The sequence below is a fragment of the Leptodactylus fuscus genome, chromosome 4 (genome assembly GCF_031893055.1).
Source record: "Leptodactylus fuscus isolate aLepFus1 chromosome 4, aLepFus1.hap2, whole genome shotgun sequence".
Taxonomy (NCBI): Eukaryota; Metazoa; Chordata; class Amphibia; order Anura; family Leptodactylidae; genus Leptodactylus; species Leptodactylus fuscus.
In genome coordinates this window covers 212,419,160-212,490,003 of record NC_134268.1, presented here as the reverse complement: position 1 = coordinate 212,490,003, position 70,844 = coordinate 212,419,160, and the positions used below count along the sequence as shown (strand labels likewise).

The 70,844-nt window shown below is 45.8% G+C and overlaps 5 protein-coding genes across 6 annotated transcripts; 3 read left to right on the top strand and 2 right to left on the bottom strand.

Moving 5' to 3' along the window:
• The first annotated feature begins 14,348 nt into the window (after positions 1–14,348).
• Positions 14,349–16,656, top strand: UHRF1 (ubiquitin like with PHD and ring finger domains 1). The gene has a single exon (XM_075269886.1). The coding sequence runs from the start codon at positions 14,357–14,359 to the stop codon at positions 16,652–16,654; it is 2,298 nt and encodes a 765-aa protein (XP_075125987.1). The 5' UTR covers positions 14,349–14,356; the 3' UTR covers positions 16,655–16,656.
• Positions 16,657–22,048: 5,392 nt separating this feature from the next.
• On the top strand, positions 22,049–27,598 carry RBM48 (RNA binding motif protein 48). Its single transcript, XM_075269883.1, has 5 exons — positions 22,049–22,162; positions 24,027–24,217; positions 24,529–24,674; positions 25,911–26,398; positions 27,444–27,598. The coding sequence occupies exons 1-5, from the start codon at positions 22,055–22,057 to the stop codon at positions 27,531–27,533; spliced, it is 1,023 nt and encodes a 340-aa protein (XP_075125984.1). The 5' UTR covers positions 22,049–22,054; the 3' UTR covers positions 27,534–27,598.
• Positions 27,599–27,609: 11 nt separating this feature from the next.
• On the bottom strand, positions 27,610–36,267 carry CLXN (calaxin). Its single transcript, XM_075269885.1, has 6 exons — positions 36,133–36,267; positions 32,092–32,247; positions 31,911–32,015; positions 30,304–30,455; positions 28,374–28,478; positions 27,610–28,125 (listed from the first exon to the last, which is right to left on the bottom strand). The coding sequence occupies exons 1-6, from the start codon at positions 36,209–36,211 to the stop codon at positions 28,075–28,077; spliced, it is 648 nt and encodes a 215-aa protein (XP_075125986.1). The 5' UTR covers positions 36,212–36,267; the 3' UTR covers positions 27,610–28,074.
• Positions 36,268–38,845: 2,578 nt separating this feature from the next.
• Positions 38,846–51,755, bottom strand: FAM133B (family with sequence similarity 133 member B). The gene is made up of 11 exons (XM_075269882.1): positions 51,673–51,755; positions 49,397–49,494; positions 48,332–48,410; positions 46,776–46,850; positions 45,454–45,486; positions 45,085–45,156; positions 44,009–44,092; positions 43,327–43,374; positions 42,966–43,064; positions 42,079–42,117; positions 38,846–41,922 (listed from the first exon to the last, which is right to left on the bottom strand). Exons 1-11 carry the CDS (start codon positions 51,694–51,696, stop codon positions 41,836–41,838), a joined length of 738 nt encoding a protein of 245 aa, XP_075125983.1. The 5' UTR covers positions 51,697–51,755; the 3' UTR covers positions 38,846–41,835.
• Positions 51,756–59,356: 7,601 nt separating this feature from the next.
• Positions 59,357–63,673, top strand: LOC142199946 (oocyte zinc finger protein XlCOF8.4-like). Of its 2 annotated transcripts, none has more exons than XM_075269881.1 (5): positions 59,357–59,540; positions 60,703–60,823; positions 60,930–61,115; positions 62,369–62,489; positions 62,771–63,673. In XM_075269881.1, exons 2-5 carry the CDS (start codon positions 60,737–60,739, stop codon positions 63,532–63,534), a joined length of 1,158 nt encoding a protein of 385 aa, XP_075125982.1. In that variant the 5' UTR covers positions 59,357–59,540; positions 60,703–60,736; the 3' UTR covers positions 63,535–63,673. The 2 variants fall into 2 exon arrangements, with proteins under 2 accessions (XP_075125982.1, XP_075125981.1); XM_075269880.1 differs by having other exon boundaries at positions 60,703–60,844.
• The last annotated feature ends 7,171 nt before the right edge of the window (positions 63,674–70,844 follow it).

Sequence of the window (70,844 nt, the reverse complement as noted above, 5' to 3'; positions counted from 1 at the left end):
AGAGCTGTACTGTATGAGGAGCGCTGTGTACTGTATGAGGAGCTGTACTGTATGAGGAGCGCTGTACTGTATGAGGAGCGCTGTACTGTATGAGGAGCTCTGTACTGTATGAGGAGAGCTGTACTGTATGAGGAGCTCTGTACTGTATGAGGAGAGCTGTACTGTATGAGGAGCGCTGTACTGTATGAGGAGAGTTGTACTGTATGAGGAGAGCTGTACTGTATGAGGAGAGCTGTACTGTATGAGGAGCTGTGTACTGTATGAGGATAGCTGTACTGTATGAGGAGCGCTGTACTGTATGAGGAGAGCTGTACTGTATGAGGAGAGCTGTACTGTATGAGGAGCTCTGTACTGTATGAGGAGCTCTGTACTGTATGAGGAGAGCTGTACTGTATGAGGAGCTCTGTACTGTATGAGGAGCTCTGTACTGTATGAGGAGCGCTGTACTGTATGAGGAGCTCTGTACTGTATAAGGAGCGCTGTACTGTATGAGGAGCGCTGTACTGTATGAGGAGCGCTGTACTGTATGAGGAGCGCTGTACTGTATGAGGAGAGCTGTACTGTATGAGGAGCTCTGTACTGTATGAGGAGCGCTGTACTGTATGAGGAGCTCTGTACTGTATGAGGAGCGCTGTACTGTATGAGGAGCGCTGTACTGTATGAGGAGCGCTGTACTGTATGAGGAGCTGTGTACTGTATGAGGAGCGCTGTACTGTATGAGGAGCTCTGTACTGTATGAGGAGAGCTGTACTGTATGAGGAGAGCTGTACTGTATGAGGAGCTCTGTACTGTATGAGGAGAGCTGTACTGTATGAGGAGCTCTGTACTGTATGAGGAGAGCTGTACTGTATGAGGAGCTCTGTACTGTATGAGGAGAGCTGTACTGTATGAGGAGAGCTGTACTGTATGAGGAGCTCTGTACTGTATGAGGAGAGCTGTACTGTATGAGGAGCTCTGTACTGTATGAGGAGCTCTGTACTGTATGAGGAGCGCTGTACTGTATGAGGAGCTGTGTACTGTATGAGGAGCTGTGTACTGTATGAGGAGAGCTGTACTGTATGAGGAGCTGTGTACTGTATGAGGAGCGCTGTACTGTATGAGGAGCTCTGTACTGTATGAGGAGAGCTGTACTGTATGAGGAGAGCTGTACTGTATGAGGAGCTCTGTACTGTATGAGGAGAGCTGTGTACTGTATGAGGAGAGCTGTACTGTATGAGGAGCTGTGTACTGTATGAGGAGAGCTGTACTGTATGAGGAGCGCTGTACTGTATGAGGAGCGCTGTACTGTATGAGGAGAGCTGTACTGTATGAGGAGCTCTGTACTGTATGAGGAGAGCTGTACTGTATGAGGAGAGCTGTACTGTATGAGGAGAGCTGTACTGTATGAGGAGCTCTGTACTGTATGAGGAGCTCTGTACTGTATGAGGAGCGCTGTACTGTATGAGGAGCTCTGTACTGTATGAGGAGAGCTGTACTGTATGAGGAGCGCTGTACTGTATGAGGAGCTGTACTGTATGAGGAGAGCTGTACTGTATGAGGAGCGCTGTACTGTATGAGGAGCGCTGTACTGTATGAGGAGCGCTGTACTGTATGAGGAGAGCTGTACTGTATGAGGAGAGCTGTACTGTATGAGGAGTGCTGTACTGTATGAGGAGAGCTGTACTGTATGAGGAGCGCTGTACTGTATGAGGAGAGCTGTACTGTATGAGGAGAGCTGTACTGTATGAGGAGAGCTGTACTGTATGAGGAGCACTGTACTGTATGAGGAGAGCTGTACTGTATGAGGAGCGCTGTACTGTATGAGGAGCTCTGTACTGTATGAGGAGCGCTGTACTGTATGAGGAGCGCTGTACTGTATGAGGAGCGCTGTACTGTATGAGGAGCTCTGTACTGTATGAGGAGAGCTGTACTGTATGAGGAGCGCTGTACTGTATGAGGAGAGCTGTACTGTATGAGGAGCTCTGTACTGTATGAGGAGCGCTGTACTGTATGAGGAGCTCTGTACTGTATGAGGAGAGCTGTACTGTATGAGGAGCTTTATACTGTATGAGGAGCTGTACTGTATGAGGAGAGCTGTACTGTATGAGGAGCTCTGTACTGTATGAGGAGAGCTGTACTGTATGAGGAGCTCTGTACTGTATGAGGAGCTGTACTGTATGAGGAGCGCTGTACTGTATGAGGAGAGCTGTACTGTATGAGGAGAGCTGTACTGTATGAGGAGAGCTGTACTGTATGAGGAGCGCTGTACTGTATGAGGAGCGCTGTACTGTATGAGGAGCTGTGTACTGTATGAGGAGAGCTGTACTGTATGAGGAGCGCTGTACTGTATGAGGAGCTGTGTACTGTATGAGGAGAGCTGTACTGTATGAGGAGAGCTGTACTGTATGAGGAGTGCTGTACTGTATGAGGAGAGCTGTACTGTATGAGGAGAGCTGTACTGTATGAGGAGCGCTGTACTGTATGAGGAGAGCTGTACTGTATGAGGAGAGCTGTACTGTATGAGGAGAGCTGTACTGTATGAGGAGCGCTGTACTGTATGAGGAGCGCTGTACTGTATGAGGAGAGCTGTACTGTATGAGGAGCGCTGTGTACTGTATGAGGAGCTGTACTGTATGAGGAGAGCTGTACTGTATGAGGAGCGCTGTACTGTATGAGGAGAGCTGTACTGTATGAGGAGCTCTGTACTGTATGAGGAGCGCTGTACTGTATGAGGAGAGCTGTACTGTATGAGGAGCGCTGTGTACTGTATGAGGAGCTGTACTGTATGAGGAGCGCTGTACTGTATGAGGAGCGCTGTACTGTATGAGGAGCTCTGTACTGTATGAGGAGAGCTGTACTGTATGAGGAGCTCTGTACTGTATGAGGAGAGCTGTACTGTATGAGGAGCGCTGTACTGTATGAGGAGAGTTGTACTGTATGAGGAGAGCTGTACTGTATGAGGAGAGCTGTACTGTATGAGGAGCTGTGTACTGTATGAGGAGAGCTGTACTGTATGAGGAGCGCTGTACTGTATGAGGAGAGCTGTACTGTATGAGGAGAGCTGTACTGTATGAGGAGCTCTGTACTGTATGAGGAGCTCTGTACTGTATGAGGAGAGCTGTACTGTATGAGGAGCTCTGTACTGTATGAGGAGCTCTGTACTGTATGAGGAGCTCTGTACTGTATGAGGAGCGCTGTACTGTATGAGGAGCTCTGTACTGTATAAGGAGCGCTGTACTGTATGAGGAGCGCTGTACTGTATGAGGAGCGCTGTACTGTATGAGGAGCGCTGTACTGTATGAGGAGAGCTGTACTGTATGAGGAGCTCTGTACTGTATGAGGAGCGCTGTACTGTATGAGGAGCTCTGTACTGTATGAGGAGCGCTGTACTGTATGAGGAGCGCTGTACTGTATGAGGAGCGCTGTACTGTATGAGGAGCTGTGTACTGTATGAGGAGCGCTGTACTGTATGAGGAGCTCTGTACTGTATGAGGAGAGCTGTACTGTATGAGGAGAGCTGTACTGTATGAGGAGCTCTGTACTGTATGAGGAGAGCTGTACTGTATGAGGAGCTCTGTACTGTATGAGGAGAGCTGTACTGTATGAGGAGCTCTGTACTGTATGAGGAGAGCTGTACTGTATGAGGAGAGCTGTACTGTATGAGGAGCTCTGTACTGTATGAGGAGAGCTGTACTGTATGAGGAGCTCTGTACTGTATGAGGAGCTCTGTACTGTATGAGGAGCGCTGTACTGTATGAGGAGCTGTGTACTGTATGAGGAGCTGTGTACTGTATGAGGAGAGCTGTACTGTATGAGGAGCTGTGTACTGTATGAGGAGCGCTGTACTGTATGAGGAGCTCTGTACTGTATGAGGAGAGCTGTACTGTATGAGGAGAGCTGTACTGTATGAGGAGCTCTGTACTGTATGAGGAGAGCTGTGTACTGTATGAGGAGAGCTGTACTGTATGAGGAGCTGTGTACTGTATGAGGAGAGCTGTACTGTATGAGGAGCGCTGTACTGTATGAGGAGCGCTGTACTGTATGAGGAGAGCTGTACTGTATGAGGAGCTCTGTACTGTATGAGGAGAGCTGTACTGTATGAGGAGAGCTGTACTGTATGAGGAGCTCTGTACTGTATGAGGAGCTCTGTACTGTATGAGGAGCGCTGTACTGTATGAGGAGAGCTGTACTGTATGAGGAGAGCTGTACTGTATGAGGAGCGCTGTACTGTATGAGGAGCTGTGTACTGTATGAGGAGCGCTGTACTGTATGAGGAGAGCTGTACTGTATGAGGAGCTGTGTACTGTATGAGGAGCTCTGTACTGTATGAGGAGAGCTGTACTGTATGAGGAGCGCTGTGTACTGTATGAGGAGCTGTACTGTATGAGGAGAGCTGTACTGTATGAGGAGCGCTGTACTGTATGAGGAGAGCTGTACTGTATGAGGAGCTCTGTACTGTATGAGGAGCGCTGTACTGTATGAGGAGAGCTGTACTGTATGAGGAGCGCTGTGTACTGTATGAGGAGCTGTACTGTATGAGGAGCGCTGTACTGTATGAGGAGCGCTGTACTGTATGAGGAGCTCTGTACTGTATGAGGAGAGCTGTACTGTATGAGGAGCTCTGTACTGTATGAGGAGAGCTGTACTGTATGAGGAGCGCTGTACTGTATGAGGAGAGTTGTACTGTATGAGGAGAGCTGTACTGTATGAGGAGAGCTGTACTGTATGAGGAGCTGTGTACTGTATGAGGAGAGCTGTACTGTATGAGGAGCGCTGTACTGTATGAGGAGAGCTGTACTGTATGAGGAGAGCTGTACTGTATGAGGAGCTCTGTACTGTATGAGGAGCTCTGTACTGTATGAGGAGAGCTGTACTGTATGAGGAGCTCTGTACTGTATGAGGAGCTCTGTACTGTATGAGGAGCTCTGTACTGTATGAGGAGCGCTGTACTGTATGAGGAGCTCTGTACTGTATAAGGAGCGCTGTACTGTATGAGGAGCGCTGTACTGTATGAGGAGCGCTGTACTGTATGAGGAGCGCTGTACTGTATGAGGAGAGCTGTACTGTATGAGGAGCTCTGTACTGTATGAGGAGCGCTGTACTGTATGAGGAGCTCTGTACTGTATGAGGAGCGCTGTACTGTATGAGGAGCGCTGTACTGTATGAGGAGCTGTGTACTGTATGAGGAGCGCTGTACTGTATGAGGAGCTCTGTACTGTATGAGGAGAGCTGTACTGTATGAGGAGAGCTGTACTGTATGAGGAGCTCTGTACTGTATGAGGAGAGCTGTACTGTATGAGGAGCTCTGTACTGTATGAGGAGAGCTGTACTGTATGAGGAGCTCTGTACTGTATGAGGAGAGCTGTACTGTATGAGGAGAGCTGTACTGTATGAGGAGCTCTGTACTGTATGAGGAGAGCTGTACTGTATGAGGAGCTCTGTACTGTATGAGGAGCTCTGTACTGTATGAGGAGCGCTGTACTGTATGAGGAGCTGTGTACTGTATGAGGAGCTGTGTACTGTATGAGGAGAGCTGTACTGTATGAGGAGCTGTGTACTGTATGAGGAGCGCTGTACTGTATGAGGAGCTCTGTACTGTATGAGGAGAGCTGTACTGTATGAGGAGAGCTGTACTGTATGAGGAGCTCTGTACTGTATGAGGAGAGCTGTGTACTGTATGAGGAGAGCTGTACTGTATGAGGAGCTGTGTACTGTATGAGGAGAGCTGTACTGTATGAGGAGCGCTGTACTGTATGAGGAGCGCTGTACTGTATGAGGAGAGCTGTACTGTATGAGGAGCTCTGTACTGTATGAGGAGAGCTGTACTGTATGAGGAGAGCTGTACTGTATGAGGAGAGCTGTACTGTATGAGGAGCTCTGTACTGTATGAGGAGCTCTGTACTGTATGAGGAGAGCTGTACTGTATGAGGAGAGCTGTACTGTATGAGGAGCGCTGTACTGTATGAGGAGCTGTGTACTGTATGAGGAGCGCTGTACTGTATGAGGAGCGCTGTACTGTATGAGGAGAGCTGTACTGTATGAGGAGAGCTGTACTGTATGAGGAGCTGTGTACTGTATGAGGAGCTCTGTACTGTATGAGGAGAGCTGTACTGTATGAGGAGCGCTGTGTACTGTATGAGGAGCTGTACTGTATGAGGAGAGCTGTACTGTATGAGGAGCGCTGTACTGTATGAGGAGAGCTGTACTGTATGAGGAGCTCTGTACTGTATGAGGAGCGCTGTACTGTATTGAGGAGAGCTGTACTGTATGAGGAGCGCTGTGTACTGTATGAGGAGCTGTACTGTATGAGGAGCGCTGTACTGTATGAGGAGCGCTGTACTGTATGAGGAGCTCTGTACTGTATGAGGAGAGCTGTACTGTATGAGGAGCTCTGTACTGTATGAGGAGAGCTGTACTGTATGAGGAGCGCTGTACTGTATGAGGAGAGTTGTACTGTATGAGGAGAGCTGTACTGTATGAGGAGAGCTGTACTGTATGAGGAGCTGTGTACTGTATGAGGAGAGCTGTACTGTATGAGGAGCGCTGTACTGTATGAGGAGAGCTGTACTGTATGAGGAGAGCTGTACTGTATGAGGAGCTCTGTACTGTATGAGGAGCTCTGTACTGTATGAGGAGAGCTGTACTGTATGAGGAGCTCTGTACTGTATGAGGAGCTCTGTACTGTATGAGGAGCTCTGTACTGTATGAGGAGCGCTGTACTGTATGAGGAGCTCTGTACTGTATAAGGAGCGCTGTACTGTATGAGGAGCGCTGTACTGTATGAGGAGCGCTGTACTGTATGAGGAGAGCTGTACTGTATGAGGAGCTCTGTACTGTATGAGGAGCGCTGTACTGTATGAGGAGCTCTGTACTGTATGAGGAGCGCTGTACTGTATGAGGAGCGCTGTACTGTATGAGGAGCTGTGTACTGTATGAGGAGCGCTGTACTGTATGAGGAGCTCTGTACTGTATGAGGAGAGCTGTACTGTATGAGGAGAGCTGTACTGTATGAGGAGCTCTGTACTGTATGAGGAGAGCTGTACTGTATGAGGAGCTCTGTACTGTATGAGGAGAGCTGTACTGTATGAGGAGCTCTGTACTGTATGAGGAGAGCTGTACTGTATGAGGAGAGCTGTACTGTATGAGGAGCTCTGTACTGTATGAGGAGAGCTGTACTGTATGAGGAGCTCTGTACTGTATGAGGAGCTCTGTACTGTATGAGGAGCGCTGTACTGTATGAGGAGCGCTGTACTGTATGAGGAGCTGTGTACTGTATGAGGAGCGCTGTACTGTATGAGGAGCTCTGTACTGTATGAGGAGAGCTGTACTGTATGAGGAGAGCTGTACTGTATGAGGAGCTCTGTACTGTATGAGGAGAGCTGTGTACTGTATGAGGAGAGCTGTACTGTATGAGGAGCTGTGTACTGTATGAGGAGAGCTGTACTGTATGAGGAGCGCTGTACTGTATGAGGAGCGCTGTACTGTATGAGGAGAGCTGTACTGTATGAGGAGCTCTGTACTGTATGAGGAGAGCTGTACTGTATGAGGAGAGCTGTACTGTATGAGGAGAGCTGTACTGTATGAGGAGCTCTGTACTGTATGAGGAGCTCTGTACTGTATGAGGAGCGCTGTACTGTATGAGGAGCGCTGTACTGTATGAGGAGCTGTGTACTGTATGAGGAGCGCTGTACTGTATGAGGAGAGCTGTACTGTATGAGGAGCTCTGTACTGTATGAGGAGCTCTGTACTGTATGAGGAGCGCTGTACTGTATGAGGAGCTGTGTACTGTATGAGGAGAGCTGTACTGTATGAGGAGCTGTGTACTGTATGAGGAGCGCTGTACTGTATGAGGAGCTCTGTACTGTATGAGGAGAGCTGTACTGTATGAGGAGAGCTGTACTGTATGAGGAGCTCTGTACTGTATGAGGAGAGCTGTGTACTGTATGAGGAGAGCTGTACTGTATGAGGAGCTGTGTACTGTATGAGGAGAGCTGTACTGTATGAGGAGCGCTGTACTGTATGAGGAGCGCTGTACTGTATGAGGAGAGCTGTACTGTATGAGGAGAGCTGTACTGTATGAGGAGCTCTGTACTGTATGAGGAGAGCTGTACTGTATGAGGAGAGCTGTACTGTATGAGGAGCTCTGTACTGTATGAGGAGCTCTGTACTGTATGAGGAGCTCTGTACTGTATGAGGAGAGCTGTACTGTATGAGGAGAGCTGTACTGTATGAGGAGCGCTGTACTGTATGAGGAGAGCTGTACTGTATGAGGAGCGCTGTGTACTGTATGAGGAGCTGTACTGTATGAGGAGAGCTGTACTGTATGAGGAGCGCTGTACTGTATGAGGAGAGCTGTACTGTATGAGGAGCTCTGTACTGTATGAGGAGCGCTGTACTGTATGAGGAGAGCTGTACTGTATGAGGAGCGCTGTGTACTGTATGAGGAGCTGTACTGTATGAGGAGCGCTGTACTGTATGAGGAGCGCTGTACTGTATGAGGAGCTCTGTACTGTATGAGGAGAGCTGTACTGTATGAGGAGCTCTGTACTGTATGAGGAGAGCTGTACTGTATGAGGAGCGCTGTACTGTATGAGGAGAGTTGTACTGTATGAGGAGAGCTGTACTGTATGAGGAGAGCTGTACTGTATGAGGAGCTGTGTACTGTATGAGGAGAGCTGTACTGTATGAGGAGCGCTGTACTGTATGAGGAGAGCTGTACTGTATGAGGAGAGCTGTACTGTATGAGGAGCTCTGTACTGTATGAGGAGCTCTGTACTGTATGAGGAGAGCTGTACTGTATGAGGAGCTCTGTACTGTATGAGGAGCTCTGTACTGTATGAGGAGCTCTGTACTGTATGAGGAGCGCTGTACTGTATGAGGAGCTCTGTACTGTATAAGGAGCGCTGTACTGTATGAGGAGCGCTGTACTGTATGAGGAGCGCTGTACTGTATGAGGAGCGCTGTACTGTATGAGGAGAGCTGTACTGTATGAGGAGCTCTGTACTGTATGAGGAGCGCTGTACTGTATGAGGAGCTCTGTACTGTATGAGGAGCGCTGTACTGTATGAGGAGCGCTGTACTGTATGAGGAGCGCTGTACTGTATGAGGAGCTGTGTACTGTATGAGGAGCGCTGTACTGTATGAGGAGCTCTGTACTGTATGAGGAGAGCTGTACTGTATGAGGAGAGCTGTACTGTATGAGGAGCTCTGTACTGTATGAGGAGAGCTGTACTGTATGAGGAGCTCTGTACTGTATGAGGAGAGCTGTACTGTATGAGGAGCTCTGTACTGTATGAGGAGAGCTGTACTGTATGAGGAGAGCTGTACTGTATGAGGAGCTCTGTACTGTATGAGGAGAGCTGTACTGTATGAGGAGCTCTGTACTGTATGAGGAGCTCTGTACTGTATGAGGAGCGCTGTACTGTATGAGGAGCTGTGTACTGTATGAGGAGCTGTGTACTGTATGAGGAGAGCTGTACTGTATGAGGAGCTGTGTACTGTATGAGGAGCGCTGTACTGTATGAGGAGCTCTGTACTGTATGAGGAGAGCTGTACTGTATGAGGAGAGCTGTACTGTATGAGGAGCTCTGTACTGTATGAGGAGAGCTGTGTACTGTATGAGGAGAGCTGTACTGTATGAGGAGCTGTGTACTGTATGAGGAGAGCTGTACTGTATGAGGAGCGCTGTACTGTATGAGGAGCGCTGTACTGTATGAGGAGAGCTGTACTGTATGAGGAGCTCTGTACTGTATGAGGAGAGCTGTACTGTATGAGGAGAGCTGTACTGTATGAGGAGCTCTGTACTGTATGAGGAGCTCTGTACTGTATGAGGAGCGCTGTACTGTATGAGGAGAGCTGTACTGTATGAGGAGAGCTGTACTGTATGAGGAGCGCTGTACTGTATGAGGAGCTGTGTACTGTATGAGGAGCGCTGTACTGTATGAGGAGAGCTGTACTGTATGAGGAGCTGTGTACTGTATGAGGAGCTCTGTACTGTATGAGGAGAGCTGTACTGTATGAGGAGCGCTGTGTACTGTATGAGGAGCTGTACTGTATGAGGAGAGCTGTACTGTATGAGGAGCGCTGTACTGTATGAGGAGAGCTGTACTGTATGAGGAGCTCTGTACTGTATGAGGAGCGCTGTACTGTATGAGGAGAGCTGTACTGTATGAGGAGCGCTGTGTACTGTATGAGGAGCTGTACTGTATGAGGAGCGCTGTACTGTATGAGGAGCGCTGTACTGTATGAGGAGCTCTGTACTGTATGAGGAGAGCTGTACTGTATGAGGAGCTCTGTACTGTATGAGGAGAGCTGTACTGTATGAGGAGCGCTGTACTGTATGAGGAGAGTTGTACTGTATGAGGAGAGCTGTACTGTATGAGGAGAGCTGTACTGTATGAGGAGCTGTGTACTGTATGAGGAGAGCTGTACTGTATGAGGAGCGCTGTACTGTATGAGGAGAGCTGTACTGTATGAGGAGAGCTGTACTGTATGAGGAGCTCTGTACTGTATGAGGAGCTCTGTACTGTATGAGGAGAGCTGTACTGTATGAGGAGCTCTGTACTGTATGAGGAGCTCTGTACTGTATGAGGAGCTCTGTACTGTATGAGGAGCGCTGTACTGTATGAGGAGCTCTGTACTGTATAAGGAGCGCTGTACTGTATGAGGAGCGCTGTACTGTATGAGGAGCGCTGTACTGTATGAGGAGCGCTGTACTGTATGAGGAGAGCTGTACTGTATGAGGAGCTCTGTACTGTATGAGGAGCGCTGTACTGTATGAGGAGCTCTGTACTGTATGAGGAGCGCTGTACTGTATGAGGAGCGCTGTACTGTATGAGGAGCTGTGTACTGTATGAGGAGCGCTGTACTGTATGAGGAGCTCTGTACTGTATGAGGAGAGCTGTACTGTATGAGGAGAGCTGTACTGTATGAGGAGCTCTGTACTGTATGAGGAGAGCTGTACTGTATGAGGAGCTCTGTACTGTATGAGGAGAGCTGTACTGTATGAGGAGCTCTGTACTGTATGAGGAGAGCTGTACTGTATGAGGAGAGCTGTACTGTATGAGGAGCTCTGTACTGTATGAGGAGAGCTGTACTGTATGAGGAGCTCTGTACTGTATGAGGAGCTCTGTACTGTATGAGGAGCGCTGTACTGTATGAGGAGCTGTGTACTGTATGAGGAGCTGTGTACTGTATGAGGAGAGCTGTACTGTATGAGGAGCTGTGTACTGTATGAGGAGCGCTGTACTGTATGAGGAGCTCTGTACTGTATGAGGAGAGCTGTACTGTATGAGGAGAGCTGTACTGTATGAGGAGCTCTGTACTGTATGAGGAGAGCTGTGTACTGTATGAGGAGAGCTGTACTGTATGAGGAGCTGTGTACTGTATGAGGAGAGCTGTACTGTATGAGGAGCGCTGTACTGTATGAGGAGCGCTGTACTGTATGAGGAGAGCTGTACTGTATGAGGAGCTCTGTACTGTATGAGGAGAGCTGTACTGTATGAGGAGAGCTGTACTGTATGAGGAGAGCTGTACTGTATGAGGAGCTCTGTACTGTATGAGGAGCTCTGTACTGTATGAGGAGCGCTGTACTGTATGAGGAGAGCTGTACTGTATGAGGAGAGCTGTACTGTATGAGGAGCGCTGTACTGTATGAGGAGCTGTGTACTGTATGAGGAGCGCTGTACTGTATGAGGAGAGCTGTACTGTATGAGGAGAGCTGTACTGTATGAGGAGCTGTGTACTGTATGAGGAGCTCTGTACTGTATGAGGAGAGCTGTACTGTATGAGGAGCGCTGTGTACTGTATGAGGAGCTGTACTGTATGAGGAGAGCTGTACTGTATGAGGAGCGCTGTACTGTATGAGGAGAGCTGTACTGTATGAGGAGCTCTGTACTGTATGAGGAGCGCTGTACTGTATGAGGAGAGCTGTACTGTATGAGGAGCGCTGTGTACTGTATGAGGAGCTGTACTGTATGAGGAGCGCTGTACTGTATGAGGAGCGCTGTACTGTATGAGGAGCTCTGTACTGTATGAGGAGAGCTGTACTGTATGAGGAGCTCTGTACTGTATGAGGAGAGCTGTACTGTATGAGGAGCGCTGTACTGTATGAGGAGAGTTGTACTGTATGAGGAGAGCTGTACTGTATGAGGAGAGCTGTACTGTATGAGGAGCTGTGTACTGTATGAGGAGAGCTGTACTGTATGAGGAGCGCTGTACTGTATGAGGAGAGCTGTACTGTATGAGGAGAGCTGTACTGTATGAGGAGCTCTGTACTGTATGAGGAGCTCTGTACTGTATGAGGAGAGCTGTACTGTATGAGGAGCTCTGTACTGTATGAGGAGCTCTGTACTGTATGAGGAGCTCTGTACTGTATGAGGAGCGCTGTACTGTATGAGGAGCTCTGTACTGTATAAGGAGCGCTGTACTGTATGAGGAGCGCTGTACTGTATGAGGAGCGCTGTACTGTATGAGGAGCGCTGTACTGTATGAGGAGAGCTGTACTGTATGAGGAGCTCTGTACTGTATGAGGAGCGCTGTACTGTATGAGGAGCTCTGTACTGTATGAGGAGCGCTGTACTGTATGAGGAGCGCTGTACTGTATGAGGAGCTGTGTACTGTATGAGGAGCGCTGTACTGTATGAGGAGCTCTGTACTGTATGAGGAGAGCTGTACTGTATGAGGAGAGCTGTACTGTATGAGGAGCTCTGTACTGTATGAGGAGAGCTGTACTGTATGAGGAGCTCTGTACTGTATGAGGAGAGCTGTACTGTATGAGGAGCTCTGTACTGTATGAGGAGAGCTGTACTGTATGAGGAGAGCTGTACTGTATGAGGAGCTCTGTACTGTATGAGGAGAGCTGTACTGTATGAGGAGCTCTGTACTGTATGAGGAGCTCTGTACTGTATGAGGAGCGCTGTACTGTATGAGGAGCGCTGTACTGTATGAGGAGCTGTGTACTGTATGAGGAGCGCTGTACTGTATGAGGAGCTCTGTACTGTATGAGGAGAGCTGTACTGTATGAGGAGAGCTGTACTGTATGAGGAGCTCTGTACTGTATGAGGAGAGCTGTGTACTGTATGAGGAGAGCTGTACTGTATGAGGAGCTGTGTACTGTATGAGGAGAGCTGTACTGTATGAGGAGCGCTGTACTGTATGAGGAGAGCTGTACTGTATGAGGAGCTCTGTACTGTATGAGGAGAGCTGTACTGTATGAGGAGAGCTGTACTGTATGAGGAGAGCTGTACTGTATGAGGAGCTCTGTACTGTATGAGGAGCTCTGTACTGTATGAGGAGCGCTGTACTGTATGAGGAGCGCTGTACTGTATGAGGAGCTGTGTACTGTATGAGGAGCGCTGTACTGTATGAGGAGAGCTGTACTGTATGAGGAGCTCTGTACTGTATGAGGAGCTCTGTACTGTATGAGGAGCGCTGTACTGTATGAGGAGCTGTGTACTGTATGAGGAGAGCTGTACTGTATGAGGAGCTGTGTACTGTATGAGGAGCGCTGTACTGTATGAGGAGCTCTGTACTGTATGAGGAGAGCTGTACTGTATGAGGAGAGCTGTACTGTATGAGGAGCTCTGTACTGTATGAGGAGAGCTGTGTACTGTATGAGGAGAGCTGTACTGTATGAGGAGCTGTGTACTGTATGAGGAGAGCTGTACTGTATGAGGAGCGCTGTACTGTATGAGGAGCGCTGTACTGTATGAGGAGAGCTGTACTGTATGAGGAGAGCTGTACTGTATGAGGAGCTCTGTACTGTATGAGGAGAGCTGTACTGTATGAGGAGAGCTGTACTGTATGAGGAGCTCTGTACTGTATGAGGAGCTCTGTACTGTATGAGGAGCTCTGTACTGTATGAGGAGAGCTGTACTGTATGAGGAGAGCTGTACTGTATGAGGAGCGCTGTACTGTATGAGGAGCTGTGTACTGTATGAGGAGCGCTGTACTGTATGAGGAGAGCTGTACTGTATGAGGAGAGCTGTACTGTATGAGGAGCTGTGTACTGTATGAGGAGCTCTGTACTGTATGAGGAGAGCTGTACTGTATGAGGAGAGCTGTACTGTATGAGGAGAGCTGTACTGTATGAGGAGCTGTGTACTGTATGAGGAGCTCTGTACTGTATGAGGAGAGCTATCATGGCGCTGACATATACCGAGCGTCGCAGATATAACAACACCGCGAGCGGGCGGGAAAGTGTCGTCATTGTGAGGGGCGTGACTTCCTCCTGCTAGCCCCTCCCCATCCTCTGCTGCTGACCAATCAGCACTAGGCGGTTCAGTATCCCGCCAAAGTATAAACCGCGCAGTGTGAGGAGAGCGGGAGTTGCGTACACGCTTCTATCGCACCGGGAGACCGAGCAGCCGCCGCCATCATGTGGATCCAGGTGCGCACCATGGACGGCCGGGAGACTCACCGCATTGACTCCCTCTCTAAACTGACCAAGGTGGAGGAGCTGCGGGAGCGCATCCATGAGGTGTTCGGGGTGGAGCAGGACCGGCAGCGGCTCTTCTACCGGGGGAAGCAGATGGAGGACGGCCACACACTCTTCGACTATAGCGTGGGGCTGAATGACATCGTCCAGCTGCTGGTCCGCCAGCTCCCCCCTCCCCCGGCGGTGGCTCCGGTAACTGCAGAAGAGCCCGACGACGCCCCCATGGCGGAGATAGAACCAGAGGAGCCGCGGTCGTCATCGGAGCCGCCCGCCGAGCCCAGCACCCAGGGACTGTACAAGGTGAAGGAGCTGGTGGACGCCCGGGACCTGCATATGGGCGCCTGGTTCGAGGCTGAGGTGGTGAATGTGACCCGGGGAACCCCTGGGGACTCCCCTGATGACGTCATCTACCACATCCAGTATGAGGACTATCCTGAAGAGGGCGTAGTAACAGTGTCCCCTAAAGATGTCCGACCCCGGGCCAGGACCAAGCTATCCTGGGAGGAGCTGCAGACCGGACTAGTGGTCATGCTCAACTACAACCCCGATGAGCCCAAAGAACGGGGCTACTGGTACGATGCCGAGATCCTGCGCAAGAAAGATGGCAAGGCCAGCAAAGAACTCTATGCCAAACTGATAAGGGCGGGTGCAGAGGACTCCTTAAATGACTGCAAAATTACATTTGTGGATGAGGTGTTTCAAATTGAGAAGCCCTGTACCTCACCCCCTCCAGAGAGCAAGGTCCCCCCACCTGAGGCGTTACCCCCTGAGGAGCTGCCCCAAAAGCCCAAGACCGGCCCACAATGTAAGCTTTGCAAAGACGACCCTAAAACTAAGTGCCGCATGTGCGCCTGTCACGTCTGTGGGGGGAAACAAGACCCCGAAAAGCAGCTGCTGTGCGATGAGTGTGACATGGCCTTCCATATCTACTGCCTGGACCCTCCTCTATCTGCTCTGCCCGATGTTGATGACTGGTATTGCCCGGACTGTAGGAACGATACCAGCGAGGTGGTGTTGGCTGGTGAGAAGCTAAAGGAGAGCAAAAAGAAAGCCAAAATGGCCTCTGCCAGTTCATCCTCACAAAGAGACTGGGGTAAGGGCATGGCATGTGTCGGGCGCTCCAGAGAATGCACCATTGTCCCTTCCAATCACTATGGACCTATACCAGGAGTACCAGTTGGCACCATGTGGAAGTTCAGGGTGCAGGTCAGTGAGGCCGGAGTGCACCGTCCTCATGTGGCTGGCATCCATGGAAGAAGCAATGATGGCTCCTATTCTCTAGTCCTGGCTGGAGGTTATGAGGATGATGCCGATGATGGAGTTGAGTTTACCTACACCGGGAGTGGTGGTCGTGACCTGACAGGCAACAAGCGAACAGCCGAGCAGTCATGTGACCAAAAACTTACCAACATGAACAGAGCCCTGGCCCTCAACTGCAACGCCCCCATCAATGACAAGCAAGGGGCTGAGGCGAAAGATTGGAAAGCGGGTAAACCAGTGCGCGTTGTGCGCAATGCCAAGGGGCGGAAACATAGCAAATACGCCCCAGAAGACGGTAACCGGTATGACGGCATCTACAAAGTGGTGAAGTACTGGCCTGAAAAAGGCAAATCTGGCTTTCTCATCTGGCGCTACCTGCTGAGGAGAGACGATGAAGAACCGGCGCCGTGGACCAAGGAAGGCAAAGAACGGGTTAAGAAATTAGGCCTCACCATGCAGTACCCCGAGGGCTACTTAGAATCTGTGGCCAACAAGGAACGAGAGAAAGAAAACATTGATTCAGATGAGCTGGAAACTCCGGTCAAAGGCAAGAGAAAAAGGAGATCCGTCATTGAGGATGATGATGAGGAGGAGGAGGATGACGGAACACCTAAGAAACCTAAAGTGGAGCTAGAGTATGACCTGACCGCCGAGCAAAGAGAGATGATCAAAAAGGACCAGCAAAACGTCAAGTTGTGGAACGAAGTGTTAACTCATCTCACGGAAGGGCCAAAATTCATCAACAAGGTGGAGGAGACGTTCCTGTGTATCTGCTGCCAGGAGGTGGTGTACGAGCCCATCACCACCGAGTGTCTGCACAACATCTGCAAGAGCTGCCTCGACCGTTCCTTCAAGGCCGCCGTGTACAGCTGCCCGGCCTGCAGGCACGACCTGGGCAAGAACTACAACATGCAAGTGAACAAGTCCCTGCAGACCCTTCTCGGCCAGCTCTTCCCTGGCTACGAGAGGGGGCGGTAATCCCCAATACTTAGGCCTTGTGTTCAGTCACCAATACTTCTATCTTCCCCTCTTTGGTTATTGATCTCTCCTTTATGTCCCTCGCTGCCATCAAAGGACACCATGGACTTTCCCCCCTCCCGTCCTCTTGTGACCTCGCTTACTAGCACGCTGCCATGTCTACGCTATCCACGTGCTGGGATACAAGCATCAAATCTGGATCCTGAGAACGGTGACACTGCAGATTACTTTATGAGAGGTAGAGGCCCAACTTCTGGGGACCCCCAGTCATCTTGGAAATGAAGGGGCCAAATTACCATTGTAGGGTTTTGCACCCTATACACCAGGGGTAGGGAACCTTGGCTCTCCAACTGTTGCTAAACTACAACTCCCAGCATGCATACTTGCTCTGCTGCTCTTGGAACTCCCTTGCAAGTGAATGGAGCATGATGGGGGTTGTAGTTTCACGGCAGCTGGAGAGCCGAAGGTTCCCTACCCCTGGTATACACCAAGTGGTGTCCTGACCGTCTGGCTGTGCAGGGGATGTTGCAAATGTGCATTTATTTGAGCATATCCTATGTCTGTGCATGTTGTTAAAGGGGTTGTCTAGGATTTAGGTTTTTGCTCCCTCCCCTGTATTGTGGCTGGGCACCAGTACTGAAGCTCTGCTCTCTATGAATATAATAGGAGGCGAGTTACAGTATCGGCGCCCGGCCACTATCCCGGGACCAGCTAATCCCATATTTATGATCATTATATTAATCTAATCTATGTTTATAGTTTTGCAACATCATATTGTGTCCAGTTCTACAGGGGTATTTCCATTTTAACAAGTAACTTGCAGATTGGAGGGGGTCCGACCACTGATCAGGGGATCTCAGGCCACAACATTCGCTGATCCAATAATAGGAGATGGATGAGCAATGTACTTCAGCTACCATCCATTGCCATGAATAGAGAGGTGTGCAGGCCGCCCATCCCTCGCTCCATGGTAGGCAGAAATACCCCGTTCTCTAGATTGGTCATGGAATAGGGGAGAACTTGTTAAGATGGGAACATCCCTTTAAGGTGAAATAGGAAGATGGGAGTAGCTGTCACATTGCCAAAGCATAATATCTTGGACTATGATGACCATTTCCAGTTATGACTTCTCTCCTAGCTTTGGTTCCTGTTCTACTTCTGACACAGACTAAAACTACATGAATATAATCCTTGTGTCATCCATCACTGCCCCCTTGTAAGCCATGGGGAACGTCTCCAGGGATGAGCAACTTAGTATTTGAAACTCTATTTTGAATAACTCGCTCCCATAGGAATGAATGGAAGCGGCCAAACTCCAAGGGGTTAAACGCCGGCAGCTTCCATTCATTCCTATGGAGCGAGGTATTTGCTCATCTCTAACGCTCACTTCTCAGCTTTGTGTTGACTGTTTATTTTGCTTTATGTCTGATACGATATCTATGTTTTCTGATATTTTCAGTTGTGACAATAATAAATGCTTATGCAGGATCCAGGGCTGTTGGTTTTTTCGGTCATTCACCAGTATTATCCTTTGCCATGTCAGAAAGGAGTATTCCCATCTTTGAGAGTCTGGATAGGCCATAAGTCTCTTACAGAGAAGGATCCACCCCTGATACCCAACCCCTGTATTGGTCGCCACACATAACCAGCGCTCTCCATTTACTTCTGTAGGAGTTTGCAAAAGTAGCAGACCTTGGCTATGACCCTATAAGTAAACAATGTGGTCACATCTCCAAATATGGTAGCCACACATTGAAGACTGAAGGTATTGATGGGGATACTTCTTTAAAGGGAACCCGTCAGCCCCAGAAAGACTGATATCCTGTGGTTAGACAGACACACACTGCAACAATTAAAGGGGATTTCTATACATTGTGAACGTCGGCCATGTTCTGATACCAGATCACATGATCAGCACTGACTTTTCCCCTCTATAAAGGTATACCTCTGTACTGTAACCCTGACTTTATTATGGCCCTCCAGCCCCTGTAACCTCAGTAAGGGTGGAGCGACCTGGGGATCGGGGACTGGTTCCAAACATGAAGAGACCACCAGATGATGTCAGGTGAGATGAACTCAGTAAATCTAGCCCTCTCAGAGCTTGTCTGCTGCAGCACCGGCCCTCTGGTCAGCGTTGGTGCTTGTGATAAGCTGTTTATAGTCAGGTAGCTGCCGCCCCATGCTTACCTCAGCACTCGTGTCTTGTTTGGGTGTCTCCACAGGGTTATATAATCCCTGGCAATTCCCCAATACTGATTATGCCGGTGTCAGCCAGTAGTGAGACGAGGTCCAGATGTGGAGTTACATCTCCTGACTTACCAGGAGTCCCCACCTCACCATGAACTATATAGTGCTGGGGACTCCTACGTTGGGGGAGGCGCTGACTATAATACCACCGATCATTACGTTGGGGGAGGCGCTGACTATAATACCACCGATCATTACGTTGGGGGAGGCACAGACTACAGTACCACAGATCACTATGTTGGGGAGGCGCGGACTATAGTACCACTGATGGAGTTTGTGTGCGGTCTGGGAAATCTGGCCATGTATGGACTTGACTTTCCAGCCCGTACCACCCATGGGCAGGAGGCCTATAAGTTGTAGTACACACCAGGCCACACAATACTGCCCTCCCTACCTGACTACGGTACGTTCCCCCTACCTGCTGCCCGTCCACAAGGCCCAGTTTCTCGGCCAGCTGCCGGTTCAGTTCCACCACCGTGTAGTCTGCGACTCTCCTGCTGGGATTCTCCATCCAGCCCAGATAGAGCGGCCGCTCCTCCCATGTCACCTCTACAGCGCAGCCCTGGAAGAAACGGCGAGAAATCCTGGTTACATCACAAGCTGCAGCGAATAACAGATGGTAATCCACACCATTGTATGGGCGAGAGCTGCACCTTACAAAAGCCGACTGGAAAATTCCCACAGAAATCTGCACTGACTGGTTTGTGCAATGTCTGAATGAGGTTCTAAAAGTTGTGCGTACAACTGTATGCAGTGTAGACAATGCTCTGTGAGCTCAACAGCCTGATACATTGTAACAAACCATCAGAACACAAGGTGTTTTATCATTTGATTCAAGAACCCCTGAGCCACACACAGTTATCAGAGCGTCCTGCTGCTGAGCTGTAATCTGCAGCAAGTGTTACATTTCAGTACAGCGCCACCACAGGAGTACCGAAGTATTACACCGCTCTCATTTAACACAATAATACACAGACATGTCTGGCTACTATACACATTATAGCTCTTTATTCCTCTCTGATTTCCGGGGATCACAGGGCACTGTCACACCTCCCCTCCCCCCCCCCGTCACCATTACTCATTAACATCCCTCCGCCGCCATCTATCTGCAGGAGCAAAGGTTTTATGACAGCGATTTACGCAGCAGGGCGCACGTACACGCAGAGTGACATCACCAAATCACTGGACAGAAGCCGCAGCAAAACCCATTGAATAGGACTGAAAATATTTTTTAAAATTTGACCCAACTTTATTGTTCACAGACAAAGGGCTCGTTCACACAACTGGTTTCTACTAAACTTTAATATGGATCTATGGTCACATGACCATATGTCAAAGGAAACCTCAGGATCACAATGCAGTTCCATGGACTTACATTAGCAACAGAGTTGCGGGGCGATATGGCAAACTTTGGTAACGTGACAGGAGTCACAGCTAAACTTGCCACGCACCCTGGCCTTAAATGAGATGTTGGAAACATTCATATTGAGCCCTACTTCCCCATCTCAGGCCAGTGACATTATGTTCATGAGAAACAGGACCATTTTGCAACTCAGTCCCATTAAACTCAATGGGGCTGAGCTGCAATACCAAGCACAGCCACTATACAATGTACGGCGCTGTGCTTAACAAGCAGGATATAAGCTGCAGCAATCAATAGTATAGTCCCAGATAACCCCTTTAAGGCTGAGGCTCCACGATTCAGATTTTTTTTGTAGCAGATTTTGGTGCCAGTCCCAGTAGTAATTACAATGCGAGCGGGAAATATCTAGAAAGTTCTTCTGCTCAATCCCCTCCTAGCTCTGCATTAAAAAAAAAAAAAAAATCCGCAACGCAAGGATTTACCCTAAAGAGGTTTTCCAGCCACAAACTCATTTTTCATACAGGATAGGTCATCAGTATGTGATCTGCAGAGTCCGACACCTGTGCAGATCAGCCTTAGGGTTGTCAGGAGCTGCTAGTCTAAATACTCACTGCTATGCAGAGGACGGAGCTGCTGCGCCACTTCTTTTATTTCAGCTACAGGCACTCCCCATCCACTAGCAATGTCCGACACCCAGAGGCTACAACAACAGCTGATCTGTGCAGGCTCCGGGTGTCAGACCCCTACAGATCACATACTGGTGACTTATCTTGTTATCCAGTTTGGACCTGGCCCACCCTTTTAAAGATCCAGACTTAAAGGGGAAGTCCTGTCACTGCCCGGTCACTCACATACATGGGCATTCACTTAGTACAGTGATATCAATCTCTGCATAGAGTGAAAGGGCCTGAATATCAGGTCAGACACTTCACCGCTCTCATCTATGACACTATGATGGCTGGAGTTCCCCTTTAGGATCTGCTATAGACTCATTCCATCAAGCAATGGTCTCTAAGGGTGACAAACTACAACTCCCAGCATGCACTGATCCCCATAGGCTGGGGGTTGTCATCCTGCCCCTGAGTATACAGGTGAGGCGCAGCAGGGGGGGCTGCAGACACGAGGGGGCGTCTCACCTGTTCCAGGCGCAGCTGTGACCTGAGCTCGGGTGCCAGGCGCAAAAAAGCATCCTTAACGCTAGTCAACGTCAGGGTGACAGCCGCAGCCCCCGCTCTCCCCCCTCCCAGCATTCCCCACAGCGGCTCCGGATCACAACATCATCCCGAGTGAGAAGGGGGACACACTGCTGCTGGGACAACGCATTCTGCTACACACCGGAGGGGGGGCATAACCGCTCACAGGTCTCACTAAGGACTCTTATACTGACAGACGAGTCGCGCGCGGTAGCTACAGCCTTTATTTCAATGGTATAAATCACACAGCGTGGCGTTGGTGTGAACAACAGCTTGTATAATTCAGTGATTACAGAAACCGTTTCCCCCCGCAGCGCTCTGAGCGATGGTTTCTTCCGTCCAATCAAATGTATAGTTTCTATGTCCGGGTGTTGGAACAGTCCTGGTTTATAGGGAGTGACAATATGACAAAAGGATGTCCCCGCCTCTAAGCATTACACTCATAGGTGGCGGCCATCTTATCGAAGACCAAGAGATATACGAACAAAGCGATAAGCCTCAGAAAGATGGACCCGGAGAAACGGACACGGCAGTGACGCTCCGCTCTGTACAAGTCGATGGATGGAGGACGTAAAGTGTTTTGGTCCCAAATCAAAAATGGCTGATCCGCGTCTGCAGCTGGAAGTCTATCCGCACCATGAACAGCGAAAGATCTGCGCCTCAAGAGCCAAGTACCGCGATGGACGCAAACCGAGAGCGGTCAAAGTAAGTGGAATCAGTTATAATATGCAAAAAATAATGAGAAGAAAGATGTGGGTGGGCACTCACCAATCAGTAGACGGCGTTTTCTTCTTTAATAAAAACAAGTCCTTTATTAGGTATACATAAAAAGTTCCTCAGGGAGGGAGTGATAACATTATTGGCAGAAAAAATGGCAACAGCCGTTTCGCGTTAAACCAAACGCTTTTTCAAGCCTAGAATGCAATTACGCTAGTAATGATGGTGAAAGTGTTGTGTATGAAGAATTCCACCCCAGACATGAAGCCAGGCTGATATTACAGAATGTCCTTATAATAATGTCTTATTATCCTGTATTATACTCCAGAGCTGCGCTCACTATTCTGCTGGTGCAGTCACTGTGTACATACATTACATTACTTATCCTGTATTATACTCCAGAGCTGCGCTCACTATTCTGCTGGTGCAGTCACTGTGTACATACATTACATTACTTATCCTGTATTATACTCCAGAGCTGCGCTCACTATTCTGCTGGTACAGTCACTGTGTACATACATTACATTACTTATCCTGTATTATACTCCAGAGCTGCGCTCACTATTCTGCTGGTGCGGTCACTGTGTACATACATTACATTACTTATCCTGTATTATACTCCAGAGCTGCACTCACTATTCTGCTGGTGCGGTCACTGTGTACATACATTACATTACTTATCCTGTATTATACTCCAGACCTGCACTCACTATTCTGCTGGTGCAGTCACTGTGTACATACATTACATTACTTATCCTGTATTATACTCCAGAGCTGCGCTCACTATTCTGCTGGTACAGTCACTGTGTACATACATTACATTACTTATCCTGTATTATACTCCAGAGCTGCGCTCACTATTCTGCTGGTGCGGTCACTGTGTACATACATTACATTACTTATCCTGTATTATACTCCAGAGCTGCGCTCACTATTCTGCTGGTGCGGTCACTGTGTACATACATTACATTACTTATCCTGTATTATACTCCAGAGCTGCGCTCACTATTCTGCTGGTACAGTCACTGTGTACATACATTACATTACTTATCCTGTATTATACTCCAGAGCTGCGCTCACTATTCTGCTGGTGCAGTCACTGTGTACATACATTACATTACTTATCCTGTATTATACTCCAGAGCTGCGCTCACTATTCTGCTGGTACAGTCACTGTGTACATACATTACATTACTTATACTGTATTATACTCCAGAGCTGCGCTCACTATTCTGCTGGTACAGTCACTGTGTACATACATTACATTACTTATACTGTATTATACTCCAGAGCTGCGCTCACTATTCTGCTGGTACAGTCACTGTGTACATACATTACATTACTTATACTGTATTATACTCCAGAGCTGTGCTCACTATTCTGCTGGTACAGTCACTGTGTACATACATTACATTACTTATACTGTATTATACTCCAGAGCTGCGCTCACTATTCTGCTGGTACAGTCACTGTGTACATACATTACATTACTTATCCTGTATTATACTCCAGAGCTGCGCTCACTATTCTGCTGGTGCAGTCACTGTGTACATACATTACATTACTTATCCTGTATTATACTCCAGAGCTGCGCTCACTATTCTGCTGGTGCAGTCACTGTGTACATACATTACATTACTTATCCTGTATTATACCCCAGAGCTGTGCTCACTATTCTGCTGGTGCAGTCACTGTGTACATACATTACATTACTTATCCTGTATTATACTCCAGAGCTGTGCTCACTATTCTGTTATATTGTATTACACTCCTGTATACAGACAGTATAACAGTGAGTTGCTGCAGTGTATGGGGCAGTATTTGGTAACTTCCTTTGCCCACCCGTCTGTAGGTTTACACGATTAATCTGGAGTCTCGGTACCTGCTGGTTCAGGGGGTCCCGGCCATCGGTGTTATGAAGGAACTGATTGAGCAGTTTGCACTATATGGGGCAATAGAAGAATACAATCCCCTGGATGAATACCCGGCCGAGCAGTTCACAGAGGTTTATCTCATTAAATTCCAGAGGCAACAAAGTGCCCGGTAAGATGCACAATGTCAGGCAGCGGCTGCTTATATACAGGGGATGAGGACCAAATTTTTTTTATAAGAAACAGTTTCAAAGAATTTTTGAAGTTTTAATTTTCCATGTCACTATCTACAATCTGAAAATGAAAGCAGATTAGAAAAAAAGTGATTTCACCATCTGGTTTTAATAAATAAAAAAAAAAAATAGTGACATATTCCTCTTACATGATCCCTACAGTATGCTGTGTTTTTTATTTTTTATTCTGGGGAAAGGGGGGGGGGGGGTGTTGTGCTCTTTGACCATGACTTCTGTATTTACTTTGCAGAATTGCCAAACGGAAGTTAGATGAAAGCAGTTTCTTTGGCGGAGTCCTTCATGTCTGCTACGCCCCAGAGTTTGAAAGTGTACAAGAGACCAGAGAAAAACTACAAGATCGAAGGCGGTATGTGGCCCGAGCAACGGCTGATAAAGGTTAGTTATGTCATAATATGGTTATAGTCCTGTACATAGGAGCAGTATTATAGTAGTTATATTCTTGTACATAGGAGGTAGTATTATAGTAGTTATATTCTTGTACATAGGAGCAGTATTATAGTAGTTATATTCTTGTACATAGGAGCAGTATTATAGTAGTTATATTCTTGTACATAGGAGTAGTATTATAGTAGTTATATTCTTGTACATAGGAGTAGTATTATAGTAGTTATATTCCTGTACATAGGAGTAGTATTATAGTAGTTATATCCTTGTACATAGGAGCAGTATTATAGTAGTTATATCCTTGTACATAGGAGTAGTATTATAGTAGTTATATTCTTGTACATAGGAGGTAGTGTTATAGTAGTTATATTCTTGTACATAGGAGTAGTATTATAGTAGTTATATTCTTGTACATAGGAGTAGTATTATAGTAGTTATATTCTTGTACATAGGAGTAGTATTATAGTAGTTATATTCTTGTACATAGGAGGTAGTATTATAGTAGTTATATTCTTGTACATAGGAGCAGTATTATAGTAGTTATATTCTTGTACATAGGAGTAGTATTATAGTAGTTATATTCTTGTACATAGGAGTAGTATTATAGTAGTTATATTCTTGTACATAGGAGCAGTATTATAGTAGTTATATTCTTGTACATAGGAGCAGTATTATAGTAGTTATATTCTTGTACATAGGAGCAGTATTATAGTAGTTATATTCTTGTACATAGGAGTAGTATTATAGTAGTTATATTCTTGTACATAGGAGCAGTATTATAGTAGTTATATTCTTGTACATAGGAGCAGTATTATAGTAGTTATATTCTTGTACATAGGAGTAGTATTATAGTAGTTATATTCTTGTACATAGGAGCAGTATTATAGTAGTTATATTCTTGTACATAGGAGGTAGTATTATAGTAGTTATATTCTTGTACATAGGAGTAGTATTATAGTAGTTATATTCTTGTACATAGGAGCAGTATTATAGTAGTTATATTCTTGGGCACAACTCACTTATCTACTTGTGTCATTATTTTATGATATGTGGCAAATGAATTCCCGATATGGGCCCAGTAGAAGGTTATCCTGGTGTGGACCTCTACATAGGCATTTAAGCAGACATTTAAGACAGGGGTGATAGATGACTGGCCTGCCATGTTAGTTGTACTTGCTATGTACTATACACCACTAGTCTCTTACCATCCTCATTTTGTTTTTTTAGACTGCCAAAGTATAGAGAAAAGAAAAGCCGTCCCTGAGAAGTCCAGATTGTCTGCACCTGTGAAATCCACTTTTGTGGGCGCTACCCCTTGGGACCCTACTCCTCAGCCTGATGACTTTTTACCCACACAACCACCATCCCTGCCCCCTGCCTCTGGCCAGGACTACATTTCGGCCTCTCCCCCCAGCTCTTATACCAATGACCCATCTTCTGCCGCCAGTGTTCACCCCCCACTCTGTGTCAGACTAGAAAGACCAAACAGCCCGATGCAACCCATTGTGGTCAGGAGCCCTGCCACATTTATGCCCAGGACTACCCAACTTCATGAGCGCCAGAGGAGACGGGAGGCAAGCTTGGGGCTTTCTTTATCTCTTCCTGATTCTCCAGATATTGTAATAGGACCAAAACTACCAGAACTGCCAAAATTAGACATGGAAGACGATTCCCTGAACACATCCGCCAAACTAATTCATGGAAAACTAAAAATGGTGCGTATGTACGGGGGTTCTTGAAAGCTGGATACGTTAATATGCAAAAAATATTTAGGGACTTAAAGGGATATTCCAATCGCATCACAATTACCCCATATAAAGTACCCTAGTTCTCAAGATCAGTGCGGGTTCAAAGAGTCAGGCTCCCAGTGATCAGCAAGTCACCCCCTTTTTTTAGCTTCCTGCAACTGGAATACCCCTTTAAAGATATAATGGGATCCCACCTCTGGTGCTTGCACCTATCGCAAAAACAGTAACTCCTTTCATGCGGTCATGGTGGATGGAGAGGGCATTTGCACAGCCATCTCTTAATTCATAGCAGCCCCTGTTCTCAAGATCGGTGCCTTTATATCGTATATTAGAATTAGTGCTGGTCACTGTAACGAACGCGTCTACTCAGAAGGGGATGTGCCCACTTTAGCACAGTGGAGCCCCTTCTCAAAGTAGGGAGTGCCCTCTAGTGGTGGCTGCAGGCATTATAACACTATGGCTGTGGAAGGCATTTGGAGTTCCTGGTTAGGTTAGGCTCACATCTGCATTGAGCATCTGTGTTCAGCATTCCGTCCGGGTAGTCCGAACAGAATACCGAACGCAACTGCAGAGAAAGCACACGGACCCCATATACTATAATGGGGTCCATGCGCTTGCCACACGAATCATGTGGACAGTAAAGTAGATTGTGAACTACTTTCCTGTCCGCATGACTCGTGCGGCGATCTGGCGGCAAGCACACGGACCCCATTATAGTCTATGGGGTCCGTGTGCTTTCTCTGCACACCGCTTGCAGTTGTGGTCTTCATGAGTAAGAGCCACCTATTTAATCTGCTTCGCTGTGTGTTACATATTTGGTAATAAAGCACCTCTTTCATTGATTATTTTGTAACGCTGGGATATTCCTCGCTTTTTTGTATTTAGAGAGCTTAGCACATCCATTTTCTTAACATACAGTTATCTCCTTTCCAGTACACGGCTGGTAAAATGTTCTTAGTAAGAAAAACCATTAACAATGTGTTGGATCTAAAAAATATTCTGTTTTCTACAGATCTCTGAATCCTGCTCGAAAACCAAAGCAGAGGCCCCGGCGGCCGCGACACAATCTGCACCGCCAGCAAAACAAAGAAGAAGAATATGATGCGTGAAGTGGAAAAAACTCTAATTGATTTACTAATAGACAATAAATTATTATTATTTTATTTATATGGTGTCCAGGGGCTTTGTGTGGACTAATGTAAGGTCTGGTACAAATCTAAACAGGCTGATGTGAAGCAGACTCAGGAATCATCCCCTCCCCCCAATAAATGAACAAGTCCTTAGTTTAGAGATCATAGGGACGATTTATCTGCACACCTGTCAGTATAGACCCTGTTCTGGAAGACCCAATTTATGACTATATGACCATGAGCCCACCTAGTCATAAATCGTGTGCCTCCCCCACCAGTCACTGCGCCCCTACTGTGATTTATGCCAGAAACTGGTGTAAGTGATTATAAATGTTCCTTTTTATATTTGTCTTCATCAATAATGCTGTTGCCTTGTATATCGTATTTGTGTCACATTATGTGAGCCTGTTGTAGCCTGCCATACACCTTCCAAAATTTCAGATAAAACCTTAATTTCTTGCTTTATTATTGAAAAAAATCCGGGTCCTTCTCCTGTCAGTGCGACGCCCATGCCTATAGGTCACAGGGTTCAGCAAATGCTTTGTTTTCAAATGCCATGATGCTCTGTGAGAAGGAAATACAGCATGTGATGTAGGCTATGACACTGTGCACACTGGAAAAACACACCAAAGTGTCCTGTGATGTAAAGGAAAAGTGCAGCTGCCAACAGCAACTAATCCAGAGAGATCAACTAAGAGGTAGTCTCCGATTGGTCGTGGCACTTTTCCTTTGAACAGGTTAAACAAAATATAGAATGCCGTAATACACTCATGTATCCAGGGCGCGGCTGAAGATATTGGGCGCCATCTCACCTTACTGTCTGGCAAACAGGGACCAAACGCCTCCAGTAAGAGGTTTTCCTCTCTGACCGCTTTCTCAAAATCTGAATAGGACAGCTTGCTGTCATGGTCATGATCCTGCGAGAGAATGTTCACGTGTTATATGTCTTATGTACAAGAATACATGGTAAGAATATGAGCATTTAAAATTCTGATAATTCCCTGCATTGGGATCTGTTCACATGTGTAAGTGGTGTCTAGCAAAGAATATTAGCACCGCACACACTCTAAATTTAAGGGGTATTTCCATTGCACAAAATGATGGCACATTACTAGGCTATGTCACTACTGGCACCCACAGGGCAGGCTCAAGGTTCTCCTTGCACAGTGTGATCGATATCCAGTGTCCCTTTAAGAGACATGGAGAACATTTTATATTCAGCTTGGCTTATTCTAAAAATATAAAGATTTGCAGAAAGAGCTGCTTGCATTGCACCATATGATTTCACAACTCTCCCTCTCCTTCCTCTTTCGATTCTAGCCATTGAAGTATCAGACACCTTGTCACATGGCCGGGAGCGCTGCAGATTTGGATTGTAGATGGCAGCATGTCCACCAGGACGCTCCGATCTTCGCACTAGACGATTGTGAGTCCTGCTCTGTCTGCTAGGGTCCAGTATCCAGTATCTGTTTCTATAACACAGGCTGCCATATTGGGTACAGGAGCCTAAGACCCAAAAATATACAGACTCTCCTCTTGCATAGATTGGCCCAGGCTGCTATTCCGAAGCTGAATCTTTTATGTGCTGTGTTTATTCTGGATACTCCTACACACTAATAACACTTTAAGAAACAAAATGGTATTTATAGAGGTTTTTTGGGCTTATCAAATGAGGACCCCAGGGGATCAATAAGCGATAACCTTTACACAGCAGTGAGGTCAAGTGATCTGTTTGCAGCCCAGTTTTATTCAAGTTACTAGGGCTTAGCTGTAATATGAAGCACAGCCACTCTACAATGTACAGCGAGCCCCGTGCTTGGTTTTCTGTAAGGAGGCTGCAGCGCTCATCTGAAGACTGCGGTCTCTGCAAACAGCTATTCTGCATGGGTCTGACATGTCACCCTCCTGCTGATCCTCAACTGATCACCTATGTTAAGAATAAGTCATCAATTGATAAGTCTGGAAAACCTCTTTTTAAGGCGAAGGCCCCACAGGACGATTCACAGCACTAAAGCGCGGCGGGTGCACATCCCGGTTCTTCCCGCCGCGCTTTGAACAGAAATTCACTGTTTTCCTCCGCGGACTTTCTTGTTACCATTATATCTACGGGGAAGTTGCCAGCATTTCTGTAAATATAACTGACATGCTGCGATTTCCAAAACTGCGCCGGCTTTGGAAATTGCAGTGTGTCCGTGCTGCGGTTTTTACCACAAAGTGGGCATGGGATTCGCATGAATCCCATCCACTATGCAAGTACTGTAAAAGCTGTGATTTTTTCCTATGGTGGTTCCACCGCGGGCAAATTGCAGCATTTTCAGCCCGTGGGGCCCCGGCCTAAGGATGGAATTCAAGGGGTTGTCACAGGAATACAACCCCTGCACATATGTCCCTCCCTACATGAAGAACAACCAGAGAACTGCTCTACTGAAGCAGCTCCTACTCCGGCCTACACAAGTCATCCATGTATTACAGAAATGTCCAGTCATCCGGGTGACTTGTAGTGGCTGCTGTAAAGGAAATATTCGGCTAGCTGAAGCTTTCCTTAGCAAAACCAGCCGTGATAGCAGGATAGGAGAGATCAGCTAATGATCCCTGGAGCTACAAACTAAAATGGGTTGTCCCTCTTGAGACATCACTTTCAATAATACATTGCATTTCACTACAAATAAGGTGCAGTGTCCCTTTAATAAAGCTGACCTGTGGGAATTAACGTCAAGCTTGAAGAATGTAAAACATACTGACCATCTTTTTTAGGGTAATCTCTACCAGGTCCTTTATGCCCTCGTCTGGGTCCTCCTCCGTTGGCTGTTTCAGGAGACTGTTCTTCAGCATATGGAACATCTCTTCTCTGGAGATATAGCCGTCACTGTTAAGGTCGTACACCTCAAAGCAGTCTGCAGAAAAATACAAGTGTCACACGAGATCTGCAGACAGTAATGTGCAACCTGGAGGAGGTTGTGTGGGGAGAGATCGCATCCCCTGCACTGGATATACACTCTGTATACATCCTCTGCACTGGATATACACTCTGTATACATCCCCTGCACTGGATATACACTCTGTATACATCCCCTGCACTGGATATACACTCTGACTCCTCTAGATGAGGGTTCCCCGGCATCCCAATTATTTGCTTTGCAGAGCGGAGAAGAAAAGTGGCCATGATGAACCTCCCCCTGCTGCTGTCGCTCCAGCTCTACTTTATGTAAAAGCACCTGGAGTAGAGCAGAGTTGGGTCAGTCGCCACCAAACACGTGACTGAGGTATGGAGTAGACAGAATAGAGTCTGTGGGGGTGACAGAGGCTCTCAGAGGGTTGTCTCTGGATTGTAAGTTATACTGTAGTAGAAAACCACCAGCTGTGAAGTGTTACATCTGTGTATAATCTCAGGATTTAAGATTTCCATTCACTGACAGCAAGCACAGATTATCAAAATCTCTGACAACTGGGGTTGAGCGATCGCATTCGGAAAAGATTGAATTCCGATTGGCGATCGAGAAAATTTCACGATTGCGATTGGAATTCCGAACACGATCTTTTTAGGTGGGATCGAGATCAGTGATTATTTCCCACAATGCTTTGCTACTGGCCAAGCATTGTGGGAAAAGCTAACAATGTTAGCCTTCACACTGAGTATACACTCCGCTCATTCTGAGTGGAGTGTATATTCAGTGTGAAGGCTCCGCTTCGGTTCCATAGGAATGAATGGAAGCACACAGCCTTAACCCCCTGCGCGCTGGCTGCGTCCATTCATTCTAATGGGAGACTAGCTAACATCTCTAGTAGCTACTTACCTGCAGAGATGGCTGGTCCGGTGTTCTCAGTCTTCTTTGCCTCGCTGCCCCCGCCTCCCAGGTTAGTTTTAAAGAGCTAGGAAGAAGGCGGGGCTTGTGGCTTAGCAGAGTGTAGGCAGGTACAGGGCGGGGAGACGTCACGACTCCCCTCCCAGTACCCGCCCACACTCTCCTAACCTGGGAGGCAGAGGGCAGCGAGGCGAAGAAGAACGAGAACACGGGCACCGGAGCAGCCATCTCTGCAGGTAAGTGCACACCAGGGGGGACTAAGTAGCCAGAGGATTAAAAAAAATCACTACACAGCGTGGATTCTAACAATTAAAGCGTTCAATCGTTAGATTCCATGCTGTATAGTGAATAGGATTGTTTTTAAAATCCGATCTCCGATTAGTAAAAAAATCCCATAGACTTGCATTGGGATCGGAATTGGGATCGAGTTCGAATGAAAAATGATTGGAAATCAGATTTCAAAATCGATCCTGAAAAGTCAAGATCGGCTCAACCCTACTGACAACCCATATAATGGCCGTAGATGACAGATATGGTCACACTTACATTTAATCTTCTCATCCAGCGTCCCACGGAGAAACACAGATAAGCCCTCGATCCATTCCGTCACGCTGATGTAGCTGTCATTGTCCTTATCGAATCCGCGGAAGACTGGTATATAATGACAATGGTTACTATACAGATCGCCATGTACGCCACCATGCTGCTACTAACTATGAGCACTCACCCCTGTCCATGATCATATCATCCGTCATGGTGAAGGTTTTGTGCAGGATGTTCCTGAATGTGTTCCGGTCGATGCCGCCTCTGGTGTTGGGATCGATAGGACGTCCGACTATCGTGTTGTACAATCGTATCAGACACTCCACTTCATGTCTAGTGACTGCAAGAATCACAGGGAGGATTAGAGGGGTTCCCTTGACTTCTATTGAGGACAGTTGATGAATATATGAATGGTGGAGGTCAGACACCCCAGATCCCTGTGCCGATGACATCACATGATTGATCACATGGTGCAGCAGCAGATCAGACATAGTCATACTGAGAGTTTTGGAACAAGTAAAGGCTCACAAGTTGGTAAGACATGGTGCATGGACATGGTAGAGGGCGTCTCCTAGTATGGAGGGCTTCTCTGCAGCAGGCGTCCTTCTATTTACATGATGGCCATACGATGCTACAGGTGGGGGAAAATCACTAGTTGGCTGTGGCAAAATTCATGGGTTTGCCAGGAGGCGATCAGTCTACCTCCAGCATTTTGACATTGAGTCTCAGCACCTCTAACCTAGCCAGGCCACAGGGAGGGCGCACACTACCGTTATTTAATGTCCATTGGTCTCATCTGTCACAAGAGAGAGCTATGGGCAATAAATGGCAGATGCAGACGGAGCGTACTTCATCGGGTGTCTGTCTGCATTCACCCCCCATCTAAAATAAATACAGTCATTATAAAACAGGGGTCCCCATCTCTTTGTTCCTACTGGGTATGACAGAGGAAGACAAGCCACGTCAAGGAACGTCTACTCTGCTATCTCCGTCCCATAGACACTGAATGGAACGAGGACGTCGATGCTTGTCCTCCAAGCAAGTGAAGTGGAGTATTTTGTCTCCCTGTTCTCCTATTTGGCGGGGGTTCCAGTAGTCCCAGTCCTAGTGATAAATGTTTGTGGACAGCCCAGGCAATCTCCTGTCACAGTAATTTCCAAGCAGCAGCTTTTTAGTGCAGGAGTCACTCCAGCTGCATTGAAACTACAACTCCCAGCATGCTCTATTCCCTTCCACTGGATTTCCAAAAACAGCAGAGCAAGTTTGCATGCTGGGAGTTGTAGTTTCACAGTAGCTGGAGTGCCAAAGGACTAGAGCCATGCTGCCAAACCTATGGCACGGGTGCCAGAGATGGCACTCAGAGCCCTCTCTGTGGGCACCCATCTGTAGAACAGATTATACTGTGTGTGGGCCACTGTGGAGCAAATTGTACTATGTGGGGGACACTGTGGAGCAGACTGTACTGTGTGGGGGACACTGTGGAGCAAATTGTACTGTGTAAGAGCCACTACGGAGCAGACTGAGCTCTCCGCTCACTCAATGACCTAACACTTCCATCCTCTATTATCAGAACCTCCCACGCTCGTATACAAGACTTCTCCCGAGCTGCACCACTTCTCTGGAATGCTCTACCCCGGACAATCAGATTAACTCCCAAATTCTACAGTTTCAAACGCAAACTAAAGACGCATCTTATCAGACAGGCCAATCACAATGTCTAACGTAATCCCTTCCGTACTATAATTAGAATCCCCAAAATCTAACCCTCCTCTGTCTCCACTCCCACATTTCCCCACATGATATGATGTCTTTTCAGGCTAACTTTATAGGTCCAAGCTCCATCCACATGTTACAGGACACGACTAGTGATGGCTCATAAAGTTTTGTTTTGTGTAATGACAGTCACCTCTATTACAAAATTGTCTGACCTCTGTATAAGCAATACCGCCCCTGCTACCTCTTGTGTCACCCCCTCTACCTCATAGATTGTAAGCTCTTGCGAGCAGGGCCCTCAGTCCCATTGTGTGAAATGACGTTCTTTGTTATGTATCTGTCTGTATTTGTACTGTGTAGGGCTCACTGTGGAGCAGATTGTACTGTGTGGGGGTCACTGTGGAGCAGATTGTACTGTGTGGGGGTCACTGTGGAGCAGATTGTACTGTGTGGGGGTCACTGTGGAGCAGATTGTACTGTGTGGGGGTCACTGTGGAGCAGATTGTACTGTGTGGGGGTCACTGTGGAGCAGATTGTACTGTGTGGAAGTCACTATGGAGCAGATTTCCCCAAGGTGGGACTATTAAAGGATTATCTTATCTTATCTTATTGTACTGTGTGGGGTCACTGTGGAGCAGATTGTACTGTGTGGGGTCACTGTGGAGCAGATTGTACTGTGTGGGGTCACTGTGGAGCAGATTGTACTGTGTGGGGGTCACTGTGGAGCAGATTGTACTGTGTGGGGGTCACTGTGGAGCAGATTGTACTGTGTGGGGTCACTGTGGAGCAGATTGTACTGTGTGGGGTCACTGTGGAGCAGATTGTACTGTGTGGGGGGTCACTGTGGAGCAGATTGTACTGTGTGGGGGTCACTGTGGAGCAGATTGTACTGTGTGGAAGTCACTATGGAGCAGATTGTACTGTGTGGGGTCACTGTGGAGCAGATTGTACTGTGTGGGGTCACTGTGGAGCAGATTGTACTGTGTGGGGTCACTGTGGAGCAGATTGTACTGTGTGGGGGTCACTGTGGAGCAGATTGTACTGTGTGGGGTCACTGTGGAGCAGATTGTACTGTGTGGGGTCACTGTGGAGCAGATTGTACTGTGTGGGGGTCACTGTGGAGCATTGTACTGTGTGGGGGTCACTGTGGAGCAGATTGTACTGTGTGGGGTCACTGTGGAGCAGATTGTACTGTGTGGGGTCACTGTGGAGCAGATTGTACTGTGTGGGGGGTCACTGTGGAGCAGATTGTACTGTGTGGGGGGTCACTGTGGAGCAGATTGTACTGTATAAGAGCCACTGTGGAGCAGATTGTACTGTGTGGGGGTCACTGTGGAGCAGATTGTACTGTGTGTGGGGTCACTGTGGAACAGATTGTACTGTGTGGGGTCACTGTGGAGCAGATTGTAGTGTGTGGGGTCACTGTGGAGCAGATTGTAGTGTGTGGGGTCACTGTGGAGCAGATTGTACTGTGTGGGGGGTCACTGTGGAGCAGATTGTACTATGTGGGGTCACTGTGGAGCAGATTGTACTGTGTGGGGGGTCACTGTGGAGCAGATTGTACTGTGTGGGAGGTCACTGTGGAGCAGATTGTACTGTGTAAGGGCCACTGTGGAGCAGATTGTACTATGTGGGGTCACTGTAGAGCAGATTGTACTGTGTGGGGGGTCACTGTGGAGCAGATTGTACTGTGTGGGAGGTCACTGTGGAGCAGATTGTACTGTGTAAGGGCCACTGTGGAGCAGATTGTACTGTGTGGGGGTCACTGTGGAGCAGATTGTACTGTGTGTGGGGTCACTGTGGAACAGATTGTACTGAGTAGGGGCCCTTCACTATTTATATCTCACAGTATCGGTTATACAGCAGACGTGATATTATTACAGGTCACAACATTATCTGGTCACTATAAAACAGATCTGTGCAATGTAATTAGCATTAATTGTTCAATAGTACCAAATGCAGAACAAAGTTGTTTGAAATACTGAAATCTCTATAAAGCCCCATTCACACGACTGTATTTTGCGGGTCCTTAATTGTCCACAATTGTGTATCCGCACAGTATTAAAGTTAAATTCCCGTGTTGGCACTTGGTGATAAATTAGTGGGTTTGGGTTGCAGTTTGGGCGCTCGGTCTCTAACAGGTTCGCCATCACTGGACTGGAGGATTTGGATTCAGGTTAGGACTACGCGGTTATATTTGTCGTGTGATTAATAATTGCATAAAGTTACGGAGTGTAAGCAAAATTACACAAAGGATTTTAAGAGAAGGCGATTTTGGTTGAATTTTGCCCAACACATTTCTCCCTGTATCCCTATGTGTGTAGCAGTTCTGCAATGGCTGAATAGGCTGCACTGATACACTGTAACGAATAATGCAACTGAAGCGAACCCTCAGCTGTGAGTTCTACCTGCACCTAGCCAATGAACTACAACTCGTCTGCGCATGTCTCCCCGCTGCCGAGGGACTACAAGTCCCAGCATACTCCCACTACCAGGCTATAGGTTACATTACAGTGTCTGGCGCTCTTGCTCAGGGTCTCGGCCAGTTTCTGCAGGTTCTTGCGGTTCATGGCCGCCACCTGCTGGGACATGGCGGGCTTTGCTGGGTCTTGCGGTCCGCGGTCACTCTGCAGCCGGCTTAGCTTAGGAACTCTTCAGCGCCACAACACGCGTAGCCATGGCAAGAACTAGAGCCAATCGGGAGCCGCGTCCTGGTAACGTCATCACGTCGGCGCCTCTTACTTGATTGGCTGTTTCAGCGGCAGCATGGACATCACGTGACTGTATATAAACAAGCGGCGCGTGAGGAAGAGGAGTCCTAGGTGCGGTACAGGACTAGTCATTAGTGTGGACTGAGGCATATGTCCTACAGCTCAACCTATAGAATAAGATAACGGATCATGTGACCTTGTGCCAATAACCAAGCACAGGTAGCGTCCCCCCATATCAGGATGTTATTATCCCCCCCAATATCACTGACAGGCAGGTCCATTCATGTGTCCCCATAACACTGCCAGAAAGCCAGGTAGTGGCCCCCTAACACTGCCAACTAGCCCACTATCTTCCCTCATAACATTCCCAGACAGCCAGTCCCTACTGTATTATTGTCAGACAACCATCTACAATGGGAGCCCCATAACATGGCCAACCATCCCTGGTTAGTGTCCCATAACACTGCCGCTCGGTTATAGTTCCCCATAACACTACTATACGGTTAGTCTCCCCCATTCACAGTGAGTGTCCCATAGTATTACCAGCCTATAAACGCTCCCCATAGTCCATGGCCCCTGTAACACTGCCAGCCTTCAACTATTTGAGTCCCTTACATGTGCTGCCGACAATACAGGGACAAACTATAGTATGAGGGAGCCTTCACATGGAGTAAACGCACATGTATTTTTGCAAAATACACGTGTAAAAATACGCCTGTAAAATGTCATTGAAGTCAATGGGAGTCTTATTTTTACACGTGTGTTTTGCAAAAATACACACGCGTTTACTCTGTGTGAAGGCTCCCTTTACCAATAATTTATAGAAGCTATATTGCTTTGTCACCCAGCTTTTCCAGGAACAGATCTAACAAAATTGCTAATCCATAACACACTTATACTAAGGTTTGGGGTTTTTTTTTCATGAAAAATTAAAAGAATGTTCCAGGAAAGAAAAAATACTGATGACCTATACACAAGATAGCTCAGGGGTAGGGAACGTACGGCTCTCCAGCTGTTGCAAAACTACAACTCCCAGTACAGAAACTTGTTCTGCTGTTCTTGGAACTCCCATGGAAGTGAGTGGAGCATGCTGGGAGTTGTAGTTTCACAGCAGCTGGAGAGCCGAAGGTTCCCTACCCCTGCGATAGCTTAGCAATATTAGATCAGTGAAGGCTGAGTTCACACAAAGTTTTTTGGTCCGGAATTTGACGCGTTGGCCGTCTCAGATTCCAGACCCCCCCCCCCCAAAAAAAAAAAAAAAGAAAAGAAAAAACAATCGTGTACAACGCAATGAATGGGCCTAGTTGGGAGGGAGTGTCGCGAGGCAGATGTCCACATCTGAATCGGCCTGAAGAAAGGGCAGGTCGCTTTTTTTTTTTTCCGCGAAAAAAAAAAAAGTAATGACTGGCGTCCATTGATTTCAATGGGTGACGTTTTTTGGCCAGGATATTGACGCGGAATCCACGTCATAATTGTGACAAAAAACCCCGTCTGTACTCAACCTAAGGGTCCATTCACACGGAGGAAAAAAAAGGTGATGAATTTGGTGTGGATTTTCAGCGCTGAAAAAAAAGCCTTCCATTGACTTCAATGGGTTTCTTTTTCTGCTAGCTTTTCTTTAAGCGCTGAAATTCCACACCATTTTTTCTCTGTGTGAATGAACCCTAAGGGTCTGATGCCTGGGACCCCCACAGATCAGCTGTTGCTCAGGTGAGCGCAGTTACCACTTCATAGGCCATGTGATGTCACATTTACTGGTCACATGACCTGTTTGCAGCTCAGGGCTAATGGGGTGAATTGGGCTGAGCTGCAATACCAAGCACAACCACTATAGTCATGTACAGAAAATAGAATTAAAAATCTAAAATCAGAAAATAGAAACATTCAAATTTTTTTTTTTTTTATAGATTTCACCATGTGGTTTTAATAAAACCCGCCCCTTTACATTCCAAATAACCCGATCAAATGACGACAAATATCCAACATTCATTAAAAGATTTTTTTAATTCATAATTCACTTTCATAAAACAGGACGAGTTCTGAACGGGTCTGGTACCGAAATCTAAGTAGCCGAGCTTCAATATGAAGCCGTTAAATATTTATATATAAAAAAATAATACAAAACAAATGTAGCTTTATACACGCTAACAATTCTGCGGAGGTAAAACAGACTGACAGTCACTACCGATAGCGTCAGCTGTGTATGGATTGCGTGTAGGACATGCAAAAAAAACTCAATGTGGGGCCCGCTGACCTCCTGCGGGGACGGCATGGCCATAAATATATATTAGGGACCCTTCACACGGAGTATACGCTGGCTGATTCTGAACGTGTAACGCGTTCCGTATCAGCGGCGTTCAAACAGATCCCATTGCTTTCTATGGGAGCCGGCATACGTGCACAGCCCATTCATTTCTATGGGGAGCGCACGTATGCCGGCTCCCATAGAAAGCAATGGGATCTGTTTGAACGCCGCTGATACGGAACGCGTTACACGTTCAGAATCAGCCAGCGTATACTCCGTGTGAAGGGGCCCTTACTGTGACATGAAGCCACTGACATCACTTCTAGCACCATCCGAGAAACCTCAAGCTAAAATGAATCGTCTCCTGGAGAACTACAAGTCCCTGCCCTGCCTTACTGCCGCTGGCTGAGCGGACATGCTGGGCCTAGTAGTTCGTGACATCAGTTGTACTGTATGTAGCAATGTAAACATCAGAATCCGCCTACTAGGTGAGTAGCTGTCACTAAGAGCGCAAATTACTGGGGGGGGGGGGAGGGGGTTCAGGACACATGTTCACCCCCCCAATCTGTAAAATAAATAAGAATAACTAGCATCATTTATCAGAATGGTCTAAGGCTGGGTGGTGCAGACCTGCAATATACGATTGCACTGCAGTCAATGGATTTAAAGGCGCTGTCCAGGAATGGTGGCCAAAATCATAAAGAAAGACGACTCCCCTGTGCCCAGTGTCCACCTCCGCTATCCTGTGTCCACTTAGGCCAGAGTTGAAGGCAATGCGTGCACAAAATGGACAGCGGTAATGGACACTGGAGTTCGGTAAGTATGATTCCTTTTTTTATGTTACACCTTCCCCGATGGGATTTGTCCAATTCCTGGAAACCCCTTTAAACAAATCCCATGTACACCTTGCTGTAAAAACCCGCAGAGCACCGAATCTCGCAATACAGTACTTCATCACACAGCAAGATCATTTTTTAGCTCTGGGTTCGGCTCTCGGGGGCAAAAAGCAAATGATTCTGGCTGCTTTTTTTGCAATGGGCAGGTCTGCTGTGGGTTTCAGTCTAAGAAACAGGTCTTGTAGTTCGTAGTAACCAATCAGAGCTCGCCTGTTTTTTGTCTTTAAAAGTTAAAGGGGTTATTCAGGACCATGAAACGGCACTCCTAGTCCTCTTCCCAGGAAGTGACATCATGTCTGTTGGTCACATGACCATGCTGCATTCTGGATAACCCCTTTAATCCTTAAGTCCTATCATGGTGTCATACACCACTATCATACACATATCATTAGGATAAACACCATGATAGTACTTAAGGGTTAAAAGCTGTGCCAATTGTTTGCTAAGGGCAACAAGATCAGTTTTCGTTCAGACGGTCTTGATAAATCCACACCCCCTACCTTATGTAGGTACAACGACTGGTCTTATGTAGGGAGCCATTTGCAAATAAAGATACACAAGCAATTTTTGGTAGAGCAAATTTAGAAAGATCTATGATTTTTAGACGTTTGGTCACTGGTTTAGAAGCTTAGATAGTCTACGGTGGATCAGCAAGTTCACGAATGAACATGGAGGGTAACGTAACCTACAAAACTGGGGCATGATCATTGCCCCCCGCCCCCATAGGAAGTCCTCTACAAGTGCCATTTATCAGGAGAGTCTCGAGATGAGCGAATACTATTCGAAACTCTAGTTTCCAATACCTCGCTCCCATAGGAATGAATGGAAGCGGGCGAACTGCAAGGGGTTAAGTGCCGGCCTCTCCCATTCATTCCTATGGAGCGAGGTATACATTGAATACTACTCACTCATCTCTAGTGAAAACCAATCCTATAGCTTGGACTGCAAAAAAAGATAATCTGGTAAATGGTGATTATTAAAGGAAAAAAAAAACCTTACTAGGCAGTTACAATGAGGGGAGTCACCTCACCATGAAGGTTCGCAGCTCGGTGCAGTCTGGTTGGGCTTTGTACCGATGGACACATTTAGATCTTTCTATGAGGAATTCTCATTATTGCTTTATGAGCCGTCTGCAGCAGGAAATTTCCTACAAAGTGAGTTATCCTTTGTCCTCTACATTGGGAACACCTTGCAGATGAGTGGGAGCCGGACATCTCAGACCCACATTGATCAGGAGAGATCCCATTCTGAATGGAGCAGTAGATGAGCCAAATACATTGCTCGGACATCTCCAGCACTGCCAATGAAATGAATGGAGAGATACATGTGATGCCTGACCACTGCTCCATACAGAAAGAGGAGAGAAAGCCCCTCGTTCCCCAAATTATTGGGGGGTCTGAGTCAGTCCTATGCTATGGACAGAGGAGAACTTCTTTTTCCTTTAAAAACGAGGACAAATTGTTTACAGCAACCATTCAGTGCGGCGAGTCTCTCATGTAAAGAATCCTGGCTGCATTGGAAAATTGGTCAACCGGTGTCACTTTTAGGGTACAACCAAATGGAACATATCTGCTGCAGATTTTAAGCCACGGTGTTAAGTGCAAAAAATATGCAGCATTTACAGCAGCAGTAAAGTGAGGACTAAACCAATCTAACCCAAATGCAGTAAAAAAATAAAATAAAACAAATATTGCTACGGAAATTGACCTACGGTATGGATTCTGAATCTGCACCATGGGTTTTACCTAGGGATACACTGATTTCTGGCCACAACACCCACTGCGTGGCCAATGGCCGCACTTTCCCTAGGCTACATCACATCCTAATAAAAGTAAATACGGTCGCAATCTTATAAAAGGTTGCAACGTTAAAATCTGCTGAATTTACAGTATAGTGCAATGTAGCAAAGGTTAAGAGATCTCTTTGATTATGGGACGGTGTCATGGCCAAAAATCTACATGAAATCTTCAGCAATTATGCCTAAAATTTACCACAAACAAGCACGATTTACAGATCTCTGCAGATTATATGTCCCACTGAGACAACCCTATAAATTTCTGCCAGGTGACAGGCTATGTGTAGCAGGTCCATACTTTGGGTCCTGAACCATAAAGGATAAGTAGGAGTCTGAGGTAATATTACTTTGGGTATGTGCACCCCCTCCCTAGACTGAAAGGAAGAATTCAGACCCTCCTCCCCATTTTATAGATTGCAGTTACCCCTGGTGGCATCCAGAAGCCGGGGTGGCGCTAGAGTCTGATACAATGTTCTTTGTGAGATGTTGCAGAAGATGTAATGAAAGAAACCAGGATGAATTCCAGCTGTTCACAGTCACTGTGTGTGTGCGGGGGATCCTAAGCCGATCATTCAGAGTCTGGGCCCGAGGCGTGAGATTTCTTCTTCTTCTTCTTGCTGTGTTTCTTGTGCTTCTTCTTTTTCTTGGCTTTATACTGTCATGGGGAGAACAGAGTGATGGTATAAGTTAGATTTAGTCTGATAAGAAGTATATTCAATGTCAATTAACATCTGAAGAGGCCCCACAAGTCCAGCACCACCTTACTGACATCCATCAGATATCGGCCTCCAGTAACACCTCAGATACTTACAACTTTCTCTTCGCTGCTCCTTCGCCTTTTCCAATATACCTGAGAAAGTAAGAACCATGTTCATGAGAAGGGGTCAATACCTTTATGATACAAGGAGCACGACCACATGCATTATCACCGACCCCCTATATCCTATGACCCTATATGTGTGCCTGGGTATATATATATGGTGCCGTGACACCAGGGCAAAACTCCAATCTGGAGGAAATTAATGGGCCAGAACAGGGCACAGGTGGCACAGAGGTATCACCCACAGAAGAGGCACATGCACACTGGACACAGAAGTACGCTACTCCTACAACTCTATATAATCCCAACTATTATTGTCCTAATGCATCAGAAATGAGTAATGAGAGCGCTCGGCAATAGGCCCCAAACCCTCCACGAAGTAGCTTAGTTTGGGCTTTAAGGTTTGGCAACTTTTCCATTCCCACCTCCCAAAATTCAACTTATTAATTTTATATCGACAAAGCCAAATATGTCTACCATGAGTGTGATATTGATGACCTATTGGTAGGACAGACCATCAATATTGGATTTAGTACAGTTTAACACTCATACAACTCCCGCCTCTATTATGGAGATATTGCTTTTTTTTTTCCAATATGCAAATTAGCTCATTAGAGCAACAAGGGCGTTGCCATTGCTCCTGAGGGGTAAGCGGAACCGCCCTCATTTCTCATTTGCATGTTGACAAAAGCAGCGATATTTTGGCAACAGAGTAAGCGATACACGAGGAGAAGATACGGTTTGATTCCTGTGACCCTAATCTATCCATCTGTGGGGCTGTGCTAGATTCTGGTGACATTCCCTTTAAATATTTTCCAGTTTATTCAACTTCAGTCGGCAGAGAATGTCTGATGAGGATTATCCTAAAAAACACTAACCTCTTCATCTGACGCTGATCCAGACGAAGAGTCAGAGGTCGAGTATCTCTGGTCATCGCCATCGGGGTGTCTTCTCTTCCGGCTCAGGCTCTTCCCATCCTATAGTTGAAAAAAAAATAAAAATCTCACAATTATTTGCCCAGTCATTCTGAGGAATATTAGAAGTTCTATCATTAATATGAATGAAACTGACCAATACAAGCCTATGATATTTCCCCTGAAGAGAACCAATTTCTATTTGTATAAGTGTCACATGCAGATGAAGGGAAGGTGTGTGTGTGTGAGTGTATGCGAGTGAGTGTATGCGAGTGAGTGTATGCGAGTGAGTGTATGCGTGAGGGGATTGTTAACCTCTACTCACCTTCTCTTTCTCATGCTCATCTTTGGATTTCTTCCTCTTCACAGAATCCTATACAGGAGTAAGAAGTGTTTAGTCACAGTCGGATTATTCAGAGTTAGTTTTGCCTTCATAGGCTGCAGATTCTGTAGCAAAAATTCCTGTGGCTGAAAATCTATTCCATCCATATGTATGAGATTGGCCAAAATCAGCGAGAAACAATCCCATTCAGATGAACAGGAAGGATTCTGACCTCCCCCACAAAAAAACCCTCCTGTCTGCTAAAACACTCTAATCCTTCAGAGATTATCAAAATGATGTAAATTAACTTAAGCCCCCTGATAATGATCTCAGTATCTAGAAGTGATAAATGCCATTTGATCACCTAAACTTGGCATATCCAGGGGTTAAACAGATTATATGGAAGGAGTCTCTGATCCCAGCCATTAGTACAGGAGTCAGATTGTCGATCACAGCCGCCCTCAGGCAGGTGATGGAGTGTAACCCAAGCATCATGCATGTACTCCGAGATCAGAAACCCACCGATCATGTAGTGATGGCCTGTACTAGCCATATAGGATCACTTTATGAGATGGGAACGAGCATCCCTTTAATTATTCCTCTGCTCATGTGAGATTATTGAACACTTGGTGATCTATAAACTTGATCTAGCGGGTGAAGCCGCCATAACACAACTAATACGTACCTTGCTCTCAGAGTCAGAGCTGCTGTCAGAGGTCCTGCGAAGGTGCTTTTTCTTCTTTTTTCGTTTAGATGTTTTTTTCTTGGTCTTTAAAATAATAATAAAAAAAATAAATATAAAATTAACCCCTTTCATAGGATAAAACAATAAAGAAACAGATGGCGGAGGACAGGACTACAAGAGGGACTGTACAAGAGCTGGTCTTCTATACTGTAGGAAACATTCTGTGCAGATTCTTAGAACTGACTGTTTGTGCGAGGATCTACGTCCCTTAGAAGAAATGGGCCCCCAAGCTGTTGTAAAACTACAACTCCCAGCATGTCGCCACATTGGTAAGGCTCCATGCACATAAATTGAGCTGTGTCTGTGTACCAGCCGGGTTTTTCCACACCTAGCACACTGACTGATGAATTTTCATTGCCTCATACACACCCCTGTGTACTACAACAGGTCCATGTATAGGTGGCCATGAGCCCAGGGGCAGAATTCAGGACAGGTCCTATACCTGTTTGTTTTGCAGCCCCAGCTTACGGAAGGGGCCGGATGGGTCTGTAGAGGTATGTGCGGCACACATATATCATCCAGGTGGCGTTTTACCACAGACCCTGCACATGTTTGTGTGTATTTAAGCCTAAGGTAAGGTCACACAGGGTTTTTTGGTCAGGATTTTGAGGCCGTATCCGCCTCAAAATCCTGACCAAAAAGATGGTTCCCATTGAAATCAATGGCAGCTGCTCAGTTCTTTTTTCCGGAAGCCGGTTTGTTCCGGCTCCCAGAATAAAGAAGCGAGATGCTCATTCATTCAGGCAGATTCACCTCGCGACATCAGCCTGAAAACACGCCCTCCTGACTAGGCCCATTCATTTGGGCCCAATCCGGAGCGGAGTGCACGACTTGGACCGGTCACCGGCATCCAAAAGCCCCGTGTGAACTTACCCTTAGACTTCTAGTCTCACTACTGCTGGAAGGTAACAATATGGAGAACACCATCATAGACGAATATGAAGTGCTGGGTGTGAGAGCAAGTAGTGACAAGACAATACATAGTAATACGGTTAGGCCCAGTCGCGTTCACTCACCTCACTATCAGATTCTTCAGAACTGCTGGAAGAAGGAGAACTCGATGATGTAGAGGAAGATGATGAAGATAACTTGACCACAGACAAAAAGTGAAACTTGTGAGACGCACATTAAAAATTATCTGGATTATTCACTAACAAATAGATGCTGATACAACAGGGCCCGGGCCAAACTCCAGTCTATACACCGCTGCCTGCGTGTCGTCTACTGGACTCATATTGTAGGAGAAAGGTCTCCTTAAAAGGGTGGTCAAGTATTAATTGCTAAGCATCCTGTACAACCCCGTGACATTTACTTATTTGGGCCATTCAGCAATCTTCAGACTTCACACAGAGTAATAGCAGATATCAGATGAAAGTCGTTCTCACCCCACCAGATTTCTTCTTTTCCTTTTTCCGTTTCTACAGAGACAAAACAAAAATGAAAGTGTAAGAGTTAAGTTATGTTCATACAGTACAGGTCAGCCTTTAATCCTCTTGTACTCTCTTCCGTCACGGCTTAAGAATTACAGATGTAGCAAAGGATAACATTACCCCTAAGGACGGGTTCACATGGGGCTTTCTGATCCGGAACCTGAGGCGGAGGCTGCACAAGTAGCTGCTGCTGGATGTTTGGTGCATTGCACTGGCATCCAGTCGCGAACTCCGCTCTGGATTAGGCCCAAATGAATGGGCCTAGTTGGGACGAGGGAGTGTCTTCAGGTGAGGCGATTCCGCCTGAAGAATGAGCAGGTCCGTTCTTTATTCCGGGAGCCGGAACAAACCGCTCCCGGAAAAAAGAACTGAGCGGCTGCCATTGATTTCAAAGTGAGCCGTCTTATTGGTCAGGATTTTGAGGCGGATACGGCCTCCAAATCCTGACCAAAATATGCGTGTGAACCTGGCCTAATGTGTTAACAACACTGGGGCACAGAGAGTTAACGCAACTCTTTCAATGGCTTTTTTTTGTCTTGTGATAAGATGTAACGGCACAGACAGTTATCATGCTGCAGAAAGTCAAGTTAAACAATGCTACATGGGTATATAAAGACATCATTTTTCCATTTTCCCAGGAGATGTACTGGATGTCACCGAATCGGGGGGGGGGGATGCTATTTGTACATGTTAGTTGTTGAGCCAACACTGACAGAAGGAAGGGGAAAGAAGAAAGATGCAGGACAATAAATCAGCAAAATGGTGTCAAAATTCTAGGAAAGTGTAATGGGGAGCTGTAGGGGGCCCCTCCCATTCCAGTGGAGCCCTGCCCACTTGTTAGAGAAAATTCAGATAGCTACAGATGGCGAGAATCAAATTTTTGTGCAAAAACAGGTTTGTGCACAAAATAAAAAAAAAAGCAACTTCTCGTTACTAAAAAAAAAAAAAAAAAAAAAAAAAAAAAAAAAGAAGAAGTTGTAAGGGTGAGATGAATTCCCCCAATGTACAGGACTAGCGATGAGTGAACACTGTTCGGAACAGCCGTTCTGAACAGCACACTCCCATAGAAATGAATGGACGTAGCCGGCACGCGGGGGGGGGGGGGGGGGGTTAAGCGGCCGGCAAAGTGTACGTGCCAGCTGCTTCCATTCATTTCTATGGGAGCGTGCTGTTCGGAACGGCTGATCCAAACAGTGTTCGCTCATGTCTATACAGAACACCTCTGTGCACAGAATCGGTCATTAGTTACTAACAATGTCTTTAAGCACATTACTGACCTCCTTCTTCTTTGAGGAACTGTCGCTACCGCTGATGATTTTCTCTCGGTGCTTTTCCAGCTCCTTCCTCCAGCTCTACAGAAACATGTAAAGAAAGCATTACATTATATAATAATCCTTTACACCTGGGACACTCTAGGCACAAAAGGTCTGGTGCAAGAGGTAAGTTTTTTGACCAACCCCATACCAGGCACTGGGGCATCCCTGCATCATGTATAGTGTATACAGTAACTTGATGGATGACAATAAAAAAAAAAAAAAATCCAGAAACATGGATGGATCACAAAAAAACAAAACAAAAAACAAACCCCTCACAGATGATAAAACTAAGTAACAGCTGAGGCCCCTCGCTGCGGATAAGCGGCTTTCTTGTTGCATATTTTGCTATGTTTTTTGAGCCAAAGCCAGTAGTGGATTGAGCAGAAGGAAGAAGTATAAGAACTTCCCATATATTTCCCATTCCTTCTTTAGCCACCATTAGGTCTTACTCATAAAAGCACAGCAAAATCTGCATTTCTGCAACGTGGGGGCCCTAGCCTAAAACGGAGGCCACGCAATACAGAAAAACAAAGTTTTTCCCCAGATTTTCCTGCTTTTTTTTTGAGCCAAAGCCAGAAGTAGATTTAGCAGAAGAAAGAAGTGCTCGTTCACATCTGCGCCCGGTCTCCGTTCTGCAGGTTTCCGTTTCCTCCATAAAACAGAGCAGGAGACGGAAACCTGCAGGAGACTTTCTCACCCATTCATTTGAATGGGTGAGAGAGATGTCCGGCCGTGAGCGGCGGTGAGCGTTTTATGCTCTCCGCCGCGAAATCGGGTTTTTTAATCCGGACACAGAGTCGGACATGCAGTACTCTGTGTCCAGATAAAAAAAAACGGTTTTGCGGCGAAGAGCATAAAATGCTCACCGCCGCTCACGGCCAAACCCGGTCTGTGGTTTCCGTCTTCTTGCATGCAGAAGACGGAAACCACAGAACGGAGACCCGAACACAGGTGTGAACCTAGCATAAAAGGGGCAGTTCACATGGAGGAAATTTTCCTAGCAGAAGAATTCACGATCAGGAATCTGAAGTTGAATCGTTCCTACCTTGTTCAAGTTACGTTTCAAAATCTGCACCTGCCAGGTGGTATTTTCCACCTCCCATTCACTTCAATGGGAAATATCAGGCAGGGTATCAGGAAACGGCTTTAAGTTTGAATGGGACACTTATTTTTCACAACTTGCAAAAATCGGCCTTTGACTCCAATTGAAATGAATAGCAGCGGAATTTGGAGCTGATTTTTCAGCTCCCAAGACTTCCATGCGAACACACCCTAAAACCATTCTTTATATTTCCTATTTCTTTTGAAGCCAGTGTTGGTTTCAGCTCAAAAAAAAAAAAAAAAAAAAAAAAAAAACACAGCAAAATCTGTAACAGAAAAAAATATATAAAAATACAGACTTTCTGCAATGTGTGGCCTCAGCCGTTCAGTTGGTGTATCACAATGAGAATGTGCAGAGATTCTCTTACTATGAAGAGCAGAGAGATAAATATCTTTCCTGGCCTAACCAGACAAACCTCATTCATCTTCTCTTCAAACTCTGCCAGGGCCCGGGAACCTTTCTTCTTCTTCTCCAGCTGCTCCTTCACTTCTTCCCTAGAGAAAAGACAAGTAAGCAGATGAAAGGCTTCCATTACCAGCCATTACCTGCGTTAAAAGGGATTGTCGGGTGAAATTTTTTTTAGAACACCCTATTAGTGAGTAAACACCCTACATTAATTTCTGCGCCAGGGTGTCCATTGTAATACATCGGAGGACAAACAGACCCCATAGCGTATAATGGGAGCCATGAGGCGGCCACTGTTGTAAAATGAAACTGCCGGATGAAAAAGTTGGACTTGCAGCATTTTCTCATCCGGTGATTTTCATTTTCGGTTCACACCATGATGGGGTCTCCTGCCCGACCCAGGATGTCCATGTATCACTAAGACTGCTTTTTGATTTCAATGTAATACTTCTCGTCTCCTGTTGTGCTACTGGGGCACTGAACACATAGAGACGGACTACAATTGCTGATTATTGAGGGTCCATCCAATGCCATTCTCAGGAGACCCTTGTAACAAAAACACTTCTTCATAGCAGAAAACTACTTAACTTAGTAGCAGCACCTGGTAAGAGTCTATTCACATGTGGCCGATCTGTTAGAGAAGTTTCTGCTGCATGTGAATATTCCCTAAATGTGCACAGATAAACAATAAGGGTTTTCCAGTCCTATGGTCCTTAGGGTTAGCCAGCACAATCAGATGGGGATGGGGGTGTCCAATACCTGGCCTCCCTACTGATCAGTTATTCTCAGCAGCCATCACCACTAGAACTATCAGAACACAAAACATCCATGTGCACGGTGTAATTGGCCAAGTAACTGCAGCTCATCTACTGTTCGGAAGAGCGGAGCTGCAGTTGCATGGCACAACCACTATGCCACGTGTGGCGCTGTCTGTTTCCGGCTCCCAGTGGCTGTTGAGAACAATTGATCTATGGGGGGCGCTGGACCCACACTGATCTGACATCAGAAATCTGTATCCGAGTTCATTTCAATAAAGAAGATTTCTTCAGTCGCCTTACATCGCAGAATAACTCACCACGTAGGTCTTGGTCTGCTCAGATAATCTTGGATGGTTGGACCTCCGGAAGACGAGGGCCCCCGGGCTCGGGCCATTGCAATAGGGTTCATGTATGCCTATGAAGAAACAGAGCAAGATGCAAATATTAACGGGGATGTCTGATTTAGAAAAGTCATTTTGGGGGTCTGGGACTTATATACTGATGACCAATCGTTAGTGATTAGTGGGGGTCCAACACCTGGGACCCTTACACACCAGTTAGTGTTGGAGTGCGTGGACAAGCACAGCGCCACACATTGTATAATGGCTGTTCTTGGTATTGCAGCTCAGCCTCATTCAGTTAAACATTATTTTGCGGCTTCTGCACCATGTGACCAATGAACAGAACATCAACATGCCGCAGCACTCAGGAGCGCAACAGCCCTTTTAAATAGCTGATCGGTGAAGGTCCCAGGTACCGATCGCATATTGTTTAACTATCTTAATGGTCGGTCACCACAACAATCTGTAAGTCCTAAAAACCCTATAAAAGGGGCTGTCCAGGAAATACAGTGAAAAAACCAAAAACATGCGCACCTGTCCCCAGTGCTTGTCCCAGCGCAAGTTCTCGCCACACGCTAATCAGTGACCTAATGAAAATGCAGCAAGGTCTTTCACTGGAACAAGCCCCAGGCAGAGGAGTGTATGGGTTACTGTCATTAATTTTCACCTTCTCTGGCCTCCAGGAAAAGAAAGTTCTTGAACAGCTTTAAGTAATTCATAGCCTATCCTCAGAATAAGCCACAAATACCTGATCTGTGGGAGACAGCCCCCCAAACCGATCAGCTGTACAAAGCCGCTTCTGGTGCCTAACGTGTAAACTGTACAGGGCCGGAAGCAAAAAGCTCCAGCACCTGTCTAGCGGCCAGACGTGGTCACTGTGGTCTGAGGTTCGGTGACATTACCCAGCCGTTCTATAAGGGATGAAGCTTTCTGCTCCTGGCTCTGTACAGGTTACAGGACGGGCACCAGAAGCCACTCCATACAGCTAGTCAGTCCCCCATCTATGAATAGGACATTAAATAGTTAAGCCCGGACAACCCCTTTAACTATCGGATACTAAGAGTCTCACTCTGGTGGACCCAGCACATTTGCGCATTACTACAATTGAAAGGCACCATGTAAGAGTTCATTCTTCCTTGGCGGTGCTGCAGAGTTCTCCAACAGGCTGAAGCTGTTTTAGGAGGGACCCTGAAGAAGGATGTACGTCACTGAGGGGCTTCTCACTTGCGATACCTCTCAATGATCCTCAGCCATGAAGTCAGAGCCGCTGCCACTCCTACAGACTCAGCCAAACTCCATAATAATATAGGGTCACCCGTTCCTTCTATAGGCCAGCATGTAATACCAACATTCCTCTGCAGTGGTCGCTGCAGGAAAACATGTCACAGGATAGAGCAGGGGTAGGGAACCTTCGGCTCTCCAGCTGTTGCAAAACTACAACTCCCAGCATGCATACTTGCTCTGCTGTTCTTGGAACTCCCATGGAAGTGAATGGAGCATGTTGGGAGTTGTAGTTTGACAGCAGCTGAAGGTTCCCGACCCCTGGCATAGAACTCCCCCTGGTTATAGCCGCTGATTTTTGAGGCTTTTGGGAAACATCCCCCGTAAGGCTAAGATCACACAACGTATTCCATGGCGGACCCAGCACGAGTAATCCGCCATGGCAGCAGAAAGACTTCCCTCTCCCATTCATTGCAATGGAAGCTTTGGGCAGACTCCAAATGAAGATCAAGCAGATGGATTATACCAGCCAATTTATTTCAGATAGTGGAAAATGGTGCCGTGTCTGTCCCTCGTTAAAAGTAGTAGGAGGCGGAATTATTGCGGCAAATTCTGGCACGAAAATAACATCATGTGACCACAATAACATTACTGCAGGGGCGACAGTACAAAAAATATGCACAAAACCCGTCACTTGGTGCCGTCCGCAGGTCTGACATGTTTATCTCACGCACAGCTCTGGTTGTCAGACAGTGCACCGCAAATATGCTGAGAGGTGGCGCTGTGACGGAAACAGCTCAATGCAAGAGAGACTAATATATATATATATACACAGTATATAACAGTACAGACAATAGAACCATAGGCTATGGCATACATACTATACACAGCACAGGTACTATACACAGCACAGCCGGCTGTCAGACACTGCAGACATTACATAACACATGAAGCTCCAGGGACTGATGATGATGGCGCTGCAGACACCGGTTAGTAACCGCAGCCAGGCCCAGCCCCGGCTCTGCACCTACCACCCGGTTATCCCGCTTCCCCATGATGCTCCGAGCCCTCACTGACAGCCCCGAGCCGAAATGTCTGTAAGAACCCCCGGGCCTGAGAGACTGGAGCCAGCATAGAGCGCGGAGCGTGTGAGAGAGAAGTGTCAGGAGGAGACAGCGACACCTACAGGATGGGAGCGCATTACACCCTGAGGAATAAGTGCAAGAGACTTACACAGTGTACAGAGATGTAATCTGTCTATCTCCTATCTATCTATCTATCTATCTATCTATCTATCTATCTATCTATCTCCTATCTATCTATCTATCTCCTATCTATCTATCTATCTCCTATCTATCTATCTATCTATCTATCTCCTATCTATCTATCTATCTATCTATCTATCTATCATCTATCTATCTATCTCCTATCTATCTCCTATCTATCTATCTATCTATCTATCTATCTATCTATCTCCTATCTATCTATCTATCTATCTATCTATCTATCTCCTATCTATCTATCTATCTATCTCCTATCTATCTATCTATCTATCTATCTATCTATCTCCTATCTATCTATCTATCTATCTCCTATCTATCTATCTATCTATCTATCTATCTATCTATCTATCTCCTATCTATCTATCTATCTATCTATCTATCTATCTCCTATCTATCTATCTATCTATCTATCTATCTCCTATCTATCTATCTATCTATCTATCTATCTCCTATCTATCTATCTATCTCCTATCTATCTATCTATCTATCTATCTATCTATCTATCTATCTATCTATCTATCTCCTATCTATCTATCTATCTATCATCTATCTATCTATCTCCTATCTATCTATCTATCTATCTATCATCTATCTATCTATCTATCTATCTCCTATCTATCTATCTATCTATCTATCTATCTATCTCCTATCTATCTATCTATCTCCTATCTATCTATCTATCTATCTCATATCTATTTATCTATCTATCTATCTCCTATCTATCTAATCTATCTATCTATCTATCTATCTATCTATCTATCTCCTATCTATCTATCTCCTATCTATCTATCTATCTATCTATCTATCTATCTATCTCCTATCTATCTATCTCCTATCTATCTATCTATCTATCTATCTCCTATCTATTTATCTATCTATCTCCTATCTATCTATCTATCTATCTATCTATCTACTATCTATCTATCTATCTCCTATCTATCTATCTATCTATCTCCTATCTATCTATCTCCTATCTATCTATCTATCTATCTATCTATCTATCTATCTCCTATCTATCTATCTATCTCCTATCTATCTATCTATCTATCTATCTATCTCCTATCTATCTATCTATCTATCTATCTATCTATCTATCTCCTATCTATCTATCTATCTCCTATCTATCTATCTATCTATCTATCTATCTATCTCATATCTATCTCCTATCTATCTATCTATCTCCTATCTATCTATCTATCTATCTATCTATCTATCTATCTATCTATCTCCTATCTATCTATCTATCTCCTATCTATCTATCTATCTCCTATCTATCTATTTATCTATCTATCTATCTCCTATCTATCTAATCTATCTATCTATCTATCTCCTATCTATCTATCTATCTATCTATCTATCTATCTATCTCCTATCTATCTATCTATCTATCATCTATCTATCTATCTCCTATCTATCTCCTATCTATCTATCTATCTATCTATCTATCTATCTATCTATCTATCTATCTATCTCCTATCTATCTATCTATCTATCATCTATCTATCTATCTCCTATCTATCTCCTATCTATCTCCTATCTATCTATCTATCTATCTATCTATCTATCTATCTTCTATCTATCTATCTATCTATCTATCTATCTCCTATCTATCTATCTATCTATCTATCTATCTATCTATCATCTATCTATCTATCTATCTATCTATCTATCATCTATCTATCTATCTATCTATCTCCTATCTATCTATCTATCTATCTATCTCCTATCTATCTATCTATCTATCTATCTCCTATCTATCTATCTATCTCCTATCTATCTATCTATCTATCTCATATCTATTTATCTATCTATCTATCTCCTATCTATCTAATCTATCTATCTATCTATCTCCTATCTATCTATCTATCTATCTATCTCCTATCTATCTATCTCCTATCTATCTATCTATCTATCTCCTATCTATTTATCTATCTATCTCCTATCTATCTATCTATCTATCTACTATCTATCTATCTCCTATCTATCTATCTATCTCCTATCTATCTATCTCCTATCTATCTATCTATCTATCTATCTATCTATCTATCTCATATCTATTTATCTATCTATCTATCTCCTATCTATCTAATCTATCTATCTATCTATCTATCTATCTCCTATCTATCTATCTATCTATCTATCTCCTATCTATCTATCTATCTCCTATCTATCTATCTATCTCCTATCTATCTATTTATCTATCTATCTATCTCCTATCTATCTAATCTATCTATCTATCTATCTCCTATCTATCTATCTATCTATCTATCTATCTACCTATCTCCTATCTATCTATCTATCTATCTATCTATCTATCTATCTCCTATCTATCTATCTATCTATCTATCTATCTATCATCTATCTATCTATCTCCTATCTATCTCCTATCTATCTATCTATCTATCTCCTATCTATCTATCTATCTATCTATCTATCTATCATCTATCTATCTATCTCCTATCTATCTATCTATCATCTATCTATCTATCTATCTATCTATCTCCTATCTATCTATCTATCTATCTATCTATCTATCTATCTCCTATCTATCTATCTCCTATCTATCTATCTATCTATCTATCTATCTATCTCATATCTATTTATCTATCTATCTCCTATCTATCTAATCTATCTATCTATCTATCTATCTATCTATCTATCTATCTCCTATCTATCTATCTCCTATCTATCTATCTATCTCCTATCTATCTATCTCCTATCTATCTATCTATCTATCTATCTATCTATCTATCTATCTATCTCCTATCTATTTATCTATCTATCTCCTATCTATCTATCTATCTATCTATCTACTATCTATCTATCTATCTCCTATCTATCTATCTATCTATCTATCTCCTATCTATCTATCTCCTATCTATCTATCTATCTATCTATCTATCTATCTATCTATCTATCTCCTATCTATCTATCTATCTCCTATCTATCTATCTATCTATCTATCTATCTCCTATCTATCTATCTATCTATCTATCTATCTATCTCCTATCTATCTATCTATCTATCTATCTCATATCTATCTATCTATCTATCTATCTATCTCCTATCTATCTATCTATCTATCTATCTATCTCCTATCTATCTATCTATCTCCTATCTATCTATCTCCTATCTATCTATTTATCTATCTATCTATCTCCTATCTATCTAATCTATCTATCTATCTATCTCCTATCTATCTATCTATCTATCTATCTATCTATCTATCTATCTATCTAATCTATCTATCTATCTCCTATCTATCTCCCTATCTATCTATCTCCTATCTATCTATCTATCTATCTATCTATCTCCTATCTATCTATCTATCTATCTATCTCCTATCTATCTATCTATCTAATCTATCTATCTATCTATCTATAATAATAATAATAATAATACATTTTATTTATATAGCGCCAACATATTCCGCAGCGCTGTACAATTTATAGGGTTCAGATACAGACATACATAACAAAGAACGTCATTTCACACCATGGGACTGAGGGCCCTGCTCAAAAGAGCTTACAATCTATGAGGTAGAGAGGGTGACACAAGAGGTAGCAGGGGCGGCATTGCTTATACAGTGTTCAGACAATTTTGTGCATTAGGAATTGTGATAGGCTTGTCTGAAAAGATGCGTCTTTAGTTTGCGTTTGAAACTGTAGAAGTTGGGAGTTAATCTGATTGTCCGGGGTAGAGCATTCCAGAGAAGTGGTGCAGCTCGGGAGAAGTCTTGTATACGAGCATGGGAGGTTCTGATAATAGAGGATGTAAGTGTTAGGTCATTGAGTGAGCGGAGAGCACGGGTTGGGCGGTAGACAGAGATGAGGGAAGAAATGTAGGGAGGTGCGGCATTATGGAGAGCCTTGTGGATGAGAGTAATAACTTTATATTTTATTCTATAATGAATAGGCAGCCAATGTAGCGACTGGCACAGACCGGAGGCATCGCTGTAGCGTCTAGCCTGATAGATGAGCCTGGCCGCTGCATTCAGAATAGATTGTAGAGGAGAGAGTTTAGTGAGGGGAAGACCGATTAGTAAGGAATTACAGTAGTCAAGGCGAGAATGAATCAGAGAGACAATAAGTGTCTTTAGTGTATCTCTGGTAAGGAAAGGGCGTATTCTGGAGATGTTTTTGAGGTGGAGGTGACATGAACGTGCGAGTGATTCAATATGAGGGGTGAAGGAAAGGTCTGCGTCAAATATGACCCCAAGGCAGCGGGCATGCTGCCTAGGAGTTATAGTAAGGCCTGAGACTGCAATGGATATATCAGGGACAGATCTGTTAGATGGTGGAAACAGTAGTAGTTCAGTCTTAGAGAGATTTAGTTTCAGATAGAGCGAGGACATGATATTAGAGACAGCAGAGAGACAGTCACTGGTGTTCTGAATGAGTGCAGGGGTGATGTCACGGGAAGATGTGTATAATTGGGTGTCATCAGCATAAAGATGGTACCTGAAGCCAAATCTGGCGATGGTTTGTCCAATGGGGGCTGTGTAGAGAGAAAAGAGCAGGGGGCCGAGGACCGAGCCCTGAGGAACCCCAACAGCAAGGGAAAGAGGGGAGGAAACAGAGCCCGCAAATGATACACTGAAAGTGCGGCCTGAGAGATAAGAGGAGAACCAGGAGAGCGCAGTGTCATTGAGGCCAACTGAGCGGAGCATAGTGAGGAGAAGTTGATGGTCAACAGTGTCAAAAGCTGCAGAGAGGTCCAGAAGAATAAGAAGAGAGAAGTCACCATTGGATTTAGCCTTTAGTAGATCATTAGAGACTTTTGTGAGAGCTGTTTCAGTAGAGTGCAGAGCGCGGAAACCAGATTGTAAGGGGTCAAGCAGAGAGTTAGCAGAGAGATAACGGATTAACCGAGAATAAACCAGGCGTTCCAAAAGTTTAGAGATGAAGGGGAGGTTAGAGACGGGTCGATAGTTAGCAGCACAGGATGGGTCCAGGGAGGGTTTTTTCAGTAGCGGGATTATAACAGCATGCTTGAAGGAGGATGGGAAGATTCCAGAAGAGAGAGAGAGGTTAAATATTTTAGTAAGGTAAGTAGTGACAGCAGGGGACAGAGATTGGAGAAGGTGTGAGGGGAAGGGGTCACTACTGCAGGTTGTGGGGCGAGATGAAGAAAGTAGCTGGGAAACTTCCTCTTCTGTGACAGGTTCAAAAGATGAGAATGGACAGTCATAAGTGCGGCTGGTGAGGGGATCAGTACTATCGTAGGTGTGGGAGTCAATGCCACCTGGGGCTTGGGCAGTAATTTCCTGATGGATCTTATCAATTTTATCATGGAAATACATGGCCAGGTCATCAGCACTAAGGTCTGTGAATGGCGTCTGCACCTTGGGTGTGAGTAAGGAGTGAAAGGTTTCAAAAAGCCTTTTAGGGTTGCTTGAGAGAGAAGAGATGAGGGCGGTGAAATAGTCTTGTTTGGCAAGGTAAAGGGCAGAGCTATATGTTTTAAGCATAAACTTGAAGTGGAGGAAATCTGCAGGTGAGCGTGATTTTCTCCATAGACGTTCGGCACACCTAGAGCAGCGCTGAAGAAATCGTGTCTGTGGCGTGTGCCAGGGCTGATGCCTCCTATGTGGGACTTTATGAGTGGAGGGGGGAGCAACCTCATCCAATGCATTTTTGAGGGTATCATTATAGTGACTGGTGGCCAGATTGGGACAGGAGATTGAAGAGATGGGGGACAGGGAGGACTGTAGAGTATCTGAGAGGTGCTGGGTGTCAATAGCACGCAAGTTCCTATATGTGTGATGGATAGGGGCGTCTTGTGAAGGGGAGAGAGCACTGATGGTGAGAGATAGAAGATTGTGGTCAGAAAGCGGCAGAGAAGAGTTAGAAAATTTAGAGACTGTGAGGAGTCGATGGAAGACTAGATCAATCGTGTTACCGTCTATATGTGTGGCGGAAGAAGAACATTGTGAGAGACCAAGAGAAGTGGTTAATGAGAGAAACTGTGAGGCAGCCGGGGAGTGAGGGGGGGCAATAGGGATGTTAAAGTCACCCATGATGAGGGTAGGAATGTCACTGGATAAAAAGTGGGGAAGCCAAGAAGCAAAGTGGTCCAAAAATTGGTAGGGTGAGCCAGGTGGATATCTATCTATCTATCTATCTATCTATCTATCTATCTATCTATCTATCTATCTCCTATCTATCTAATCTATCTATCTATCAGACTACAATGGGGTCCGTGTGCTTGCCGCCAGATCTCCACACAGATTATGTGGACAGGAAAGTAATTCACAATCTACTTTCCTGTCCGCATGATTCGTGCCGGCAGTGTGCAGCAAGCATATGGACCCCATTATACTCTATGGGGTCCGTGTGCTTTCATTGCACAGCGCTTGCAGTTGCGTTCTGTATTCCGTTCGGGGTCCCATGCGGACTCCCCCGGATGGAATATGAACACTGATGTGAACCAAGCATTATTTCTTTTGCGGGACAGATTGTACTTCTTAATGATAGCATTTCATATCCCATAGGATGTACTTTTTTTTTCTCCAGCTATGGCATTCACTCTATGGGAAAACTACTTTGATCTGTTTGTAGTTCAGGCGTTATCAGACACAGGGACACCTAATGTTGGTTTAGAATTTTTCCATTTTATTTTTGGACTACCGTAGGGGTCGGATCATCAGTACTATATGCTACAATGCTATTGTAAAATCCATTCAACCATACTGAATACAAGTCTGGGGTCCTTCAGTGGTGTCCTGGCTGTCATGGCAGCAGATCGCCTTTCCGGATCTCGTTCTGGAGGACTGAGACTGTCTCAAATGCATACACTGCTCATTAATAGAGGCCTCAATCAGATTTAACCAAGGCATCTAAAGGGTTAATGTCCACGTTCATAGTGGACGCTAAGCAGCCGCCATATATAAAGTGCCAACATGCGCCATAATAGTACGGACGTCAGCAAGGGGTTAAAAGCACTGTCGCCTCCTCACTGTATACCATGCACAGCGCCGTACATTGTATAGCGGCTTTGCTTGGCTCAGGTGAAGTAGAAGCCGCATTAGGGGTGGCGGACCCCCTGCCATTCCCATATTGATAGCTTATCCTAAGGAATCCTGGAAAATTCCTTGAAATCTTCCTGGTGCTGTGTATACAGCTGTTGGTCAATGAAAGAGTCATAGAGCTGTATAGTGTTGGAAAACTCCGTTATAAATAAAGTTTGATCTGTTGACCTTAGCAACCAATCACATCCTAGCTTTCATTTTTTATGAGCATTATAAGAAATGAAAGCAGCCTTGTGATTGGTCTCTAAGGGCAACACCTGCTACAGACGACGTACCACGTCAAACTTTATTAGTTTCCAACAAATACAAGCACTGTACGTTTTACTTTCGTCTCATAGCGATGACGTCACGAGACAATCTGTCAGGAGTTCTAGCATGCCTGTCTGTCTCAGAGTCATGACGTCATCTCCCCCGCAGTCATTGCGCTCTCCTGGAGCGGTGCTCTGTGGTTGAGCTCGGAGATGCCGTATTATGAGATGGGTCGTGGAGCGGGCGGCGGAGGTCTTACACCGGAGACCCTTCTTACCGGGTGAACTACCAGCAGGGAGCAGTGTGGAGGCCCGGGTCGCCATTACCAGGAACAGCTGTGAGGATTCTACATGCTTTTCTATGGGAGAATGGATAATGTCAGTGATTCTAGTGCAAATCCTCAGGAGCTGTAATCCTACTGCTGCATAGGTTATGATCTAGTTATGTAGTTCCAATAATCCTCACCCTGAGACTACAAGTCCCAGCATGCACTGACACCCTGATTTATTTATGGTTTACAGGGACCTGGACTCACAATATAATAGTTATCTATGATGCTTCTCTTCTCCAGACTGTAAATGCCCAAGTGAAGCCTCAAACTGTTTTTTTTGGGGGGATTGATGTCTTGATGACTTGTCTTTGGGATAAGTCGTCAGTATGTTATCCCCCCCCCAGGACCCCTGCTGATCAGCTGTATGAAGAGGCCACAATGCTGCAGCCTCCTGCCTGTGCAGATGATATTATTGGCCATTGATGCTAGAACGGAGTTGGTAAAATCAGGTGCTGCCTGGTGTGCTGAGGATCCAGTAGGTGGCGCTGCCCTCTGCAACTGTTAGTATGAGGCAGCGCCCGCCGCCTGCTATGGTATATCCACATCAAACCTGGTGAGTTAGAGTTGCATAAAGGAGAGGCAGAGTTAGTCTCTGCTTCAAAGATGCAGCACCCACAAATGCCAAGCTACACAGCTCAGTCCCATTAAAGTACAGAAGGCTGAGCGGCAATACCAAGCACAGCCACTAGGCGATGTACAGTGCTGTGCTTGGCACTCACCTTAATGCTGCAACCTCTTCATTCAGCTGAACTGTGGGGTCCCCGGTGTCGGACCAGGTCATAGGTCCGTGGGAGATCTGACCCCTTGGATCCCCACAGATCAGCTGCTTGGTGAGCAGCAGTAGTGTGTTGGTGAGCACTGTTGCTCATATCACATGGTCCATTTGCAGCTCTGTCCCAAATGGGGCTGAGTTATAATACCAGGCACAGTTGCTGTATAATATACATTGTTGTGCTCAGTAAGTAGCGTAGAGATCGTATCGCCCATCTGAGTGCTGCAGTCTCTTCAGACAGCTGTCCCATGGAGATGCTGATGTGGGATCTCAATTGATCTGATATTGATAACTTATCACATTGATCAATATTTTAGAACACCCTCTGTAAATGTGTTTTTGGGGGTCATCAGTAATGAATTTTCTTCTTGTGACACTTCTCTCTCGCTTTTCTAGGTCCGGCTCCTCAGGACTGTCGCCTTTTCTCAGAATGACTTCCATGGATGATAACAGCATTTACATGACTGACAGGATATTAAGCCTCACCCTGGAGATCATGGTCCTCCTGACCGGAGAAGTGAGTGACGTCACTGCTCATGTCAGTGCCACTGTCTTACTCCTAATAGTAACACTGTTACCGGGGTGTTATTGTCTTTGTCGCCCATTGTCCTCTCTCTGCACAGGATTATACAGTAGTGAAGAAGACCTCTGGTGATCACGTGACATCCAGCGGCCCCCATGGGTCAATAGGAGCGGTCATATCTAAGGAGCTCATCATGACGTCTCCATGTCCCCCCATAAAAACTGAAAACTGTAATGAGAAGATCCTTCAGCTGACCAACCAGATCATTCAGCTGCTGACAGGGGAGGTGAGAACTGTCCTCACAACTTTTTTGGAGACTGAATGGTCACCCAATAAGCGGACATGAACCCACCAATCAGACATAGATTATCCCTCAGCCCCTAAAAAGAGCAGTCGGATAAAACTGCATCAAAATGAAACCCACCAAATACGAGGAGAACATACAAACTCTGCAGATGTTGTCCTTGGTCAGATTCGATCCCAGGACCCAAACCTCTGCAAGACCACGGTGCTAACCATCTGCAAGATATCTATTGTAATATTTTTATCTGTAAAATATAAATTCAAGTAGAAACTCGTTTATATTTTTAATAGAGCTGGGCAATAAATCGCAAAATAACCGAAGTCTATTCCATTAATTCATGTGAACTTGCTCTCATCTCTTATCTTGTATCCGTGCCAGCCAGCCTGACACTGCATACGGCACAAGGATGTTTAGCTTTCTACGCTGTCTAGTCAGGATTGCTGAAACATCAATTGGCAAAACCAAAATTCTGTGGCATATAAAGGGAATGTCCTAAAATAATAGTCCTAAAGGCAGTTCAATTAAATGTATGATTTAAAGGGATCCTATCATTGGATTCCCTTTTTTCCTGGGTACCATGTCGGAATAGCCTTAAGAAAGGCTATTCTTCTCCTACCTTTAGATGTCTTCTCCGCGCCGCCGTTCGATAGAAATCTTGGTTTTCTTCTGTATGCAAATGAATTCTCTCACAGCACTGGGGGAGAAAACTCTTTTTCTCTTCTGAAACGCCCTCTCCCTATGTCTACTTGTCCTGGGTTTCAATCTTCTAGGCCTCGGGCAGAGCCGACTACACATGCCCGGGCCACATGAAAATGGCTGCTTACACAGCTTACTGAGTAAGCGGCCATTTTCTTTTGGCCGCTGGTATGCGTCGTTGGCTCTGCCCGAGGCCTAGAAGATTGAAACTCAGGATGGCAGAAGACGCAGAGAGAGGCCATTCCAGAAGAAGATGGAGGTGTCACTAGAGCGTTCTCTCGCAGCATTGGGGACGCCCCAGTGCTGTTTTAGCGCTGAGGCCCGCCCCCAGTGCTGCGAGAGAACTCATTTGCATAGACACGAAAACCCGGATTTCTACCGAACAGCGGCGCAGAGAAGACATCTAAAGGTAGGAGACAAATAGTCTTTCTTAAGGCTATTCCTACATGTTAGTGAGAAATAAAGGGACTCCAATGATAGGATCCCTTTAAGTCATATTCGCACAGCCTTAACCATTTCTGTATCATTGTACGTTTCAGGTTCCTGCACGCTGCCAGGACGTCTCTGTCTACTTCTCTATAGAAGAATGGAATTATGTAGAAGAACACAAGAATCTGTACAAGAACATTATCCTGGACGAGCAGCAGTTCTCATCACAGGGTAAGGAAACTCGCCATCACAATCATTATAGACACTGAGCAGTGTCGCCATATACCATTGGTGAGATGTACTTCTCCGCCAGTATCGGGGGCCAGTACGGTCTGGCCCCATTCTTGGTTTTCCTGAAGCCGTTCTTGGCCAGTATTCCTTGATCTACCTTGTGTGGTACACCTAGAAAATATGCCATATAAAGAAAGTTTTTGGTGAAAATACCACAGAACAATACGTTACGTTCTAGGACAAAACATTTACATATACAGTATTTCTTTTATTCTCTACAGATACAGTTCCACTTTTGGCTCCCGAACCTGAAACGGAAGACAGTTTCAAGAAAGAGCCTTCAGAAATTCCCGTTCTCCCAGATATACAGACTCCAATCCCTGCCGGCCATAACCATTGTAAAAACGAACAAGTACCTACGCCTAAACCCCCCCGCTGCGACCACTGCACCCAGTGTGTAATGGTACCGCACAGGAGCGGACAGAAGCCATTTTCTTGTTCAGACTGCGGCAAAAGCTTCAAGTTCCGATCGAGGCTCATCGCCCATCAGCGCGTTCACACCGGTGAAAAACCGTTCGCGTGTCTGGAGTGCGGCAAGTGTTTCATAAGGAAAAAAAAACTGGTTGAACATAAAAGGATTCACACCGGAGAGAAGCAATGTTCATTCTGCGGGAAATGTTTTACCCAGAGGTCTAAGTTAGTTGAGCATCAGAGAACCCACACGGGGGAGCGGCCATTTTCCTGTCTACAATGTGGCAAAAGTTTTGCACAGAAAGCAACGCTAACAAAACACGAGCGCATTCACACGGGGGAGAAACCGTTCTCTTGTTCCGAATGCGGGAAACGGTTCTTGCTGAAATCCAGTCTTCTTTGTCATGAGAGGACTCACGCCGGACAGAAGTTGTTTTCGTCTCCTTATTGCGACCAGGGATTTACTCAGAAATCACATCTCACCGAACATACTAAAAGTCACACGGGTGCAGACTGTGATAAAAGCTTCACGCAGAAATCTGGACTCTTAGCACATGTAAAGGTCCACCGATGAGAAGCTTTATATAAAGAGGGACTCTGCCTGACCACCCAGTGCTTTATTATGATATCAGTATATAGTAATGTAACATTGACGGGCCTGATGTGGCCTTAAAGGGAAAGTCTGCTCAAATGTCAACGTTTCTGTGTGTCAGTTTCTCACCTGTTCCTTTTCTTACGTCTTTTATCTCTGTATAATCACAATGGAGACATTGCTAAGTAATAACAGTCTGAATCAAACACACAAATAAGATGATGTTATACCAAGGCTAGGTTCACACCTGCATTTGGGTGTCCACCTGGGGACACCCCGAATGGAAACCTAATCCACTTAAAAAAGTGGTTACCTTCAGAAATCATTATAGTTTTTGGGGTCCATGGGTTTCTGCATGAAAAATGTGGAGAGAAAAGCACTAGGCCTTTTCTCTGCATTTTTTGAAGTGGAATGGGGAACTTAACCCCCCCCCCCCAGGCGGAGACCATGCAAGATGTGAACCCAGCCTAAGTGTTTCACACAATGCACTTCAGCGGGGTGGGGGCAAAACCCCACTGTTGTTAATGCTGATGATGACACGGGCTCCTGTCTCAAGAGTTATGAAGGAGGCGACAGTTCATTCTACCTGGTTGTATACTGATGGTCTCTTGCTGTGGCAGCAGATTCCACTTAAAAAATTGTCCTTGCAGGACTTTTCCCTTTGCTGATTTCAGTATGAAACCAGGCGGAAACCCAGCAAACCCCATTATAATCTATGGCTCGTTTTAAGCTGACAAGGTCTCTGTCTTTTGTGGTCCCCATTCTGACCTAAACGCTAGTGTGAACCTAGCATTACTTTGTCCTCCCAGCAGGCAGCGATGGTACTGGCTCTAGCTGCCCATGTGATTCTGTCTTGAAACATTATGGGATTGATGACAAAGCAGAAAAGGAGGACGAGAGAGATCAGGCCATATCTAAAATTCAAGGTAGTGTCTGATCACAAGCAAACTGGAAAAAGAACTAAAAATATATATAGTCATGGCCGTAAGTGTTGGCGCCCTTGATATCCGTCCAGAAAATGAAAAATTTCTCCCAGAAAATTATTGCAATTACGTGTTTTGCTCTACACATGTCTATTTTCTTTATGCGTATTGGAGCAATGCAAAATATATATATATAATTTCATGCAAAACTCCAAAAATGATCCGGACAAGATTCCTGACACCCTCAATTTAATATTTGGTAGCACAACCTTTGGAATAAATAACAGAAATCGATCACTTCCTATAGTCATGAAGCAGCTTCTTGCACCTCTCGCCTGGAATTTTGGACCCTCTTCTTTGCAGATTGCTCCAGGTCTCTCATATTTGGGGGGTGTCTTCTCTTCACCCTACAGCAATTTCAGGATCTCTCCACAGGTGTTCAATGGGATTTAGGTGCAGACTCATTGCTGGCCAGAACTATTCAGCGCTTTGTTTCTATTTATTTCTGGGGGCTCTGTGAAGTATATTTGGGGTCATTGTCCTTCTGGACGACCCATGACCTAGGACGCAAACCCAGCTTTCTGACACTGGGCCCTACAGTGAGACCCAAAATCCCTTGGTATCTTCAGAGTTCACAATGCCTTGCACACGGTCAAGGCCCTCAGTGCCAGCAGCAGCAAAACAACCCCAAAACATCTTTATTATGCTTACTTGGATTTGAACCTAGGACTCCAGCGCTGCAAGGCTGCAGTGCTAACCACTGAGCCACCATCCACAATACGTGACTGTTGGACTGTGTTCTTTGTAGGCCTCATTCTGTTTTTCGGTAAACAGTAGAATTATGGGCTTTACCGAAAAGCTCTATCTTGGTCTCGACTGTCCAGAATTCATTTACCCAGAAGGATTTTGACTTACTCACATATATTTTGCCAAACTGCAGTCTAGGTTCTTAATGTTTCTGTGTCAGCAGTGGGGTCCTCCGGATCTCCTGCCGTAGCGTTTCATTCCGATGACGACAGATATTTGGCGCTGACACTGATGCCCCCTGAGCCTGCAGGACAGCTTGAATTTGCAGCAGTTGGAATTTTTCTCTCTAGCCCCCACCATTCCTGAGCAATCATTTATGTTAATTTCAGCACAACTATGCTCTATTCCAGCTTCCCTGGGATCAGTAGAGAGGCGCCTATGGAGGGATGCAACGCATTGGAGTTGGTGGAGCTGGTCAAAGGTCCTCTTTATCGCCCTGGCAGGTTTGAATGTATCCTGCTCAGGACTTTAGGGAAAGTACTTTACAGTTTACCCTGAGCAGGAGGCTGAGGCCCCATGTCGTGGAAATGCAGATTTTTATTTATTTTTTGCACATTTTTCTGCAGTTTTTTGAACCAAAGTCAGGAGTGGATTTAACGTAAGAGAAATGTCTGAAGGTGTCTTTTTATATTTCCCATTCCTTTTCAAGCCACTGCTGAGTTTGGCTCAAAAAACTGCAGCAAAAAAACCCATTGTGGTTCCACAAGATGGGGCCTCAGCCTGAAACTGTGGAGGGAGCTGTCACTTTAAACAGCTCTAAGGGCCCCTTCACAAGGAGTTTACGCTCCGCTCATTCAGACACGTGTACGCGAGCGCTTCAAAACACATCCCATTCACTTCAATGGGGGCACGTGTAAAGCCGACTTTAGATGACCCCGGAGGAGGTCGTGCCTTGGACTTTCGTTCATGATATCGCCCCCCTTCCATCATAATTTTGAACCAGAAAACGTACTTGCCATTTAACCCCTTATATGACCAGAGCACTCACAATGTTTTACAAATAAAAAGGAAAGATAGATCTTTTTTTTTTCTTTGTTAATGCAAAAAAAATTCCCCATATCTGTAATAACTCCAAAAATAATTTTGTACGTTATTGATTCTATATGATAAACACCAGAAACCTTAAAATTAGGGTTGTGTAATTATGACCTGAATGAAAATTGTGATTAATTGGTCATGTTTAGAGATGAGCACCATCTGCACCATGTGACCAATGAACATAACATCAACACACCGCAGCACTCAGGAGTAGAGATGAGCGAGTACTGTTCAGATCAGCCGATCCGAACAGCACGCACGCATTGAAATGAATGGAAGCACCTGGTACTTCTGCTTTGACGCCGGCCAGCCGCTTAACCCCCCCGTGTGCCGGCTACGTCCATTCATTTCAGCTGATCCGAACAGTACTCACTCATCACTAGTCATGTTACATCGATTACAATTGATGGTGATTTAGATCACGTCTCTTTTAAACAACACCCCTTTTAGGCTCAGTTCACACAGGGGGTGGTATAGCGGGTTTTGGTACGGAGAGTGACGCGGGGAGCTGCGTCACTCTCAGGTCAAAACCTGACTGTCACAGCTTCCGACAGTCGCGGCTTCCCCCTCTGAAGTAGGCTCAAATGAATGGGCCGACTCCGGAGGTTGCTGCCATCAGGCGGACATTGCGGCTCACCGAGCCGTGGAATCCGCCTGAAGAAAGGGCAGCCCGCTTCTTTTTGCTGCCGCTCACGGAAAAAAGTAGCCTGGTGGCGTCCATAGACCACCATTGTGAGGGGGCGGATTATAACGTGGATTACGCGCCATAATCCGCCCCCTCTGTGCCCGTGTGAACGGGCCCTAACAGTATGAGTATGTATTGGATGTAGGTGTGCCGTCTTTTCGCTGACATTGTGAACAAGGGCCTGGCTCGTGGTACCTTTCCTCTCTGTTGGCGTGGCGTTAGGCCAGTAACCTCAGAGCGGTGGGGGAGTGATCCACTAAGCTTTACATGTTTAGGCTCGGTTCCCTTGGATAGTGATCTGGACGGCCACCTATTTGGCAATAGGGCTGTAGCGTTATGTATTTTGTCAACCCCCTTCTGTGAATCCCTTATGTATTGGATGAACCTCACGAGATATGTCTGGAAGTTTTATTAGGACTTTTATTTGTTTATATTTATATATCATCTAGGGACAGGGGATTATTTAACCTTTTAGGTTTTTTACATTTTTTTTAAAAAATTTATTTTAGCGTGAACATGTGATTTTCAGATCGCCTGTGCCATAGGCTGCAATACACAGAATCAGCCTGTGTTCGTTCTCTGCAACAGTTTACTGTCCGTCGCTGTCATCCTATGACAAAAGACAGCAACGGACATTAACAGTAGTAGTGTGAACCCAGCCTTACAATGGTAAATACACATAAAGGGTAAAGCAGCTTCCAAATGACAAAACGGAATTACTGGCTAAAATCAAACAAGACAAAGCAGGTCATAGAGAAGCAGCACCTTAGAGGGATCAGCCATTGCCCTGACGGTCTGTGTATTTATGGTCAAGGTCACTTCCAAGTAATCGGTAGTTTCAGGTTTCCATTTGTACAGAAATGAAACTTAAAGCAATTTTCTTGGATCAGGATACTGATGGCCAAGTTTCTGTTTCTACAGAAGTGAAACTTAAAGAAGTTTTCTTCTGGCTATAAGACAGTCCATTCATATCAGATCATTGGGGATGAGTCAACAGGTTCTTGGAACTGCAGGGATTACACGATCGAAGTCAAAAGTATGCTATGGGACGGAATCTTTTCTAGTTATTTCCCTGTATATATTATACCCTGTCTGTGTATATAGTTAGATATCTGTGGGGGGGCACCCACTCTTTCTCTGCATTAAGCACTTCCATTAATACAAATGAAAGCGTTCATTGCACTGTTAACAGTGTCATCTGGCTGGATGGAGTTCACATTTACATCTTTATCCCTCTCAGACGACTCCCTAGACATCAACTCTCATTGCACATGTACACTGTAGCGCTACTTTCCCCTCTTCTTCCCCATGATTTATGTTGATTTTGTTTTCTTTTCTCTTTATTGTATGTACAGTGTTGGCCAAAAGTATTAGCACCCCTGCAATTCTGTCAGATAATACTCATGTTCTTCCAGAAAATGATTGCAATCACAAACTCTTTGGTATTATTATCTTCATTTAATTTGTCTTCAATGGAAAACCACAAAAAGAATTGTCAAAAAGCCAAATTGGATATAATTCCACACTAAACATAAAAAGGGGGTGGACAAAAGTATTGGCACTGTTTGAAAAATCATGTGATGCTTCTCTAATTTGTGTAATTAACAGCACCTGTTACCTGAGGCACCTAACAGGTGGTGGCAATAACTAAATTGCACTTGCAGCCAGTTGAAATGGATTAAAGTTGACTCAACCTCTGTCCTGTGTCCTTGTGTGACCACATAGAGCATGGAGAAAAGAAAGAACACCAAAGAACTGTCTGAGGACTTGAGAAGCAAAATTGTGAGGAAGCATGAGCAATCTCAAGGCTACAAGTCCATCTCCAAAGACCTGAATGTTCCTGTGTCTACCGTGCGCAGTGTCATCAAGAACTGTAAAGCCCATGGCACTGTGGCTAACCTCCCTAGATGTGGACGCAAAAGAAACATTGACGAGAGATTTCAACGCAAGATTGTGCGGATGGTGGATAAAGAACCTCAACTAACATCCAAACAAGTCCAAGCTGCTCTGCAGTCCGAGGGTACAACAGTGTCACCCCCGTACTATCCAGCGTCAGCGTCTGAATGAGAAGGGACTGTATGGTAGGAGATCCAGGAAGACCCCACTTCTTACCCAGAGACATAAAGCCAGGCTGGAGTTTGCCAAAACTTACCTGAGAAAGCCAAAAACGTTCTGGAAGAATGTTCTCTGGTCAGAGGAGACAAAAGTAGGAAAAGGCCTCAACATAGAGTTTACAGGAAAAAAGAGGCCTTCAAAGAGAAGAAGACGCCCCCTACAGTCAGACATGGCGGAGGGTCCCTGATTTTTTGAGGTTGCTTTGCTGCCTCTGGCACTGGACTGCTTGACCGTGTGCATGGCGTTATGAAGTCTGAACAGGGGCGGATCCAGGGCCGGGCGAGCCGGGCAACCGCCCGGGGCCCCGCGCTTAGCGGGGCCCCGCGGCGCGGCTGGGACCTAACAAAATGGTCCCGGTCGGCATGTCCCGATTCCAACTGAGCTCAGCGTTAAAGCAGGAGCTGACAGCTCCTGCTTTAAACGCCTATGTATTCAGCTTATCGGCGGTAGGACGCCGATGAGCTGACAACATAGGCGTTTAAAGCAGGAGCTGTCACAGCTCAGCTCCTGCTTTAACGCTGAGCTCCGGCATTTGTAGCCGCGATGTGATGACGTCATCACATCGCGGCTACAATATGTGTATGAGGGAGAGAGCTGCGGGGGAACGAGGAAAGGTGAGTGTGTGTGAGAACGGCATGGCACTGGGACAGATAGAGGGGGAGAGAACAGCATGACACTGGGGCAGATGGAGGGGGGAGAACGGCATGACACTGGGGCAGATGGAGTGGGGAGAACGGCATGACACTGGGGCAAATGAAGGGGGGGAGAACGGCATGACACTGAAGCAGATGAAGGGGGGGATGGCATGACACTGGGGCAGATGAAGGGGGGGAGAACGGCATGACACTGGGGCAGAGACGGGGGGAAATGAAACTGGGCAGATAAAGGGGGAGAATGGCATGAAACTGGGGACAGAGATAGAGGGGGGGACATGAAACTAGGGGTAGATGAAGGGTGTATATGAAAATGAGGGGGAGATATAATTTACGGGTGACTGTAGGAGGATTATACTGTGTGGAATCACATGAAAATTGAATGAGAATGGGTGGAGTCAACAAAAGTGGGCGGGGCCTAATTTGCTGCGGCGCGCTGCGTGCGCCGCACATTTCGTTCCCTCTTTCTAGTCTTCAACAGTTGGGAAGTACAGGTTAGAAGTGTGAGACCCCCAGTAAGTAGGGCCCCCGCCAAAGTCAATTGCCCAGGGCCCCTCAAAACCTGGATCCGCTACTGAGTCTGAAGACGACCAACACATTGTGCAGCATCATGTAGGGCCCAGTTTGAGAAAGCCGGGTCTCCCTCAGAGGTCAGGGCTCTTCCAGCAGGACAATGACCCAAAACACACTTCAGGTCAGCACTAGAAAATGGTGGTGAGAGAAAACCCTGGAGACTTGTAAAGTGGCAGCAATGAGTCCAGCCCTGAATCCCATAGAACACCTGTGGGGGAGGGGGAGAGATCTCTTGGTGGCAGTTTGGAGAAGGCCCCCTTCACATCTCAGGGGGGACCTGGAGCAGTTTGCCAAAGAAGAATGGTCTAAGATTCCAGCAGAGCCTTTTAAGAAACTCATTTCTGGTTACCGGAAGCGGTTGTGCGCAGTTATTGTGTCTAAAGGTTGTGCTACCAAGTATTAGGCTGAGGGCGCCAATACTTCTGTCCGCACCAGTTTTGGAGTTTTGTGTAAAATGATCAATGATTTGACTTTTTTTTCATTGTCTTTTGTGTTTTT

Excerpts from the sequence above, each read along its gene's own strand:
- RBM48 (XM_075269883.1), top strand. The coding sequence starts at position 22,055 with ATGGCTGATCCGCGTCTGCAGCTGGAAGTCTATCCGCACCATGAACAG. Across the intron at positions 22,163-24,026 it reads GCAAACCGAGAGCGGTCAAA|GTTTACACGATTAATCTGGA; the intron begins GTAAGTGGAATC and ends ACCCGTCTGTAG. Across the intron at positions 24,675-25,910 it reads CCGAGCAACGGCTGATAAAG|ACTGCCAAAGTATAGAGAAA; the intron begins GTTAGTTATGTC and ends TTGTTTTTTTAG.
- CLXN (XM_075269885.1), bottom strand. The coding sequence starts at position 36,211 with ATGTCCCAGCAGGTGGCGGCCATGAACCGCAAGAACCTGCAGAAACTG. Across the intron at positions 28,479-30,303 it reads AGATTACCCTAAAAAAGATG|GATCATGACCATGACAGCAA; the intron begins GTCAGTATGTTT and ends ATTCTCTCGCAG. Across the intron at positions 28,126-28,373 it reads CCTGTTTGCCAGACAGTAAG|AGCATCATGGCATTTGAAAA; the intron begins GTGAGATGGCGC and ends TCCTTCTCACAG.
- UHRF1 (XM_075269886.1), top strand. The coding sequence starts at position 14,357 with ATGTGGATCCAGGTGCGCACCATGGACGGCCGGGAGACTCACCGCATT.
- LOC142199946 (XM_075269880.1), top strand. The coding sequence starts at position 60,737 with ATGACTTCCATGGATGATAACAGCATTTACATGACTGACAGGATATTA. Across the intron at positions 61,116-62,368 it reads TTCAGCTGCTGACAGGGGAG|GTTCCTGCACGCTGCCAGGA; the intron begins GTGAGAACTGTC and ends TGTACGTTTCAG. Across the intron at positions 62,490-62,770 it reads GCAGCAGTTCTCATCACAGG|ATACAGTTCCACTTTTGGCT; the intron begins GTAAGGAAACTC and ends TATTCTCTACAG.
- FAM133B (XM_075269882.1), bottom strand. The coding sequence starts at position 51,696 with ATGGGGAAGCGGGATAACCGGGTG. Across the intron at positions 49,495-51,672 it reads GGAAGCGGGATAACCGGGTG|GCATACATGAACCCTATTGC; the intron begins GTAGGTGCAGAG and ends GTTTCTTCATAG. Across the intron at positions 42,118-42,965 it reads GATCAGCGTCAGATGAAGAG|GTATATTGGAAAAGGCGAAG; the intron begins GTTAGTGTTTTT and ends TTACTTTCTCAG.